The sequence below is a fragment of the Cucumis sativus genome, chromosome 3 (genome assembly GCF_000004075.3).
Source record: "Cucumis sativus cultivar 9930 chromosome 3, Cucumber_9930_V3, whole genome shotgun sequence".
NCBI lineage: Eukaryota > Viridiplantae > Streptophyta > Magnoliopsida > Cucurbitales > Cucurbitaceae > Cucumis > Cucumis sativus.
This window is the reverse complement of record NC_026657.2, coordinates 22,990,818-23,051,765: the sequence shown is the minus strand read 5'-3', so window position 1 is coordinate 23,051,765 and position 60,948 is coordinate 22,990,818. Positions and strand designations below refer to the sequence as shown.

General features: G+C 32.1%; 5 protein-coding genes and 3 long non-coding RNA genes across 13 annotated transcripts in view; 4 read left to right on the top strand and 4 right to left on the bottom strand.

The window, feature by feature from the left end:
- Positions 1-434: 434 nt before the first annotated feature.
- On the bottom strand, positions 435-1,623 carry LOC105434913 (hypothetical protein). 2 transcript variants are annotated; one of them, XR_969026.2, is made up of 3 exons: positions 1,029-1,623; positions 876-919; positions 435-695 (listed from the first exon to the last, which is right to left on the bottom strand). XR_969026.2 is itself a non-coding variant. In XM_011653244.2 (3 exons), exons 1-3 carry the CDS (start codon positions 1,542-1,544, stop codon positions 546-548), a joined length of 666 nt encoding a protein of 221 aa, XP_011651546.1. In that variant the 5' UTR covers positions 1,545-1,623; the 3' UTR covers positions 447-545. The 2 variants fall into 2 exon arrangements, 1 of the variants encoding a protein (XP_011651546.1); XM_011653244.2 differs by having other exon boundaries at positions 447-695; positions 1,073-1,623.
- An 11,855-nt stretch (positions 1,624-13,478) lies between these two features.
- LOC101217221 (V-type proton ATPase subunit E) lies at positions 13,479-17,430 on the top strand. Its single transcript, XM_004147955.3, has 7 exons — positions 13,479-13,704; positions 13,832-14,005; positions 14,232-14,332; positions 14,517-14,673; positions 15,150-15,343; positions 16,027-16,126; positions 16,969-17,430. Exons 2-7 carry the CDS (start codon positions 13,904-13,906, stop codon positions 17,002-17,004), a joined length of 690 nt encoding a protein of 229 aa, XP_004148003.1. The 5' UTR covers positions 13,479-13,704; positions 13,832-13,903; the 3' UTR covers positions 17,005-17,430.
- Positions 17,431-18,986: 1,556 nt separating this feature from the next.
- Positions 18,987-22,395, top strand: LOC101222186 (putative pentatricopeptide repeat-containing protein At2g01510). The gene has a single exon (XM_004147972.3). The coding sequence runs from the start codon at positions 19,573-19,575 to the stop codon at positions 22,021-22,023; it is 2,451 nt and encodes an 816-aa protein (XP_004148020.1). The 5' UTR covers positions 18,987-19,572; the 3' UTR covers positions 22,024-22,395.
- A 2,296-nt stretch (positions 22,396-24,691) lies between these two features.
- On the bottom strand, positions 24,692-26,210 carry LOC101216980 (NAC domain-containing protein 83). Of its 2 annotated transcripts, none has more exons than XM_011653243.2 (3): positions 25,719-26,210; positions 25,357-25,616; positions 24,692-25,211 (listed from the first exon to the last, which is right to left on the bottom strand). In XM_011653243.2, the coding sequence occupies exons 1-3, from the start codon at positions 25,903-25,905 to the stop codon at positions 24,924-24,926; spliced, it is 735 nt and encodes a 244-aa protein (XP_011651545.1). In that variant the 5' UTR covers positions 25,906-26,210; the 3' UTR covers positions 24,692-24,923. The 2 variants fall into 2 exon arrangements, with proteins under 2 accessions (XP_011651545.1, XP_004148002.1); XM_004147954.3 differs by having other exon boundaries at positions 24,692-25,208; positions 25,719-26,197.
- Positions 26,211-30,315: 4,105 nt separating this feature from the next.
- LOC116402551 lies at positions 30,316-34,700 on the bottom strand. Of its 2 annotated transcripts, none has more exons than XR_004214987.1 (6): positions 34,473-34,700; positions 34,030-34,100; positions 33,873-33,918; positions 32,990-33,056; positions 31,762-31,867; positions 30,316-30,680 (listed from the first exon to the last, which is right to left on the bottom strand). It is a non-coding gene; the product is annotated as an uncharacterized LOC116402551 (long non-coding RNA). The 2 variants fall into 2 exon arrangements; XR_004214988.1 differs by lacking the exon at positions 30,316-30,680 and adding an exon at positions 31,407-31,586.
- An 883-nt stretch (positions 34,701-35,583) lies between these two features.
- Positions 35,584-38,324, top strand: LOC116402621. The gene is made up of 3 exons (XR_004215065.1): positions 35,584-35,966; positions 36,409-36,664; positions 37,878-38,324. It is a non-coding gene; the product is annotated as an uncharacterized LOC116402621 (long non-coding RNA).
- Positions 38,325-45,222: 6,898 nt separating this feature from the next.
- On the top strand, positions 45,223-49,112 carry LOC116402897. The gene is made up of 2 exons (XR_004215571.1): positions 45,223-45,309; positions 48,723-49,112. It is a non-coding gene; the product is annotated as an uncharacterized LOC116402897 (long non-coding RNA).
- Positions 49,113-59,337: 10,225 nt separating this feature from the next.
- The window catches only part of LOC116402814, a 2,116-nt gene continuing 505 nt past the window's right edge, over positions 59,338-60,948 (bottom strand). Inside the window, exons 2-4 of one of the 3 annotated variants that reach the window (XR_004215460.1) lie at positions 60,841-60,948; positions 59,936-60,143; positions 59,338-59,388 (exon numbers count right to left, since the gene is read on the bottom strand). The exon at positions 60,841-60,948 is cut by the window's right edge and continues 255 nt beyond it. Coding sequence is in view for 2 of the 3 variants with exons in the window: in XM_031883182.1 (XP_031739042.1) it covers positions 59,976-60,143; positions 60,841-60,948 (276 nt within the window). In the remaining variant the exon portion in view is untranslated. Of the gene's footprint in view, positions 59,389-59,866; positions 60,144-60,840 lie in introns of those variants that run through there. The other 2 variants (XM_031883183.1, XM_031883182.1) reach the window with 2 other exon arrangements.

Here is a 60,948-nt window from a genome sequence, read left to right as displayed (position 1 = left end):
TGTAACTTTATTGTGGATGATATGCATGTTATGTAATTTTGATGTAAGCAATTACGAACAAGGTAGGAGCAATATTGTCCTTAATTATCAAATAAATTACGTTAATATATGACTTGTATCGCCTAGGTCATCTTCTTACTGTTGAATAATGTATTCAACCTTTCATATGCATGATTGATATATTAACTTTTGGGTCTTCACTATTAATTATCAGTTATTTTATTACTAATCATATTTAGTTATCATTATTGATTTACACACCTAAAGTCATAGTTTATTACATAAGTAAGTTTGTTCGTATAAAGTTGATAGTACTTTTATGCATTGATTTACACGGGTAATGTTACTAATATTTTCTTTTGATCCTTTCTAATTATTTGGAGGCACAAATTAATATAATTTTCTAAAGAATAAGAGAGGTTATAGGCATTTAAAAAGTGAAATTGTTTTACACAAATGTTTAGATTTGAAAGAATAAATAAATAACAAATAAAAGAATTGATGAGTAGGAAATTGAAATGAAATGAAGAGGGTTTTGCAAAAGGTTAATGGGAAGAAAAATTGGTGTGGTGTTGTTGAGGACGTGAAGAGGAAGTTAACAAATTCTTGACTCCACCACTTGTCATTCCACGTTGTAATGCGTTCCTTAAACCTTTTCCTCTTCTTTCTTTCTTCCCTATTTCATTATCCACTCCCTGCCCAAACAAATATATTATTGTTCTTAATTCTATCAACAATTTTCATTTTCAATTTATTCAAACACTAATAATACTCAATTATTACTGCCATGCATTTTATAAAAATATAACTCTAACTTCTCGACTTAATAAAGTTTTAAAATGAAACATACACATTACTTTCATAAAATTTTATACCTTCTCTTTTGGTGCCCACTTGCACTGATCTCCTTCACAGTCATCTATGTAAAATAAAAACCAATTTATGTTAAAAGAACAAACAAGAGTATTATTTTTCTTTTTTCTTTCATCAAATTTGCAATTTTCTTTTATCAAGTAACGATAACTAACTTTTTGTTATCTCCGATAATAATTTTCCGAAGTTTGATCTCTACCTTCACTTCCCATGCTTCTTGATCTCGATTCAGAGTCAACGCAATATTCCCTGAAACTTGGGGATCCTCCTCGACAAATCTCACGGCAATTTTGATCATTTTTATCAGAATCCTCATCGCTAGAATCATCATCATCATTATCAATTTGCGTTGAAGTTCTAGTCCTTGTCCTCATCCTCATCCTTATTTTTAGGCCATTAGTATTAATCCCTCTTGATTCTTCTTGCTTGACATTTGTCTTCATCTTCATCATCTTTTGATCTCCGGGTGCAGCTCGATCAGAAGAAGAATGACGAGGCTCAGGTGGAGGGGGACGTCCTTGGTGACTCATATGCTTGGATTCACCGGTGAAGCAATTGGAGGTTGAATAGGACTTGTGATTGGAATGATTTGGAGTATCATTGTGATTGGAATCGTTGGCCGTTGCTTCGACTACCTCCTTAGGGTCAAACCTAGAAATGCCACAACCCATCGAGAGAAGTCGAAGAAACCAAAACGACAAGGAAATGGAGGAATTTTGTTTCTCTCCTCCATTCCAAATCTAACATACAAATCACTAACACCCAAATCGGTTAAAAATGGATCTCTCTAAAATGAGTGATTCTAATTAAACTTCTTCCCAATCATTTCTATTGCTTACCATGCAAACCTTTAACCATTCCTCCTTACCTTACCCTTCTAAAGTTAGTTAGTTAATTAAAGCCATTGTAATAATAATAATAATAAATAATAATTAAATCATTTCCACCCTAGAAAAAAGGTGTCAACTATTTTTCAATTTCCAAATTAATTTTAAGTTTTAGATTTTGAACTCTCACGCTTATATCTAAAATAATGTCTTCAAACTTTAAAACAAGGTCTCCTCATCTGAGCCAATAGGTTTGGGAACAAGGAGATGTGATCCCTCAATCTAGTGGCCAGTGAATCAGTGATCAAAAAGCGGATTGAGATTACAAATGACAGATGCAGGTTGAATTTCAAACATGTTTCGATGTCTTGCCCGAGGAAAACTTCACTACTTTGAGAGTAGAGTTTTTCCTTTTATGGTTGTTGTGCATGGGCATGAGTAGATTGCTTTCTTTATCCATATTTCAATACATTTTCTTGCTAAGATAGAAGTAGGCCTAGTTAGCAACTTTCAAAGCAAATACGTAAAATAATCTTTTTCCTAACTTTCTACTAAACAAACAAGACATTAAATACATAACGTGTTAGAATTTCTTAAAAACTAATTGATAGACGATGTATTTTGAAATTGAAAATAAATTTAATGTTTAATTTTGTGTCTAGCTAATTAGTATGTGTTAATTTTTTAAAATGTTAAATAGTTAAGTCGATGTCATATTAAACACACATAAAAGATTCAAAGTTGTATTCAACACAATAGAAAGTTTAAAAGTTTATTGAATACGAAAATAAAAGCTCGAGAACTTGTTGGACATACATTTTAAAGTTTCAATACAAAATAGTAAATCTAAAATTATATAGGTATTAAATTTATCATTACATTTTAATTTGATTTATTAACTCAATTAAAAATTGATAATATGACATTCCTCCCAAGAGGTAGAAGGTTTGATTTCCTATTCTCAGCACAAATTTATTAAATTATTTTAGATATTTGAGATTTTGATGCTTAACGCAAATAAATAATCTAAAATTAAACTAGGATTTGAATAAAAACAAGTTTAAAAAGAAATCCATTCCAAATCGATTAAATTTTGCATAATTTTTAACTAATTGTATCTCTAAACGATCATTCCTACATTTGTATATCTTTCCTCTTATGTTTGGCGTAATTTATACTTAGATGTAGATAATATTCAAAAATTAAACTAAAGAAGATTTAAAATATACAAATAACAAATAATAAACAAAGGAAAAAAGAATATAATGATATTGGAAATCATATTTGTTCGCCCCAAGTACGAGTCTACATCCAATCTTCTGCAACGACAGGTTCAACCATAATGAAGATTGCAAAGCTCACACTTACCCTACAAAACTTTTCCAAAATAGCCGAACTCAATCTATATGATTCCCTATACCACCACTCGGTATACTGACATTCACAATAAAAGAGAAAATACCAAAGTCAAAGAAAAGCACAAATTGTATTTTTCTTCAATAATGGCTTAACCCAAAATATAAGACCTTGTCAAAGATTGATCACTACATTGCTCCACAAGCCCTTGAAGATGATTGTCAAAAGACCTATAGAAATAAGTAAATAAATAATTTATGACTAAATCCCAAACTTAAGGCCGTGTCAAAGATTTATCACTACATTGCTCTGCAACCCTTGTAGATGATCGTCCAATGGTGACACAGAAATAAGTAAATAAATAATTTATTCACTAAATACTAATAATTAATATATATTATGAGACTTGTGTCTAGAATAGAAGGGTAAATATTTTACTAAGTGTTAAGAGAAGGCGTCTTGAAAGGAGTTTGAGTTTTGAAAACTGGTGTTAGGCGTTTGAAGTTTTAGTTTGTGTTGAAGTAAGGCGACACGAGAATACATTCGGCGTTTAAGTACAATTAGGCGTTTGGAGTTCAACGCAAAACGCGAGGTAAAGCCAGACGAGAAAAATGTCTAATCTTGATTTGACATGGATTTTACGTGTAAGATTAAAAGCTAAGCATGGTGCTAGATCTATTATGTGCATACATTTGTTTGTGAATATGTCATGTTTAAGCTCTAATTGAGCAACCTATTAGGCGATTAGGCTAGGATGATGCAATAAAAGGAGCAAATCCTATCTATACATTGCTAATCTTCTCATGATATGCATGCAATACAAGTTTTCTTCTCTTCGCACAAGTGTAAATGAAGAGAGGTTTTCTGATAAGTCCAGGGTTGAACTCAGGAAATTAATGTTCCTTTGAACTTACCGTGTAGCTAAACTTATGATGTATAAGCTCTACAATATGGATATGAACAATTAGTGGTGCAAGGTGATCATGGCAATGGAGTGAAATGGAAAATGAACTCAATTATAGGCATGATATGAAAGAATATTTAATTAACTCGTTGCAATATATTGTGTATTAACATTTGGAGGTGATATAAGACATCTATTAACTTCAAAATTAAGGCGAGTGTTCTTTTGACGCTTTCGCCATACTTGCTTGCCTCTTGAGATCCAAATACTTAAAGTTATGCTATAATTTGCATCTAATCAGTTTATTTGCATTACAAACAATTTATCCTAATTTAAAGCGAGCAACCTTTCGGTGCTTTCATTGCACACATCATTTTGTCCTATTTTTGACATTTGGGCCAACCAACTTTGTCTGCTAGTGCTCAGATTGTTGATAACTTATAGAAATATAAGTTATTGTGGCCTTTTAGGTAGAACAATGGAACCAAAACGCATGAGAATGTGTCAAAAAGCATAGCTTCTATAGCAAATTCATAAATATAAGAGAATATAACTTGCATAAGTCTCCATGCCTGTTCTACCCTGTTTTTCATTGTTTTATCACATGATTCTAAAGAAAAGAAGAAAGCCAGTGAATCGTAGAGGAGTGCGTGCTACGCCATAAGAATCTTGTCGACAACCAAGTGTCCTTAGATGAGGAACCATATCACCACGTGATGAAGATTCACTAGAAGACAAGAATGGTAGTTGAAGTTGATGTGACTTGATAAACCCTGCAATCGGCGCTGACAAGATCAAAAGAATAGAAGTTTTTCGCCAAAAGTTGCCTATAAAAAGACTCCATCTCTACCAAGTGAAAGGGATGACCTGAATGGGTCAAAACCTAGAGAGTTCCATTGGAGCCCGCAGAAAAGACTAGCTTTTCTGGCTTCTATGAAAGTTCTTTGTCTTCTCTAGTCAATTGCAAGTGAGAACTTAAAGATGATTAGAGAGATTCCATTTTTTTTCCCCCTAACTTGTAACATCTTTTTCATCCCTTTACATTTCATTTTTGTATTTCTTGTAATGTATTATTTGTTGTGCTTTTGTTTAGTTTCAAAGTGCCAAAGACATGGTGTAAGTGTGAAATGTATATTCACTTCCATTCGGACTCAAGTTTATTTAAATGCACAATTAGACTCAAGGTTATTTAAATGCACAATTAATTTGATGCAATAAGTCATAATTGGTCATGATCACTATATGTGAAGTACTCACTATGTACCTACTTAAATACACCTAGAGAATCTGTAAAGAGGTGAGAATGGATGCGAGATGACTATGTCAACTAACTTATATGCAAGAAAGAGCGAAAAAATGTTTATGTATTATAACGCGATTAAGAAACGTGATAGACTTGATTCGTTATAACTTACTTAATCAGTTTATGATTAAGGCATGCTCCTTTTGGAGTCATTAAACACCACACATGGTCACCTTTCAGAATCCATATGACTAAGTGTGATTAGGTGAGATATATCTAGAAGAGTTTTACTTATGAGACGTATAGAACTTCATGATTAAGGACAACAACCTCTCGACTCCTAGTGCCCACACTTGTTCACCTTTTCGCCGGATACAAATGATGGAAGTTATCTCGCAATGGAAGAGAAAAATCTTCCTTGCGCATTAGCCATGTCTTTGCTACTTACCCTCTCGGGTAGTGGATGACTTACATTGGACAAGTGACTAATGGAAAGTAGAGAAATGATGGATTGGAAAGGTATAAACGTGTAATATATATATAAAGAATGTAAATCTTCAACCATTGTACAATATGAATAGTACAAATATTACACAAAAAATACAAAAAGGGAAAACATAAGACTTGGTAATGAATATAAGTTAGGGGGAACGGAAAATGGAAAACCCTCACTACTCAGACTCTAAGCTCTCACTTACAGTATGATTGGAGAAGAAGAAAAAATTCTTTACAGCCAGCGAAAAGGTTATTCCTTTACCCTTCTCTTTAGATTTTGCCCCCTTCAAGCCTCTTTCTATAATAACAATTTTATTTTATTATTATCATTTGGCTCATTCAAGCGTCTCTCAAAGTGGCTCATTCAAGACTGCTTTCCTTGGTGAAGAAGGAGTTCTTTTATATACAAATTTCAACGGGAAATTTCTATTCTTTTGAGCATATACGCCACACGTCAAAAGGTGTTTGTCGCGAGTCACGTCATCTCCAATTGTCATTTTTGTCCCCTAGTGAACCTTCCTCATGTGGTACCATGGTTCCTCGTTGAAAAATTGTACTCGCCAAACAAGGTTTCGATCGTGTAATGCTTTCGTGAGTTCTTTTGTGATTCACTAATTCCTTCCTTATTATTAATCTTTCGTTAAGACATTGAAAACGAAGTAAAAATAGGCATGGGCATTTATGTAAAGTATATTTCCAAGTATTTATGCAATTTCAATACAAATTATGCGTTTTGATATACTTCCTCCTAATTTCGGCCTCATAATTCTAATAAAATAGGCTATAATAATATGTATTTCTACACGTTATCAACTATTCTTTACATTGTACAATGGTCGAAGGCCTATATTATTTAATACATTGCACATTTATCCACTTTTCAATCTGTCGTTCCTTTATTATTCATTTGTCAAAATGTTATTAGATTAGGCTTATGATAACTTCTTGATAAGAAGTCTAGCTTATAAGGTTTATCGCGTTAGTTGAGCTTTACTCCATCACTTAGTCAATTTCTGTGACCAACTAATCGAGAGAGCAAGTAGCAAGAATATAGCTAACGCATGCAAGGAGAAGTTTGGAGACAAACTCCACCTTGACAATTAAATCTCTGTCACTTGTGTTTTGAAAGGAGAACAAGTGTGTTGACTTGGCGCCGAGAGGTTGTCACCCTTAAAAGAGAGGTAATATAATTCTTATAATTAATCACTTTCAAATAGCAATCGCTTAATGAAGTTTTATCACTTACATCCCGAGAGGCGAACAAGTGTGACATTTAAGACACTGAAAGGTGTTTATGTTAATTAGAAGCTAGTTGACTGATCTCTGTCGTATCGAGGCTTGTCGCATGGCTTAATCGCTTAGCAATGTGGAAACATTCCTTCACTTTTTCTTAATTGCAAGTTAGTCCATCCCCCATCTTCCACTTATTCTTAACTCCTTTTACAGAATCTCTAGTGTAGATATTAGGCTTAGTACTTAGATACATTTGCCTTATACTTTAGAGATGGGTATTTTATACTGCCTAGATGAAGAAGTAAGCTTTATAACTAAGATTTGATATCAATTTTCGGTGTTCGACCTTGGCTTATTCAGAAAACCTATTGTTTCGCTTACTCTTAAGCAAACAATAGAAAACTTGTACTCAAGGAAGAGTTAATAACTACATGAGGACCAAAGACGTAGTGAGCATCACTCATTCAATGATCATGATTCGCCACATAGAGAGGTTTGCGATATGAATTCAACTCCTATATCTCAATCGCGCAAACCAATGCGATAAGACTATAAATAAAACTAGAGCACCAAACTTCAAACATTGCATTCAAAATTATTCAAGAAATCGCCTAGCTTGTTTGATTGTCGACTTGTTGGTTGAATGTGTCTTCTCACATGATGTTTTAACACCAAACTCTACTTCTTTTTGCCTAATATCCTGCGATAAAACATATGAAACACGATAAAACAGGGATACAATTCTTTTGTAATATGCGATACACAAGTTAATGAAATTCTCTACTTTTTTTCCATGTTTTCTTATGTTCTTATGTGATAAGACTTCTTTTTTTTTTTTTTTACATAAAAGACCACAATAACTTGTATTTCTACAAGTTATTACATGGTTAAGTGAAATATTAAGCTTGCACATGTAAAGTTGTAACCAAGTGTTGACAAGTTAAAAGAAGCTCAAGGACGACTAATATGGTTAAAGATTATTATAACTAGAAATTGAAAATATTAAAGAAGGGGCTAGTTTTGTGAGAATTTGAGAAGAAACGTCAAAGTGTTAAGTTGTTACTAGATGAGAAGAAAAGTGAAGATAAGTGTTATGAGCCAAGGGAAAACCAAGTTTTCATGAGTGACTTTTCCAAAAGTGTTTGTATATACTTTTGAAAGCTTTCTTTTATGTTTCGTATTAATTTATAAAGAATTTTTATAAAGTGATTTCGAATGAAAGCATCTGTTATGTTTAAGTAAAGTTTTATATGTTTCTATTGAATGTGAAATTATGTTTTCAAACCATTAGTCTTATTCCTATGAATGAGATAACTATTACGTTCTTATGTATGCATATATACAAACTAGTGGTGTTGTAATTTTAGGAATTGCCAAAGCACTCAAACACCCCCATAGGAATCATCATCAGATGTCTTTGCTTTCTTCGAAGGCCTCTTCCAATGACGATGGTTTCTACTACTATCACTTTCATCTTTGTGATCCCCGGTCTCTTTTTAGAGGGTAGGAGTGATGGGAACACATAAACATGCACAACAAAATTATAATCAAATTTTACCCTAATTGCATCTAAAAAACTATTTAGAAATTAACATGCAACATAACCTTAAAAAGACAAAATTAGGATTAATAGAAAACATGCTTTTGAAGCTTCCCAATCCTCGTAATCTCCTCATGAACACGAGCTCGGAACCACCACTACTGTTGACATGTCATTCTTTGGACCTAGGACTGAGTTGTAGGACTCGATAAGTGAAGGAATTAAGAGAGAGATGTGAATTGGCTTAGGGTTAGGAGAACATAGGTAAACTTTCCACTTCTTGTTTTAATTGCAAAAATTAAAAAGTGCCAAAAAGTTTTTTTTTAAAAAATTTTTTTGTAAACAAAGCCTTTAAATAGGCAAACGACATGCAATTATTGCATGTGAAAATTAACCTAAGTCTAGAGGTGTTCAAAAAAATCGGTAACCCAACAAACTCAGATTACCCAACCCAAAATGTAAGGGTTAGATTGGGTTAAAATTTTAGTTGGATTGGGTCAGATTAGAAAATTAGAAGAAAAAAAAATATGAATCGAGGTACGAGTTGAACAGGTAAGGGGTCGAGTTGACCCAACCCAACCTGGTTATAATATATATATAACCCTAAATACATTTAGTATTGTACTCTTCAGTCGTTCTAGTCCGGACTCCCATTCCACCTTCACACTTCGCAGACTTCTCTTCCCAGCCTTCTAGACTTCTCTTTTACCTCTTCAGTCCCTTTTCACCAACAAAGATCCCTCATTGCCTCTCCACTCTTCGTCCATTGATAACACATAGAAATGTATGTTATTATAGCCTTTTCTAATAGAATAATGAGGAAAAAACGCATAAGAAGCTGATCAGAACACGTAACTTGTGTTGTAAACACATAAGTATTTTAGAAATATAACTTACATAAACATCATGCCTGTTTTACGCAGTTTTCATGTGTTAAATGCAAGATGAGCGAACAAGAAAAATGAGCAAATCACTGAGGATATCCCGAGCACAAATAACGCGTTGGGAACTCACCTGGCAACTAACACCTCCAAGCAAGGAACTACGTCACAACGTGGAGAAAACTTATTAAAAGACAAGAATTGTAGTTGGAGTGAGATGTGACTTTATAGAACCAAAGTCGACGCTTACATTTTCAGAAAAAGAGAAGTTTTCCACCTAAAGTTGCCTGTAAAAGCACCATATCTTCACTAAGGAGAGAAGAGCCTAAATGGGAAAAAGGTCAGAATGGACCCAAAGTAACGTTCGAATGGGAAAAAACCTAGAGAGTTGGTGGCAAGGATGAGCCTAACCACCGGATGTATAACACTTATTCATCTTTTCCAATCAGAGTTTAACGCGAAAGCTTAGATTCTGAGAGGAGAAAAGTCATCATCGGGTTCCTTTCATTGTTGTTCATATTGTATAATGGCCTACGACCTACATTCGTTATATATATATTACATGTTTATACATTTTCAATCCATCATCTCTTGACCTTTCACTTGTCAATGTGTTATTAGTAGTTAGGGTCGTGGTAAGTTCTTGATAAGGAGTTTAGCCTATAAGTCTTATCTTATTAATTGAGCTATATTCATCACTTGACTAGTGTCAATCGCCAACTACTCGAGAGGGCAAGTAGAAATATCTTGTCTAATCAAGCACAGTCATTTACATCCCGAAAGGTGAGCAAGTGTGACGTTTAAACACTTCGAGAGAAGGTTGCCTTAATCATGAGCTAATTCCGCAAGTTATAGCGCATCAAGGTTCTCGCATTGCCTAGTTGTCTGATAGTGCATAGATCTTCCTTCACATTTCTCTCGAATGCAAGTTAGTTCGCTTAATTATCAATTTCATCATAATTTATCCCCTGCATGAGTCTCTAGAACTAACATCTTGAAACAATTTCTTATGTCCGATCTTGGATCATCCACGTAAACCTACTACTTTGCTTGCACTTGGACAAACAGTAGGAAAACTTGGATTCAACAATGACTTAGGCTTTATGCAATAAAGAGGTACATGGTGAACACTTCACATGCTATGATCATGACCAATGATGTATCACTTAGAATTTACCTTGCAATACATAAAGACATGGCGTGCACATTATGTCCAGTGAACCTTCTTAGTGAAGTATTACAATTGTATACATAGATGTTGGATTATTAAGACTAAGTCCCAAGTAGCACTTATATGTTGTTCCAACAAGAGAACAAACATAAATTACGACCATCCATCTTCTTCGATTTCTCCAATCACACTTGTCACTCTCATTGAAACTCCTCCATTGACGATGCTCTTTCCATTACACCACTCTAGGACTTACCTCTCTCCACTAATCCTCTATCTCCTAAACTTGTAGCGTGCAGCCGTTTGAGCCGATTGTTGTAACGAAGGTGGATACTGAAATACAAGGAGTACGAAAACTGAAAGAGGTTAGTGATAGTGATGGCGATGTAGAGAGTGGCAATGGGCAACAATAGAAGTTGATTTATCAACTAAGAAAATTAAGAGGGAGGAATTGAGGAAGAAGATCTTGTTAGGGTTTAAAATTTGTGGATTTGCCGTTTGTTTGGTCTTAGTTTCAGTTGTGGCTTCTGATAAGGTATTTAATTCGTTCAACGAAATCATTTCTTCCTATTGAAATTTCGTATGCAATTTCCTTTAATTTCAATTGAATTGGATATCCTTTGATTTTTTTATTTTTTTTGTTGATGTGTTTGTATTCAACCAAATTTTACGATTGATTCAGTTTGAGAATTTCATTAAATTTGTAGGTAATATATGACCGTGAATGTTATTGAATTTGTTTAATCTTCAAGCAATATTTCGGTTTCTTCATTAATCTGCAAGTTTCTATTTTTTCTTGAAATTAAGTTTCTAAACTTCAACTTCTTAATTATTAAATATGCTATAATCTCAGTACCTAACCCAAAAACATCACACTGAACACATATTGGATGACTAAGATTATGAAATTCTGTTAAATTATGAAGGATGAAAAAAAAAAGACTAATCCGCCAACCCAACCCAAATTTTTTGGGTTGGGTTGGGTTGACCCTTGCATATTGAATCTTCATCTTTTGCCAACTCGGATACTTTGAGTTGGTCCATATTTTTCCTCCAACTTGGCTCAACTCGGCTTATGTACACCCCTTACCTAAGTCCAACACATTCCACTAACTATTAGTGAAATTTAGTGGGCTAGGTGTTTACATCTCATGTAGCCACTTATCCCACTAATGGGATTATCCAACAAAATGTTTAATTTTTTTACTAACTTTAGCAAAAGGGTCATATGGTCATTTGACCATTTGACTTCTTACCATTTTATTCATCTTGACTAATTTCAACTTTCTGAGTATGAATCCACATTCATTTTTTTAAAATTCAAATCACATTTAAATATAAAGTCGATCAAAGTATGACTTTTCAAATTCAAAAGTCAACATTTTAACATTTTACAACTTTGACCATTTCCAACATTTTTTAGCTTTTCTGAATATGAATCTTCATTCATTATTTTGAAATTTAAATCACGTTTAAACATAAAACTCTATCTCAAACTAATAACCAATGGCTATATCGCATATATTTATCGATTTCTCTCTCTTTATCTAATTTGAACAATTTGAATTATTCCATCACCCTGTTATAAGTTTATTTCATATGAGCTAGCAGGGAAACCTAATAGACCTATAACTCATGGACTCCAACGATCCCAGATTAACTAACTAAATCCTTTTAGATCGAGCTAATCAACATTCAGTAACTAATTGGTCCTTCCACTAAAGTCCCATAGTTGCACTCCCTTCACAATAGATATATTTGTGCCCATATGATATAACCATGATTAGTAAGTTAATCCTTCATAGGTTGTTCGTAACCTTGGCTAGGTCAAAATATTGTTTTACCCCCGAGGTTACATCTTGCTTCTTAAGTCTCACTAATCTACTATTGAAAAATTAGTTTTAGGTCCATAACCTATAAACGAAATCCCTTTCTGGCCAATGAGAGGGTGGGGCTCCATGTTCAAGATCTGGATTCATTTCTTAAAGAGAACATCCTATCTACTAACCTTAAAAGCGGGTAGGAGTGGATTTTGTCTTGCACTCTATGTCCCTAGTTTTTCATGGTCTTATCTCTAAAATGGGAGGCTTATTGGACCAGCACTATTGAGCTACCCTCATTTATGTGAATCTAAGGATTATTCAGTGTGAACAAAAGTTAATGGTCAACTCATGATTAAGATTAAGTTACCTAAGTCATAAATAATCAAAATAGCCAATTTAATACAATCAACGATATTATAACGTAAAAGTGATTATTTTATGGTTCCAGTCTTATGTAAACTCTTTACATAGGATATCCTCACTCTCATGACTCCATGTGAACGATTTAAAATCACATAATTTGTACTAACTACAAAGTGAACTACATTAATAGTTTCTCCATAATAAGATGTCCAACCTTATTCATATACTATAGATCGTTTAGGGTATATACTCAAACTTGATCAATGTTTATGTCTGTACATAAAGTTCAAGTTTACTCAAGATAGTCTTAGGATATTAGTTTATTGGATTCAACATTATCATATTCAATTTTCACTAATAAGTCCTCAAAAACTACTTTATTTAATAGAATATAATTTTAAACTACAAACTACGAGTTTTAGGACATAAATTTCAATAAACTTCTACTTTGACTAAAACTTTTAGTGGGATAAAACAATTTTGCATTTAAGTGTGAGAGAATAAAACATATGAGTTCAGTAAACATATGAATTGAATACAATAAACTAGAACATACACCTAAACATTGAAAACATACCTTCAAAGCTTATAGATCTTCGTAATCTCTTCACAAACTTGAACTCGAGACCAGTATTAGTGTTGATAGGTTATAGTGGATATTTCCATTAATTTTTCATAAAACTAAGATAATAGAAAAAGTATAAGAATATTATATAAATATGGATCTAGAGATGAGGATCGAGTCTCCCCGTGAAAGGAAAAAAGAAAATAGAAAGAAAGAAGAAAAAAAAGAAAAAAAAGAAAAAAACAATGGAAGGCTGGTTGATATGATATCTTGTTTGGGTTTGCGATCGTGTTCCAATCTCTCTCACGTTGCCAACGTTCAGCGGGGCCCCCTTCTTCCAAATCTCACAATCTCCCTTTCACTCTTTCTTTCTTTCTTCTCTCATCCTTTCTCAATACTTCTTCGTTTTTGGTCTCCTCTCTCGAGATCGGTACGAACTCTCTGCTCTCTCTCTCACGCTCTGCACTCTATCTACTGTTTTTTCTTCTCACACCGCCCAACGCTTTCGTTCTTTTTTTTTTTTTTTTTTTTTTTCTTTTTTTTTTTTATCTATCTAGGCATCTTAGAGCAAACGATCACAGCAACGCCTGAGTTTCTAGGGCTTCGATCTTCACACACACTTCGCCAAAATGAATGACGCAGATGTTTCCAAGCAGATCCAGCAGATGGTCAGGTTCATCCGCCAGGAAGCCGAGGAAAAGGCCAACGAGATCTCCGTCTCTGCTGAAGAAGTATTTCTTTCATTTTTCCTTCGATTTCTACTTCTTTCTGCTTTAGATGCCATGATTTTACTTCTTACTTCTCTAATCCTCCTAAGAACAACCTACTTATCGGCCTTGCTTTATGATCGCTTACCTATGCCTTACAGATTCTAGGTTTCGTATATGTTGTATTTCTGTTTGTGTGCATTTACTACTGAACGGAAGGAATTCATTTTCTTTTTTCTTTCTATTGTAGGAATTCAATATAGAAAAGTTGCAGCTGGTTGAGGCAGAGAAGAAGAAGATCAGGCAAGAGTACGAGAAGAAGGAGAAGCAAGTTGAAATTCGGAAGAAGATGTAATTATCTGCACCTTTTTTCCTCCCTATAACTTGTTAATTATAGTTTCATTATTCATGCTTCATAGTTGCTTGGTTTGTTAGGGCGCACAATTTTCAATTGCTGTAAAGATTTCTTTGGTTTTTCTGCCTCAAAGTTTGTAATAGATGAATAACATCTTCGTGGAATTGATGTTTTATCCAGCGAGTACTCAATGCAGCTCAATGCTTCTCGTATCAAAGTTCTGCAAGCTCAGGATGATGTTGTAAACGACATGAAAGAGGCAGCATCAAAGGAGCTTCTCAGTATAGGCCAAAATGAACATGTCTACAAAAATCTTTTGAAGGATCTCATTGTTCAGGTTAGTAAATTTCAAATATTATCTATATTTGAATGTCATAAAGTTTGATGTATCCTTAATGATTCTTTGATTTAGTAAAACTTCTTAAAGTCATAAAGTTTTCTGCGTATGGGCTAGTTCTTATAGTTGTCTGTTTATTACACTTAAAGAGTTCATTGCAAGTGCTACTAATTGTTTATGCTAGATAATTAGGAATTTTAAATGTCCTAAACAAATCTTTGTTTCACATAGCTCTGGATGGATAAAATTCTCCTATCTGTAAGGTATCAAATTGAAACACTCATCATCCTGATAAACAATGATTGAGTTTTCTTTTTTTCATCTCTTTGTTGATGGTTGCTGCTTAGAAGGCATTGTGGGGGTTGATCTTCCCTTTAAATTTTGGTTAGTATGGTTGCTGTAGGATAAGTATGATGCTGGATATACATATACTAGATGTGTTGTGCACTGCCTAAAGGTTTTTTGTTATTTTATAGAGCTTGCTTCGACTGAAAGAGCCAGCTGTTTTATTGCGATGCCGCAAAAGTGACGTCTATTTGGTAGAGTCTGTGCTGGGTTCAGCAGCTGTTGAATATGCAGAGAAAGAAAAAGTTCATGAGCCAGAGATCATTGTTGACCATGTCCATCTTCCACCTGGTCCAAGCCATCACCATCAGCACGGTCCTTCTTGGTAATCTTTCCTTTTCGATCTTTACCATTTTTTGCATATGAACTTCCTGCTTCTTAAACTTGGTCAGTTATAATATTATTTCAGCATTGGCAAAGTTATGCTTATGTGTTATGAGATTTGGAGGTAACTTTTGAATACTTTGCCTCAGCCTGACAGGCATATCTTATTTTTCTAGTTTGTAACTAATTACACCTTCCCTGGGGACAGGCACAATTTTTTTTAGGATTATTAATCCTGCAATTTCTTACAATTGCAGATTGTACCTTTTTATTTTGACAATAGTCTTAGATACACCATGGTTCGTTCATTTCCAAATCTGTGAATTGAACTATGCTAATAAACAATACTGTTACTTTTGATAGAGATACTAGGCATGGCATTTTTTATGTTAATCCATGTTTACTAATTCAGTTAAGAAGTATCAGTTGTAATTGATAGAATGGTTCAATTTGTAGAATTTGCAAACTACGAGGGCTGTCAAATATGAACTTCAAAATACAAGGTTATGCTGTATGAAATTTGACCGGAGTACAATTTAAAATTTTCTCTATGTAAATTGTATTGAGCCCTTGTATCACAAGGTTTTCTCCTTTTGGTTCTCTATGCTATGCAGTATGCACTGTTTTCTATGAGAAATGAACAATATGTCTATAGGCTTCTAATATTAAGCTTTGATCGTTCAGCTCTGGAGGAGTGGTCTTGGCATCTCGAGATGGGAAGATTGTTTGTGAGAACACCCTTGATGCTAGATTGGATGTTGTGTTCCGTAAAAAACTTCCAGAGGTACGTATACTTCTCAACCATACCTTACTGTGTTACTGGGGTGGGTGCTAATTACATCACTAATTACTAATCCGCTCTAATTGTCTTACATCATTTTTAGAGCGAAAAAGTTCTTCAAAAAGAATTTTAGAAAGGAAAAGATCCACATTTAGAAGATTTCTTGTTTTGCTAGAAGACAAGGCTTAGTTTACTAGGTTGTTACTCAGTTTTTTTCTTTTAATTTTATAAATGTCCACTGCTATCGGTTGTGTATTCTCTACATACAAAGATGGAAAAGTTTTGTTGCACCATTCCAGAATTTGGATGAATCTTTCACAAATAACAGCACATACTTAAAGATTAAGGAGAGGATGTGAGACAAGCTTTAACGTTTTTGCCGACTGCATCTGTAAGTTCCTCAGTGCGTTATTATTTTACTGACGGGTCCACTCAAATTCATCTGCCCAGGATGCATATTTCTAACTTTGGTTAGTTACGCTTAGATTGGCAATAAAGAGGTCAAACTTTTAACTTTTGATTAACATTTAGGAATATAAGCTCAACAACATGATTCCTTTACTTTATATCGGCCTTCATAGGTGCACTTTTATACTCCTCCCTCACCTTTTCTTATCCTTTAGGAATATACAAATTCTTTATTCGAGGATTTTACACTTTTGATAAAAGAACAAAAATACAAATACTTTATCGGGGGCTCTTTGCAATATTCCAATACGTCTTTCTTTTATCACCCCTTTTCCAACTGCAAAGGAACGCCGATGGTTTTTTATTTTGTTGCACCATTTTATCAACGTTGTTCATATTTAATGTAATAAACTAACAGCTGTATTTCTCATTGGCAGATCCGTAAAAGCCTTTTCAGTCAAGTTGCTGCATGATGGATTGGATTCGTCTCTATCATGGCGCTTCCTGTGAAATAATTTATGAGTCCAAATTTGGTCTTTGATGCGAATTTTATGCCCCGAATGTCACGTATCAATAAGTATTACATTCTTTGATTTTCTTTATCTGATAGTTACAATGTTCTTGGTTTGAGCTCTACGGGGAGGTAGGCGCCCCTATCGTCTCGATAGAACCTCCGGTATCAATAATATTCCAGCTTGATAAATTGGTTTCCTTGTTCAAGTTGGGATGGCCTTTTTAGTTAAGTATATTTTTGTGTGCACATCATACAGACTATTGTCTTTATATAATGTAATGTTTGACATTTCTCTTCTGAAGGCAGTTGTTTCAAGTAAAGTTATTTCACTTGCATTCAGTTTTGTATAAGTCTTTCAATAAAATACAATGTGTTCATTCTCCTAGGTATGGTTAAGAAATGATTGTTTATCTTATTATTGACTTTTCCTTTTATTCTCATGCTTTTTCTTGGACAATAGTTAAAATGTTTGGGTACAGTACTTTTAGGGCTCATAATTAATTAAGTGTGCTGAAGTTTTAGAAAATTCTAAAGTGATATGATAGTAGATATAAAGTTTATGAAATTGTATCAGGAAAATACCCAGCTGGTTGAGGGATTAGATTGTGTTAACTTGTTTAACATGAGAACTTGTATGAGAGTTGAGCTTAAAAATTATTGTAGACATCCGTAAAAGAATGCTTTACTTTTCTTTTTTTATTAGATATTTGTGATTAATTTGTTTTGATGAGATGCCTGTTTTTCAGATCTTTGTCCTTTGTTGATGGGGATAGGCATTTTGATATGCATCGTCCCTTTTGGTATCTTAAAATTGGAAGAATCTTTGGTAATGCGGGAATTTCAGTTCTTTTTACTTTCTTTTAAGCCTTGCATTTGAGGGTTTTGCTTTTCTTCATTTTCAATACAAACAATTGGGTTAGGGTTTCAAACCCTAGGCCTTACAATTTTCACTTTGATACCAATTGAGTTCTTGGCTTCAATCTTTAACTAAGTTCTACCTTAACTAGTTGACATTAAGATATATTCATATTTTCGTTATTTTAAAATTGTGGTTATGCTTTTTAAAGGAAAAGTTTGAGAATTCTATACCTATGTCTTGGCTTGCAACTCATATTCTTTTGTAGTTATACGCTTTCCAGTTTCTTTTATTTCTATCTAGATGAGGAGGTTTAGAATGGCCTGTGTACAAATACCATTAAATAAACATATACATGGAACACAATTTATCGGCCACTCCTTTCGTAAGGCTTTGATTCATAAACAACCAAGCAAATTTATGAATCCTCCTTGTCACCGGTTTCACACAATATTGGGTTATCCGCTTTCGATGTCACCGTATTCTCCACTCTATAAAAGTATTTCCTCTTTGTCATCGGTGGTTGCTTCGACAAGAATTTTAAATTACTCTCAAACTTCGTCGACGGTAGATTTTTATCAATCCAATTACCTTTGAAATACCCACCTTCCCGCAATGGATCTCTTGGCCTTTGGTGCTAGCGATTTCCTGGTTTTTTCATTGATATATTCATGAAAAACACATTGACATATAGACATGATGTCATTGATAGAAACCATCTCAAATAGCATGATATCACTGATAGCATGAGAGAAAGGAACCTAAAGGTCGAATTGACATTTTAAAAAGTTTACATAAAACATTGCTACTTTTGCAAATATTGTTTACTTCTGCTATAGATTATAGGAAAATTGTCAAAAATAACAAAGTTGACAAAATATTTATAAATATAGCAAAAATTTGTATTCTATCAATAATAGATATTGATAGACACTAATATATTTCTGTCAGTGACATTAAAAGACAGTGGTAGAAGTATATTAAAATTTTTGCTAGAATTTATAATATTTTAATTTATTTTGGTGTTTTTAAAAATGGTTGTATATTATATTTATTTTATAATTTTACCCTATTTGTTCCAATTTTCCTTTTTGAAATGTGAGACCCGGAGGGCGCGGCTTTGGACAATTTCCCAATACCAAGCCCCAGCCACTTAGCTAATCGCGCCCCCTCGTTTTCTTCTGTTGGATCAAAGTTTTCGCGCCTTCGTTTGTTCTCCAACTTCAACGAAGCTCAATCTCATTCCTTTTACTTCCAATCTCCTTTCGAATCAAGTTTTCACTTCAAAATTCTCTGAAAACGCCAATACTTCAGATGAAGACGCCATCACTAATCATTCATTACATTTCTCCAAAATTTAACGAATCGCTGTCTCAAAAATTGGGAAATGTACACTATAAGTCATCTTCGGATTCAAAATCACTTTCCTTACCCCCTTGCAGTTTACAATTTTCTCATCATGGTTGTACACTAAAGAGCTTGTAAGTGTATTAATCTTGGATTTGTGATTACCCATTAGTTTTCTTTTATGCCTATAGCTTTTTTAAATTCGGCCTGATTGTATGAGGCACACTGTTGTGTTCAATCCTAAGGAAAACTCATTAGCATTAGCTGGTGTTACACATACATATGTGGTGTTCAATTCTGTGGGTGAATAGTAATTGAATTTCTATGAAGCCATATAGAGCGACCTTATTTCAAAACCTTGTTCTAAGAAACTCTCCAGCTCCAAAGCCGTCCTTGAATAGTAATCATCTAATTGATGCACACATTGTCAAAACTGGCTTCAATCCCAATACATGCCGCTCTAACTTCCAGGTCAACAACTTTCTCGAGAGAGGAGATCTTGTCCACGCACATCAGGTATTTGATCAAATGCCTGCCAAGAATACAATCTCTCTCAACATGATGATTTCTGGTCACCTTAAGTTTGGTAAGTTATCTAAAGCTAGAGAGTTGTTTGATGGCATGGTGGAACGTACGGCAGTGTCATGGACAATTTTGATTGGTGGTTATTTGCAATCTAACCAATCTAAAGAAGCGTTTAGGCTTTATGCTGATATGAGAAGGGGAGGGATAGAACCAGATTATGTGACTTTAGTGACTTTATTATCAGGCTTTGGGGAATTGGAAACTAAGAATGTGATTGTTCAAATTCATACCCATGTCATTAAACTTGGATATGAGTACAATCTCATGGTTTGCAACTCGTTGGTTGATGCTTATTGCAAAACCCATTGCTTATATTTAGCTAGTCAGCTCTTCAAGCACATGTTAAACAAAGACACAGTAACCTTCAATTCCTTAATGACAGGTTACTCAAATGAGGGATTGAATGAAGAAGCAATAGAGCTCTTTCTAGAACTACACAATAGTGGAATAAAACCTTCAGACTTTACATTTGCAGCCCTTCTATCTGCTGCTGTTGGTCTAGATGACACAAAGTTTGGACAACAGGTTCATGGTTTTGTTCTCAAAACCAACTTCGTTTGGAATGTGTTTGTGGGAAATGCATTACTAGATTACTACTCAAAGCATGACCAAGTGGATGAGGTAGGGAAGCTTTTTTATGAGATGCCAGAGTTAGATGGAATATCATATAATGTAGTCATCACAAGTTATGCTTGGAATGGGCAATTCAAAGAATCTTTTGATCTTTTCAGGAAATTACAGTTTACTAGATTTGACCGGAGGCAATTCCCTTTTGCAACACTATTGAGCATAGCTACAAGTAGTCTTAATTTGAGAATGGGTCGGCAAATACATTGTCAGGCAATTACAGTTGGAGCAAATTTTGAATCTCGGGTAGAAAATGCTTTGGTTGACATGTATGCCAAATGTAACGGAGATAAGGAAGCTCAGAAGATATTTGATAATATTGCTTGCAAAAGTACAGTGCCATGGACTGCAATGATCTCGGCCTACGTTCAGAAGGGAAAGCATGAAGAAGGAATAAATGTATTCAGTGACATGCGAAGAACTGGTGTCCCTGCTGATCAAGCAACCTTTGCTAGTATCCTAAGAGCATGTGCAAATCTAGCTTCAATTTCTTTGGGAAGGCAACTGCATTCGTTGCTAATTCGTTCAGGGTTTATGTCCAATGTATATTCTGGGAGCGCGTTGCTAGATACATATGCAAAATGTGGTTGCATGACAGATGCCATAAAATCTTTTGGAGAGATGCCTGAGAGGAATTCTGTCTCGTGGAATGCTTTAATCTCAGCTTATGCACAGAATGGGAATGTTGACGGCACGCTCAATTCTTTTCAGCAGATGATTCAGTCAGGCTATAAGCCAGATTCTGTTAGTTTCCTCAGCGTTTTGTCAGCTTGCAGTCACTGTGGTTTCGTCGAAGAAGCTCTTTGGCACTTCAACTCCATGACTCAAATTTATGAAGTCACTCCTAAGAGGGAACACTATACATCAATGGTTGATGTATTGTGTCGAAATGGAAGATTTGATGAAGCTGAAAAGTTAATGACTGAAATGCCATTTGAGCCTTCTGAGATCATGTGGTCCTCGGTACTAAACTCGTGCAGAATTCACAAGAATCATGAATTGGCAAAGAAAGCAGCAGATCGGCTTTTTAATATGGAAGATCTTCGAGATGCTGCTCCTTATATCAACATGTCCAATATTTATGCGGTAGCTGGTCAGTGGGACAATGTTGCAAAGGTCAAGAAGGCAATGAGGGACCGGGGGGTTAGAAAGGTCCCAGCCTATAGTTGGGTTGAAATCAAACATCAGACTCATGTATTCTCAGCAAATGATAAGTCCCATCCCGAGATGAAGAAGATTTTGAGAAAGATCAATGCATTATCGAAGGAAATGGAGAAGAAAGGATATAAGCCCGACACAACTTGTGCCCTTCACGATGTGGATGAGGTTATTAAAATTGAATCTCTTAAATACCACAGTGAACGCTTTGCTATTGCATTTGCTCTAATGAACACACCGGATGGGTCGCCAATCGTGGTAATGAAAAACTTGAGAGCTTGTACAGACTGTCATGCTGCAATCAAGGTGATCTCACAGATTGTTGAAAGGGAAATTATTGTTAGAGATTCAAGTAGGTTTCATCATTTTAAAGACGGCGTTTGCTCCTGTGGGGATTATTGGTGACTGTAAAATCTTATGAGCAGTTTAGACTATCATCACACAAGCCATGCGCTGAGTATATTAATATAATACGAATATGATATGAAAATAGTGTCGTGTAAAACCTGATTCTTGGGTCACAATGAAAGGTCAATTTCCTTTCTCCATCCATGAGGCGGCCGTGGTTCACTATTATGTTTTAGGATTCCATTATTCTTATATCTGTAGTGTATTATGCTTTCAATAGTTTTATTGTGCCGTCAATATTTATGAAGACTGACAAAATATTCTTCGTACACAATTCCTTAAACCAATTTGTTTGATGCATAAAAAACTAGAAATTGGAAGTATTTCTGTTCTTCATAGAATACCAAGCGCTCGACTGAACCTGGCGAATATGTTTGCAATTTGAGGTATCTCATCTTCTTCTTTTTTAGTTCACATTTGCCTGTTAGTTGATAATCGTGTTCACGATTCAACTTGGTATGGTTGCGTGATGGTGCTGTATTTGATTATAGTATCAACCATTTCCTTTTCCCTACGTGGCTGTGTTTTTCCTATTACTTCTACGTCATGGCTCCTGAAGTACGTGGTTTTCTACTCTGGTACTCCAATATGCTTACAGTTTTAAGAGCCTATGGTAGAAAGAGTCCCGAGTGAGTTATAAAAGTGGAAGAAAGTTTGAAGCCTATAGGGGACACTTTCTCCTTTTCAATTTATGTCATTTATTCTATCTTTCCAGTTGTTATAGTTTAGCCTTTAAAGGCCTGATGAAGTAACTACGGTTATTGAGAAGATCGTGAAGGAATTTCTTTTGTGAATGTTCTGCAAATGGAGGGTAGTTTTCATTTAGTGAATTGGATGGTTGTTTGTGAAGGACCTGCAAATGAAGTGACTAAGATTATGGGATTAGCTTGATTTGCATTCACCTGGAATTCTGTAGATGAGCCAGAACGGCCGTTACATGCCCCTTGTGCACATATTGGTTCTGTCTCAGATTAATCGAATAAGAAAACTGGGTATCATGTTACAATATATGGTTATGTTCTTCTCTTAGCTCCTTTTAGTTTTTCCTTGGTTTGCTTCAGGGTCTCTATTTTAACGTTTCAAACTAGAATAAAGTTATGCTGAAGACGTGCGGGCTTGGCATATTACTTGTGTCAGCAGCTCCTGCTGGTGGTTCTGCATTCGAATACAGACATACTCTGAAGAATAAATAAATAAATAAAAAACAAATTGAAACTTGAAACGAAAACCCTCTATTCGATGAGCTCGGAAGATTTCCTGTCGATCACTTCCAAGGATTGCGTAATATCAGCTGCTACTTTGACGAACCACTTCTTAATTGAATATTGTGGATGACTTATCCATAGAACTGTGCGATGGAGTTAATATTTTTGCTATTTTAAATTATTTTTTCGTATTGTTGAAGATTATTGCCTTAAAAGTTGTGGCAAATGTCATTACTAGCTGCTTTAAATAGACAGACACAAACATGGCAAACACCAGTACCTCTCGTACTTGCTAATGAATTTCTGAAATTGACATGACAGGTCCACTCCAGGGGCTTACACACCAGAACTTACAGGTTAAATTTCTATATATCTTCATCTCTCTTCTTTAATATTGTGGCGTGCAGAATTTTACCTTCGTTTTAATAAGATCATCTTCTCTTCAAAGATTCTAAAACCTCTGCGGCAAGAAACTAACTTTTGCTTCTCCATTCAACTATATCTCTTTAGACTTCCACTACTGTTCTGCTGCTTAGGGAATCTCACGTCGTTTTTGCTTGTTTATATATATAAAAACATTGAATTCTTGAAAAATTGAACCTGAACACAAATCTAAAAGAGCAGGAAATTTCTCAACTGTAGAAGGATTCTTTTTTTTATTATTATTCTTGAAATATTGAAGCAGAACAATATATATATATATACACACACACACACACACACATATATATATATGCATGTATTCTTTTTTCTTGGAAAGAAGAGTTCCTGGATATTTGTGTTTATTAGGTCTTCTACTAGTAGACAAAAAGAATCTTATACCCGTAGGTCGTAGCTCACCGTGAGGATGCGTTGTGTTGCTCAAAGCTTTCAAATTTACATTTTCCCTCAATAAAAGAAATACAATTACTTTATTTTAAAATCTTGCTCAGCCATCCCCTCTCGACCAAACCCCATTCTTTAGGAGAAAACATATCCAACCCAAATCTAATAATTTATACCTCTACAGCTATTGAAGATGAGAGAATCTCTCTCTCTCCCACTCTTAAAAAAATCAATAAAAATCTAAAATCAAGAAAGTCGTGGAGATTCGAGGGTTTGCAAAGATATTAAAACTAGTGATGGGGTATCAAATTCATATGCCAAAGATGCCTTTACGAATAGCCTCACATGAAGGCTCCTCACTCTCCACTAATTATCTATTAAATTGGATACCAAAATACCACTACGCCCTCTCTAATGGATGCTTAAGTTTGTCATTATCTTTCATAATTATGGACGAGTTGTAGATTGTCTCATTTGCCCCATAGTTTTGGCCTTCTGGCTTTTTTTTATAGTCAGCTAAAATACCAAAAAGAAAGAAGAAATAGAAAAGGTGCTACTTTTTTCCCTTCTCCCCCACCCTCATGATTATCTCGAAAACCGAGTTTTGGTAGAATTATCGCCAGGGCACACAAAAAGGTGGGAAACTCAAATTGCATTGAAAAGGTGGAAATGTAAAAAAGACATCTATCTTTCTTTCTTTCTCTTTTGGCTTTCCCCCAAGTTAAATTTGCCTTTTTTTCCTTTTGGTTCTTCTCTTTTTGACTCATTGTCGTTACTTAATCAGAGCCAGAGCAACCCAAAACAAAACAAAACAGAACAAAACAAATCAAACGTTGAGCTGCTGAAGAGAAGAGGGGTATCTCTAAGTCACACCCCTCTCACGTGAGCTTGAGAAAAATATGAAGAAAAGCCTAAGCCTAAGCCTAAACTACTGCTGCTCTCTTCTTGATCTGTAGCATTTGAAGAAACTTCAGTGACTCCACTTGAACTTGACGAAGAAGGCTGTGGAAATTCCCAACCATCCTCCACCCTCAAATCCAATACGCTTGCCTCCTTGGCTACACTCAATCTCTGCTTCTCTTCCACCCCTTGCCTCTTAGGCCTTCTTCTCTTTTGAAACAAGCTGTACACAGCCCAATCCCCCATTTCAATCTGCTTTTATTTTGTAGTCAATTAGTCCAGAACCAAAAGAAAAACAAACTCACAGAATTAAAAAAGGAATCAGTTCATTGTAAATATATTTTAAAAAAAGGGTAGTATTGGTAATTTAGTACAAGTCGACGGTCAAACTTGTCTTTACCTGTGTTGAGTTGGGAGTTGTTGGAGATGCAGAGGGAGGCAATCGATATTCATGCATGACCCACCGAGTTGCACTTGTTCTCTCACAAAACTTAGATTCAGAAAAAACCAAAGTTTTCCTAAAACCAACCAACTGGTTCATCGGCTCTTGGCTTAATATCAACTTCTCTTTCCCAATAGACTTCCATATCCCACACCCAGCACTCCTCCTAAAGAAACTCTTCTGTTTGCTGAAAAAGAATCTCTTTTCTTTCAAATCCCCTAACCAAGAAACAAAAACAGCAAGAACAACAACAAAGAATCCCATCAAAATCCAGATAATAAGAAAGTGTATGATAAGTTTTGTAGAGAAATAGAAGAAACCTGGCAAAGCCCATGGATCTGTGAGGAAGATATCGACGTCAGGAATAATAGAAGCAGGAAGTGGCAAATGAAAGACCTTCCTCTTCAGGTAATGGGAGACCAACTCCTGATCTGTAGGGCAAAATCGATATCCAACAGGCAATCTGATGGATCCTCCATTGAGGACAAAGGTTGAAATGTTGTCCATAGGGGAAAAGAATGATATGGTAGGAAATGGGTGAGAAGAAGTCTCAAAGAGATAGAGAAATATGAATGGAGAAGAAAGAAGCCATGTGGGGATTGATTTAAATAAAAAAAGTGAAGATGAAGGGGAATAGAAATAGGAATTGGGAATCAGGAATTAGGAAGGAGGAGAAGGAAGATAGAAAAGAAAGGAAGAAGGGAGTGTTGTGGTGTGGTGTGGTGTGGTGCGGTGCGTAAGAGAAAGACAAGGATCTTTCCTTGCGTTTTATGGAATGTAAGAAATTGGAAATCCTTAGTCCCACTACAATTCGGAATCCCAAAACTCTTTTCTTTTTCTCTTTCTTTTTCTCTTTTTTAAATAATATAATTATATAATATTTGTATTTTTGACTTTTTCGAAACCGAATTCTTTTGACGGCGTCGTTTGCTCTCACGACCGCGTGTCCCTAACAAACTCCAAAAAAAGCCTTCCTTTGTTATTATTATTAACACGCCAACCTAAGCAACCTCTGTTTTACATTTACTTTCCAAAATTCACAAATATATATCTATACGTATTCGTACTTTTTTAATTCAAAAACAATTTTAAGCATTATTTTGAATTCTGGAACTCTCATTGCTTCTCAAACTACATACACTTCTGAACCTTCTTCTACATCTACTCCTTTTAAATCTTTTCTATTATTTACTACATAATCTTAATTTTTTTATTATACATTTTTTCATTTCCTATACATTTTTAACCAACAATTTTTCTAAATGCATTTTCAAAGTTTCTAAATGCATTTTTACTTTTTAACCACATATTTGTAATTTAAAAATCATCCATTTTTCCATCGTTTAATTTCAAATCAAATAGCTTTTTTCATACATATAACCATCCAAAAAACGTAACTCATATACTTTCATCAAGAAGTTAAAACTTTAAATCTACCCTAAGTATTTTGTTGAAATTTAAAAAGTGAGAATCTATATTGATTTTTAAATGCTTAAAGATGATTATAGAATTAGAGAGTTTATATAATATGTTTATCTAAATTTTAGAGTGAAAAAAATAAGTAATGTATTAGCACACAAGTATGATTATAACTTATGTTTACACTCAATGCATTCTACGGTAACAAAGATATGCTTCGATTTTTTGTAGACCTAACCTCTACCAAGACGTAAATTTTCTCAAGACATGCATGTCTCCTCATTCAAGCATGTGATATTCTTGTTATCAACTTGCAATATTCATGTCAATCAATTGTTTATAACACAGACAGTCCTTCGTGTCACTGGGTTTAGATCAATAACCTAGCACAAATATAGGTTTTTTTGGTCTTTAACGATCATTCTTCATTTCTTTGGATCCCTCGGGTGGGAGTTGAATCTAATGGAATCTTTGGATCATGAATTGATTGTTTGACCTTTTTCTACAGGTTTCCTAGAATCAACATTATTGTTGGTTGTCCTTGATGGTGAGGTGAGTTTTGGGTCTATTGTTTGTGATTCTAACGGTATGACCTTGATGCCTATGGAGAGATTACAATTTTTGGGTTTGATTTATTGAGTGAGCTAAAACAATTACGGTTTATGGAAGCATATTCAAAGAAGCTCTTGAAGCTGTATCATTTACCCATTTTGATCTAAAATAGTTTTACAAAGCAAAATTTATCAAGCACATCTCAAAGTAAGCTTGACTTAGTAATATTGTCATGATTTTCATCTCTTGAGATTGAAGGTTCAATCTCTTACTCTCATCGTTGTACAAAAAAAAAATATATATTGTCAAAGGAGGTTTTATATTTTGTTGATTCAATTTGTGACCACATGCATGTAGTGTTGTAGTCTAAGAATTCTTCCTCGTCAACCACACATGTAATACAATTGTACAACATTTAGCTTTCGAATAAAGTTTTTCGAGATTTAGTTAGAAAATCATCGTCCATATAGGGTAACTAAAAACACAAATAAGTAAATCTATAAGTCCAACTATTTTTTTTTTTACCTAAGGTCTTAATTTTCTCTTTCAAAAGTAACTATTTAATTTTGTAACTAATTCAACTAATAAAGTTGTCAATTCAAGCATAGTTAAAAGTGAATAAAGATCACAGATCGATCACCATTCAAAAAGTTTAATGGTAAGATCTCCCTATTTGAAAGAACTATACAAAAATCAACTAATAGAGAACAAAAATCAGCAAATAAAGTTAAGTCGGTTTAAAAGTATTGAATGTGAATTTAAATACATTATTTTGTATATGATAATATAAATAACTTTGATTTCTAATTTATTTAACCTTGAAGGAGAATCATTTTCCTTTGCAAAAAATTTTTCGAATTAAGATTCTAAATTTGAACAAAATATATGAGAACATTTATTCTCATCCCAACGTTTCCCCTTGGAATAAATTTGGTTCTAATTCCCTTTTCCTTTTCCTTTTAGTAATATTAATATTATATAAGAATACAAGTAAAAAAGAATTTGATCTTAAGCCATGGGAGAAATCACCTATAACACAAGTCCAATATAAGTTTATCCGTTTTCAAGTTGTGTTTAACATTGAGTATGGTAAAATGTACATCTAAACAAATAACAAAAGTTATCGATCTAATATGAGATTAATCATCGATCTAGAATATAAATATTATTTTGTCCAGATTCAACTAACAAGAAAATGAGTGGGAAGTTCTTATAAGTGATTTCAAACCACACGATTGATATGATAAGTGATACTATAATCCTATTAACAATTAAATATGATCTTATTACGATATTCAATTTTAATCAACAAGGGTGTATGATATGAATGGTAGGAAATTAGATGGAACCAATTTCACTATTTATCGATTCCCATCTTATATATTTATTTGGTGGAAATAAATTTTATTCTTATTCATATTCTTATATCAAATAGCTTGTATGAGTAAATGAAGAGACACCAAAGTCGAATAGATTTTATATGTATCGTAGGCTGACTATCATGTAAATGCATTATTTATTATTTTAAAAAAAGACGTAATTATCATTTATTGGTTTTTCAATTTATAAATAAGATTTTCTTGTAAAAAGTGGAGACACCAAAGGGAATATAGATAACGAGATAGTATAATATTAAAATAAATAAAATAAGAAAATAAAAACCTCTCCAAATTATCTAAATCTAAATGGGTGTCTAACAAAATTCACAAAATATCACTATTTAGATATAATTTGTCAACATGAGATGAATTATATAATCGTTAAAACTTGATATTTTCAGGGTATATGAGAATGTAGTGAGAATATGGAGGGACTGATGCATGACAATAGACACTAAACATTACTCACTTGAGATCTTTGAGTTGCTGTATTTGAATGTTGTACACCAATTTTTCAAATATTAAGGTTGGTAATGATTTTGTAAATAAGTCTGTTAGAGTTATTTTTGAACAAATTTGTTGTACTTTGATGTGTCGTCATTTTCTTCAATAGATCACGAGTGTAGAAAAACTTAGGTGAAATATATGCTTTGATTTCTCTCCCTTAATATATCCCTCTTTGATTTGAGCTATACATGACATGTTGTCTTCCTATAGTATTGTTGGAATAATTTTACTAGAAGACAAGCCACATGTTCCATGAATGTGCTGAGTCATTGATCTTAGCCATACACATTCTCGACTTGGCCTCGTACATTATTGCAAGAACTTCAACATGCACTAGTACAAAAGTGGTCTACGACGACAGTTATTTACTGTCGTAAACGAAATTCGCGACAATTATTTTCAGTCATAGAAGCGGGAGTCATGGAAAGTCCTTCAATGACAGTTTTTAAAAACTGTCGCAATAAGTTATTTTATGACATGAAATAAAGGTCGTTAATCAGAATTCAACGACGTCAAGTAACTGTCATATTTTATTTTATGACAACAAATAACTATCATCATTTGTGTATTAACGACGGTTAAATAAATGTCGCGAATTCATTTATTGTGACATTTTTTAATTGTCATGAATATGTTAATCGCGACAGTGTTTTTGTATAAAAATGTCATTGTTTTGCTATTGACGACATTTTTTTTGTCACATATAGGGTAATCGTGACAATTTATTTGATTAAACAACTGTGATCGTTTTCGGATTGACAACAATTAATCATTTATTTTATATTGCAAATTTCTCAATTTACTACAGTTTTTTCCGGTTCTCCTTGCTTCTCCACCATTACACGAACCATTTGAATGACAATAATGTAGCTGAGAATGACAATTTTGAATTTATAATATTGACACCCAGAAAAAAGTAGCAACACTTTAATATATATACGATATAATACAATTTATAATATTCGTACATTTTCAATCAAGTGTCAACAATTTACAAGTACGGAATCCCAACCCTTAATCAAAAAAATATTTTAAATAGCATTAGAATACATCTAACAAGATTTTCTGCAGAAGCATAAACGACCAACCGAGAATGTTTGTCTCTGAAAATGTTCTTTGAAAGAAAACTCATGAAGTTGTCGACTCCGGTTGAACCTACGAAGACAACATGAATATAAGCGTCCATAACACATACATTTGTGAACCAACATTACCACAACAAAGAAGAAAATGGAGGGCTACCATGTAGTAATGTGAATGTAAAATGTTGAAGAGAATTATTGGTGACGTAAACGAATAAATATAAGTGATATAAGCATTTTTAAGGATATAAGCATTTAAGAATACTTTCATCTCCATTTTTTATGAAGTTAATCTTGCCACAACAACTGCAGCAGCCTCTTGATCAAACCCTTGCACCAATTCCTGAAATCAATGCCTCAAATATTTAGCTTTTTCCCAACATCGAGATAGAGAAAGAGAACCAAACAGAGAATTCATCTGTTTGTATTGGCTTCTCATTATTCATGGAGACAAAAAGAGACAAATACAGATAGTTCAAGTGTGTGTGTATGTGTGCATAAAGCACTAGATAGGGTTGAGGTTTAGGGCACATCAAACCAATATATATACAACCACTCTTGAATATTTTTCATGAATAGAAATGATGGTGTTCATTTGTACGTGCAAAATGTCAATTGCAAAATGTCAACCATGAAATATATAATCCTGTTCTCACAAGTAATTCCACAAACTAATTTTTCCTAGTTACTTGGGTTGAGGTTTCTTCAAACATGTACACGATGGAAGAAGTGAGATGAGATCGAAGCTTAGCATGACAAGCAGAAAAACAAGAAGTGAGATGAGATCGAAGCTTCAAGTATAAGAATGCAAAGCACTCTCTCACCCTTGTTTCTTGCAATAAAACTCTCAAAATTAAATATAGTAACAAACATTAGCTATTCTTTGGTTAACTCTTCTTCGATGAAATTTAGTTTATTATCCCATTGTCAATACTAGCTCTAAGAATCTGTACATACTCTACTCTTAAGTTAAAACCTATTACATTGAAAAATGTGAGACCGGCCAAAGAAGAAGTTTCCTCCTCCCTAGGCTTACTGCACTGTTGTCCATGATAAGAAAGGTACTTCAAAAAAAAAATGTCCAAGGTATGCAAATTTCATCAATGAAAAGTTCACAATGTTTAAAGTAGAGCAAAATAACCATTTGTAGTCCTTAAAGTTGGGTCGTTCTTAGTCCTTACAACAAAAACGCTACGACAATACATGTATGACAATTTGTAGTCCTTAAAGTTGAACAGTTTGACATATCCTTGAGGGACCAAAGAAACGTAGTTAGAAAAACTTAATAAGAATGAGAATAAATACAAGTAAGGAGGGTGGTATTGTCCCAAATTTCCACAACTCTTCTCAAACTTACAAAATTCTATGGAAACTCATCAATAAACAATAGAGCTTTAGGTAAACTTTTGAAATTGGAAACTTACCATGGCTCTATTCGGTGCAAGTCCACATACTTTACTTTTTTTTTACCTTTGAGTTAAACAAACAATAGAGCTTTAGGTAGACTTTTGAAATTGGAAACTCATCAACCTAGCCATATAAAGATCAAATTTTCTTTAACAAAATGTACGTTGAAGTCCTTCCAACCCGATTAAAAAAAAAACAAAACAGATAAGTCTAACACTTTAACAAATTTCTAGTGCATATTATGCATCTCAATTGATCACAACAAAATAAGATTGAACATAAATACCCATAAGCAATACCTTTTCAATGTTGATCATTAAACAAACTTCATTTTAATAATAATAAAAAAAATACGATGAGATACCAAATAGCAAAAATGAATGAAATGGGATTCATTATTCACTTAGTTTAACTTGAAGAAGTAAAATACATGGGAAGAAAAATCAACAATCTCCTCAAATATGCCAATAGATTAGGGTAGCCTTGATACTACAAATTACCATTAATCAATAAACAAACGACACAACAAAACGCAGAAGCTCCAATTTCAAAACATGTTATTAACATAATTGATCAAAATGGTACACTACAAGAACAATGTGGGATAAACAAACCATTGTGTTTTTTTTTTTGGTGACTCTCATAAAATCCATAGATATTCACAACAAACCAATTTCAACAAACCCTAAAGAGAACTATGTACATAAAAGACATGTCTCTAGAAACAAAACCTGACGAGAAACTACTGTTCTACTTACTTTCCATGGTTTATAAACTTTAAGAAAGATTAAAAAAAATATAACAAGATATATATATACACACCTTATATAGGACATTATGTAATGGGACAATGAAAAATAAGTTCAATAAACTTTAATGTACCCCAATCTACCATAAACTTGAGTTCACTCAAAACCTTTAAGAAAATTGACAAATAGAAATATAATCAAGCAAACATAATCATTTTGTTAGGTACATGCAAGATAAACTATTCCACACCAACATATATAATCAGTATACAAATGAAATCTTTGAGTTTCACAAGCTAAACTCAATTTAAACTTTGAACTAACAAGTTCAAACAATTTTCATTGTAATTCAATAGTTAAAAACGTACCTTGGAGCCCTTCCAACCCTATCAAAAAAACATATAAGTCTAGCACTTTAACAAATTTCTAGTGCATATTATGCATCTCAATTGATCACAACAAAATAAGATTGAACATAAATACTCATAAGTAATACCTTTTCAATGTTGCATTTTCATAAAAATTCAACAAGCATTGTCACTCTCTCGAGGATTCTTCAAGCCCTAAGTATGAAAAAATGTTCAATGATTAAATCGTACTCCATTTACATGACAATTTGACAAAGTTGAGTTGATAACTCTCATAAAGCCCTTAATCCCCCCCTCCCCCAATTTCCAACACTATTGTTGGAAAGGAACAACAAGATCTTTCAAAGTAAGGAAATAACTACTATGGAGATTTTGGATGATATTAATTCAAGCAAACGTTGATATACTACTAATATACCATACTAATTAGACTAAAACACTTTCAACGAGACTAGAATTATACAAAATATACTTTAAACCACAATAGTTGAATATGTATTTTGGTAGAGAGGTAGATACTACTTACTTGAACAAATAACGACAACGTCCTTGAAGTAAGAGAACTTTATGCTAATCCTCAATTCAATCAATTATTCAAAATGTCATAAGGTAGTCATAGGAAGAAAATATAGTTTAAAAACGTTGATTAAAAGTAGAGGTAAAAAAAGTGTATAGGCTTAAGTTTCAAAAACTTAAAGTCAAAAACCAAATAGATAACATACATAAATTCTCTTGGAAAGTGTATAGGCTTAAGTTTCAACATACACATTCATACATTTCCAATGTGTATAACATACATCGCGGTTTATGTTTCAAGCAGATGGTGTATTTCGACATTTTCAAATTTACTCCTCTTGGAAAGGTCTAGCATAGTAAGTGAGTGGCAAATAAAATTCTACCATACAAAATAAATCTTAATTCACCATCATTTTTTTGCTTTTCCTTTCAATATAGAACATGTAGTAATTTTTGTTGCTACTGTCCTTATTGTAAGAAAGGGAGAGAACATACCTATAATTATCAATAATCACTTCCCTCTATCCTTCAATCAAAGCAACTCAATAGCAACCATAAACAAAATATCAATAGAAAAATCAAAAGTATTAATTTTGGAAAATACATAGACAAACAAAAAGACCCTACACACTAACAAAGTTTAAAATCTCACATTTCATTTTTCATTCTCTTTTTCTCAAAGCTTCAGCCCATAGCCATGACATCTCCCTTGACCTTGATTTCCTAATTCGAACGAACAAATATCAATAAAAAATCAACCAAATGCTTCATTGAGGCATTTCATCAAACACATTGTAAGCTACAAAAATGATTCATTGAGGCATTTCATCAAACACATTGTAAGCTACCAAAATGTTTCATCACATAGCCAACCATAAAGAAAAAATGTAGATTCAAATTAGAAAAATGATTGTAAACAACAATATTGAATAGGATGGTAGACAAAACAAACACATATCTCATATAAAAGCAAAACTATGATGGATGTTTTTCATAAAAAGAACCATCAATATATCACATTGTGGGTAAAATGAAAGCATTTGAAGTTAATATACTGTATAAATACAAACAATAGAAATAATGGTTGAGATTCACCAGTGAGTTCAGCGGTGCAAGGGGTGTTGGGTGGTTGCATCGGCTGAAGGAGAGAAAGAGAGGGATTTTGCGCGTTGTTGACCAAACGTCTAGTCTTTTCCGGCGTATGTGAGAGAGGGAGAGAGATGGTTAGCGGATGGGAGGAAAAATCGAAGAGGGGCGACGTGTGGATCTTCCAAAGAGAAGAAGAAGAAGAGAAGAAGAAGAGAAGAAGAAGAGGAGGAGGAGGTAGAGAAAAAGTTTTGGAGATGTTTTATTTTAATAAATAAATTATTTAATGTTTTTAGAATTAGGAAAAAATCTGATTTTAATAAATTTTTTATTTAAAATAAATTTTATTTTAATAAATTAAATAAAATATTTTTTGTATCTTTTATGACACCAAATAACTGTCGCGAAAAGTAAAATCCGAAAAATTCCGTCTTTTCCCGCCAAAAACGCGGTTTTTTAGCTTTTGTGACAGTTTTTTATTTTCTCCTTTCAATTTGGGATATATACAACTGTCATAGTAAACCATTTTTCTACTAGTGATGATTTGAGAAGGTGGCTATCATGGTCTGTTTCATTAATTGCATGTCTTGATATAGCAGTTCCTCTACATGTGAATAGATAACTTGTTTGAGATCTAATTTGGTGTGAATTAGATAATTATCCACAATATGCAAAACCAACTAATTATAAATCAAATTTTGATTTATTTAAATAAAACAAACTCATATCAATTGATCGAAGATAACAAAGTATATGCTTAATTTAATTTCAATGAATTTTTGTTGAAGATGAACTGTGTCTAGCTAATAAATTTACTAAAAATGCAATGTTTGAGTCTTGTATTATTAGCAAGATACATAAGTGCACAAATTGCACTAAGATATGGTACTTTTGGACCTAGCTAGAAGTTTTTTGTTATCATCTTGAGGTAAAAAATACATATTCTTCACATCTCGTGAACGAACTTGTTTTGGAATGTTCAATGAATATGTTTTATCCATATAAGACCTTTTCAATTTTTTTTATTGTATAAGTTGATTGATGAACAAATATCACATTTTCTTGAGATCTTTCACAAGTTAAGGCAAAATTTTATTTTTATGAGATCTTTCATGGGAAATTACCAAAAATAAGCCAAAAATGGAGGAATAAAAGATTTATGAGATTGATTTTTAAAAAGTTGATTTCTAGGACAAATTATGTGTGAATTGTCTAAATTACCCTTAATTCATTTTACCTTCCATTCCTTCTCCTCAACGCAGAAACAAAACGCACAAAAAAAAAAAAAAAACACACACACACACACATTCGCTTTCTTCTCCTTCTACTTCGGTGCATATCATCGCTTCTCGGATGTCGTTCGTCGCTCCTCCGGTGTGAACTAAAAGATCTGAACAAAGAGCCAAAGCTACACTTGTTACTTCTCTAAGGAAAAAACTAAACCCCCTAATCTTCTTCCTCCAAACTTTCCTCTGATTTTCGACTCAAATATTCAGCAATTTGGTGGGTAACTATTCTTTGTTTATTTCTATTTTTCTTCCTTTTTAATACGTGAATTAGGGTTGAATCAAAAGACCGCTTACTGAGTCGAATCTTTGATGATGGCACACAGAGATCACGGTGAATTAGTACATGATAGAAAAACATGTTTAAGATTTTGCCGAAATTTTAAATAGAGACCTAGGTAAGGATGGATTAGCTTAGGTGAAATTTTGTGATCATTTTATGATCGTTATAATGGTTACAATTTTACTTGTTTCCAATTCAGTCTCCTATTTTTTGAACTGAGTAAGAGGGAGTGGATGAATATTCAATGGTAGCATTAGAAATGTATTTGTTTCGAAAGCCCATATGATTTTTTTCCTTTTGGGTAGATTCTGTTTTGCAATCTGAACGGACTTTATATATAGGGTTGGTGCTTCATTGTGATTTCTTTTTTTTTCAGTTGCTGCTAAGATAATTTTGGTGGAAGAAAAGAGACGGATCAATGCCAAAGGGTTTGAAGAGTAAATATCAATCTACTTCTCATTAGGTTTTGAAGGAAAAAGAAAAGAATTGTGTTAATGACCTTGAAGGGATATTCACTAATCTTCAAAATGCAAGGAAGGAGAGTCGTACTACTGACATTGCACGTGTCTCTGTTTTACTTTCGACTTCAACTCCGGCGGACGCTTCTCCACTTCCATCCATTTCGATTTCAGGTTTGTTTTCACCGGACCTCTCCATTTCTTATCCACTCCTCTACGTTGGCAGTGCCGTATCCATCATTTCCTTTGCAATGTACTGTAATAATAGAAAAACCATACCTTGGAGTTTAGAACTTGAATTCGAACATATATTTGGTATCCCATATAAACTCTGCAAAGCTACCAGTACAATAGAATATCATAAGCTGCATTGTTGAAAGACCATTTCCTTTGCAATTTGTTGAAAGACATTATCATAAGCTGCATTGTTGTTCTCTACTTTGTTAATGTTTTTAGTGATGTAGTTCCAATAGAATACAATCTTTAGAATGCATGTTTAGCTAGTCTAGGTAGTCTACTAGGTGTTAAGGCTTTAGGGTTAGCAATTTTATTAGACTTAGCTACTTTGCCTTGAATTTTTCCATCATCTCGCACCTATCAGCACCTATCTCGCACCTTCCAAAATTTTGAGTAGAAGTCCCAAGATGAGAGTGTTAACCTTCCTAAACCGTTTAGAATGCATGTTTAGCTAGTCTACTAGGTGTTATGGCTTTAGGGTTAGCAATTTTATTAGACTTAGCAACTTTGCCTTGAAATTTTCCATCATGCCGCACCTATCATCTCTCACCTTCCAAAATTTTGAGTAGAAGTCCTAATATAAGAGTGTTAACTTCCTAAACCGTTTAGAATGCATGTTTAGCTAGCAATTTTATTAGACTTAGCAACTTTGCCTTGAAGTTTTCCATCATCTCGCACCTATCAGCACCTATCTCGCACCTTCCAAAATTTTGAGTAGAAGTCCCAATATAAGAGTGTAAACTTCCTAAACCGTTTAGAATGCATGTTTAGGGACTCTACTAGGTGTTAAGGCTTTAGGGTTAGCAATTTTATTAGACTTAGCAACTTTGCCTTGAAGTTTTCCAGCATCTCGCACCTATCAGCACCTATCTCTCACCTTCCAAAATTTTGAGTAGAAGTCCCAAGATGAGAGTGTTAACCTTCCTAAACCGTTTAGAATGCATGTTTAGCTACTCTACTAGGTGTTAAGGCTTTAGGGTTAGCAATTTTATTAGACTTAGCAACTTTGCCTTGAAGTTTTCCAGCATCTTGCACCTATCAGCATCTATCTCTCACCTTCCAAAATTTTGAGTAAAAGTCCCAAGATGCTAGTGCATCCATGTTTAGTAAGTCTCTTATGCAATTATATTTAATTAGTTTTTTTATGCAGGTTTCAGTATGGCTTCGACATCAACTAACGGTCCCATGTACAAGATTGACCCTGCTCATCATTTTCAGTCTATAGTAAGTAGTTTATCACATTTAGTAAGCAGGTTGACTATGTTGTCGGATCAAAACAAGACTGTCAAGATCCTTGGGTGAATGTTGATTACATTTACTCTCCATTCAATATCCATGGCAATCATTGGATTATATTATGCTTGGACTTGGTACGTTGTCAAGTTAAGGTATGGGATTCGCTTCCGTCGCTGACGAGTGCCGAAGATATGAGAAGCATATTAGAGCCAATTCAAGAGATGGTGCCAAATTTGCTCGATGCTACTGGATTCTTTGTTAGGAGAGGCGGATCATCAACACACAAGGAACCTTGGCCACTTGTCATTGTCGACTCCATTCCACTTCAACGCAACAATAGTGATTGTGGTGTATTTACAATTAAGTAGAATATGAAGCTTCTGGTTTAGATGTAGCTACATTATGTCAAGAAAACATGTCATATTTTAGAAAACAATTGGCATTTCAATTATGGACCAACAATCCCATGTATTGACTTTTAGTTCCAACTTTTGAAGGAATTGTATATGTTCCAAACTATGTACATAAATAGTTTTATATAATGGAATGAATACCATTTTTGTTTTTTGGTATGCAATTTTTATTTCATTATCTTGGAAAATTGTAAAGTGTGCAGAACTTTTATATAATGTACAACAATGCAGGTGAGAGCAACATTTTCATGCTCTTAGAATTAGGAAGGCCAATTTATCCTACAATGTATGAAAATGGAGAGAGATGAGAGAAAAATGAAATATTCTTTTTGGAAGTGAGAAAATGGAGAAAATGGTTTTCAAAGGCCGGTGGGAGACCATGGGAAGAGCTTCAGAAAGAAATTTCAAGAAAACGAATTAAAGAATGGAAAATGAAGAAAAAGGAAATTTCGTGAAAATGAGGGAAAATGGAACACCAGAGGGAGGGATGAGAGAAAAATGAAACATTTTTAGAAAGTGAAAAAACGGAGGGAGAGGGAGAAGGAGAAGAGAGGATTCATAAATTGATTTTAGGATATTTTTTAACTTGAGGGTAATATAGACTTTTTCCAACTAATTTGTCCTAAAAGTCATCTTTTTTAAAATTCATCTCAAAACTCTTTACATCCTTCCAAATTATCCTATTTTTGATAATTCCCCATCTTTCATTTTGAATTTTTTTTTAAGATATTCTATTGCCTTTAAAAGTTGATCTCGAAGAGTTTCATTTATATTTAAATCAGCAACATAATGCACTTATAATTAATAGAAAATTCTAATTGTAATTTCTTTATTGAAATGCATGAACATATTGAATTATTTTTATCCTTCTTTCAAAAAATATCCACTCAGGCGATTATACAACATTCGTCTTAATTGTTTCAATGCATCGAGTGATCTTTGTCATATATGAGTATAATATAATTTAGAAGATAAACCAAACAACTTTTACAGTATATGTTTTTCATTTGAGAGACTGGAGATCGATGATATAAATATATTTTGTCTCATTTTTTTTATCAGTCTTAATATAATAACCATTGTAACATATATCTTTAAAACTCAATAGACGTCTCTTTAATTGATTAGAGAACAATGTATTATCAATTGTGAACTTTGTTCCTCTAAGAAAAATTAAATAATATTTGTTTTTTCAAATCCTTCAATTAGGTTTGCAAACTTGATATCGTATTGACTTTTGCTTCTAGAATTGTCGATTTGGAAAAATGGTTTTTACTTATCAGTATTGTGTGCAGTTACGCACCGTTTGCTAGACATACGTGAGAGAAACAAAGTTTAGAATATATAAAAGAAAATGATTCATAAAAAGCATTAATTACTATATAAATCCATAAAGAAAATGTTTGCGCTATCTTATGAAAATATGCTAATTTTCTCCGGAGGAGAATCAAAAACTCTACCAACATCTAAATCTATAATAGTAGATGGGTCAAATATATTATTAATCTTATATCCAAAATTTTATTTCACATTTCCTCTTTTCTTTAACGAGCTTTTGAGATTTGGGTGATTATATGACGACCAATCACAAATAAAAATTATTTTTTCCTTTACTGCTTGCAATCACAATCTCGATTACAATTGTTAAATTTACAACATTTACTTCATAGAATGAGATTGTTCCAGTTCGTCAATATTCATAATTTTGCATCCACCATTATTAAAATTTACAGCATTCGCTTTAGAAAATGTTAGTTCTTTAGTTGCCCAATATTCATGATTTTTCAAACAACAATCTGTTATTCCATTCATCCACGAAAAGACATCAGATAAGTGCATAATAATTTTCAAATATTTCTCTCGATATTTCTACTACAATAAGGTATCCATAACATAGAAAAATCTTCTCTAACATATTGATTTAAAATTTTGGAGCCTCAAGTGCATCTATTTATAACGAGTTTTATAAAGAATAATTGATTTTTTATGCTCATGTTTTAATGGCATCTCGATGTATTTCAACATTAAACATTCATGATAAATAATTGTTACTATTTGTATGAAATACTAGAAATTATAATTTTGTAATATTTGTCATTGTACCATTATTACAAAATATTGTAATTTTATTAGAAATTTAATATATATCAATCATGCAAAATAATATTTATTAATTATAACGAGTACGAGAAAACCGACATAATTTTCGAACCTACCTTTAGTAAAAAAAAAAAAAGCTTAGGCTAATAATTTGTTATAAAAATGAGACACAGTCAAAAAATAGATAATAAGATAATATAATATTAAAATTAAGAAAATATGAAATCTCTCCAAAAATTTTCACTATCTCCAATTTAACAACTATGAGGTCTTACACGATTACTAAAAATTGGTATCTTCAAGAACACACATGACAATATAGTTAGAATATAGAGGGAGTGACACATGGCAATCAAACACTAAAGGACGGTTTGAAGGAAAGGAAAGGAAAAGTTTGGCCTACAAATTAAGGCAGTGAAATGAATACAATTATTTTCTCATTATTCCTTCTTATTCCTCCTCTTTCCCCACTTAACAAAACAAGAAACCAGAATAATTGCGACACCAGAAACATCGACGAAAGGTGTGTCGGCGTTGATCAATTTTTACTGACGCACAAAATGCCATGTCACAAAAAGGGCCATTCGTCGACGTACAAGAATGGCATGTTACGGAAAGGCTAAAATTAAATTTAATTTTAGACTTTTTCGCGACGTGCACCCTACCATACGTCAGAGAAAGTGAGCTTATGATTTAGGGTTTAGGGTTATGTATTAAATTTAATTTCCATTTTTCACGATGTGTGGCAGGACGACATCGCGAAAAGTCTAAAATTAAATTTAATACGTCCACCCTGCCACCTTACCGCACGTCGCGAAAATTCTAAAATTAAAAGCTATACGTTGAAACCTATTTCTTTTATAGCAATTTTTCGTGTTTGATCTAAACGATCCAACACTTAATCGGTTTGTTGAGCATCAAATGCTCAGTAACCATCGACCTTTTAAGAAGTTTAGCGATCTTGAACAAGCACGAACAAACCCACCCCCGAGGTTGGTCAATCAGGTGGAAGATTGGCACACTACATCACTCGACAATTTCAGGTGATTTACATAGTTTTAATTATGTTGAAATCAATTAACATTTATTTATTTAATTTGTTTGAAAGTATAACATTTTGATCATCGTCATTTTTGGAATGTCGGAGCAATCAAATATGGGCAAGGCTATTAGGGTGCGACGACCTTACAATCACAGGAGCGGTACAAAGTCATTTCTTCAAAGACAAATAGAGCTCACTAAACTACACGATTGTCTGATGGACCGTGTCGAGTTATTCAGCGAAACGCACGTCAGTAGTACTGGCGAGTTCATTTCACCAGCAGTAGAGGACAGTTTTGTAAGTTTAAGAAAACTTTATGTCTTGTTATACTTTCAATTCTGTTTTTAAGTTTGATCATCTCTCAAACTTAATTACAAGCTTCTATTGTGTAGAATCAAATGGTGGAAATTCAGTCTCAACTCGTTCCAGTGGGTTCTCAACCACTAACAGAGGACGAGATATGCAAGACAATTTTGGGTAGACGATCGAACTAATCAAAAGGTCTTGGTTAGGGCCCAAAACCCAAGCCTAGGACGAGTGTCGCTTCATCTTCTTCCTCCAATTTGTATGACCACTAGGCACACATGAACAACGCCTGAGGGAGGAGGAGCGAGATCGATAAATGACAGACCATGCACGACAAATGGAAGAGATGAAGAAGATGATCGAGCAGATGAGTCGGGCACAGAGAGGTTTGTGATCACTTGGGTACGCATTTTCCAATATTTTTTTTTAAAATTTTGTATATGTAATATTCTAACTCTATTTTTATGTTATTCGTAGGTTTTACATATGTAACTAGAGTGCACTAGAGCATTAGCCTTCAGTTTTTTTTTTTATTAGTGTACTTGTTTTGAATTATGTAATTGCTTTTTGTATTAAAAATATTTCATGTATATGTTGGCTTCTTGGCCCTTAATCTCAAATTAATTTATTTTAATTATTCAATTAATTTATGTTTTGATGATAACAAATCTGATTTTTTTTATTGACAATTTTATTAATTTGAATAGACCATATCGTAGAGCTTGGAAAAATGATTCTAACGCCTCTTGAATCACCCAAATCGAAGTTCAAATGAAGAAAATATTGCTAAAATAAGCTTAACGAAAAAATACCCGAGATGGTGACGTGGCGACCAAGCATTCAATTTGAACCAATTAGAGAAAGCCACTTGGAGCAATGAAGAAGTAACAAATGTGGCTTTTTGTTATGTTTTATTGGCTTTTATAAAGAAAATGAATTTAAAAGAAAAATGATTTTAATATTATTATTTTTTCTTGCGTCTAACGGCTAGTTTTTTTAAAAGAGGGTGAAGTTGCTTTATTGATTTCTTTTTAAACAAAATATTTTGAAAAGACATATTATTATATTATTATTTGTATTGTGTTTAACGGCTAATTAAGTTTAAATCTCAACCATTCATTTTTCTTTTACTTATATCTAATGACCCAAATGATTTTGAATTTATATTTCCTCTCTTTTTAAATACTTCACATTTACACAAGATCACAACATCTTTACAATCCTCAAGCAAAAAGCCAACATTGTTATTCTCTCTAAAGCTTCCAATTTTTATTCTTTTCATCTTATTCTTGAGAGCTTCTTATTGTATTGCGAGGATTAAATTTGTGAGCTTCAAATTGTATACTCACTCTTTTAGAGAGTTTTCTTTTGTGTGATTTAAAAATTTCAACATATTGTAACGGTTGGATCCTAACCCGTGGAAAGAATCGGGTTTGCTCTTGAACCCGAAAAAGGAGCAAGAATCGGTTCGGCTCAAATCCGTGGAAAGAGTCCAAAGAAGATTTTCAATTAAAATCCCAAGGGGTGCTTGGGAAAGTGGATGTAGGTTGAGTTTAACCGAACCACTACAAAATTACGGTGTCCTATTCTCTAACTCTTTTCTAATTATTTTTTAATTTAATTTTAGTTACATATTCTTATTGGTTGAGTTTGATTGCATACTTCCATTCATATCTTTTTATCAATCTTGTTATTTAACAAAGTTTACAAAGTTCTTTATTTAAATTTTAGAAAATATCTAATTAGTTGATTTTACTTTTTATTTGTCAAAAAGTTTATTTAAACCCTATTCACCCCCCTCTAGGGTTGTCATACCGATCCAACAGTATATTGTTTTGTAATTAATGAAAATATTTTCATTCTTATAATTTTACTGCAAATTTTACCACGTTGGAACTTAGCTAAATTAACTAAAATAATGACAAAATAAATAATAAAACAAAACAAAATATTTAAACCCTTCCCCGATGCACGTTTTCCACGTCACCGAAACCGTCTGCAATGTGCTGATAGCGTGCGCCGACAAAAATTTCTCCATCGTTGACATGATCTACATCGGGGAAAATACCCCCGATGTGCTTTCCCCGACGTACCGATCGACGTCGTCCTCGACGAGGCGGTAACCTTCTCCAACATTATTTAGGGTTTTTGATGACGCGTTGCTACGCCGAAGAAAACCTTATTTCTTGTAGTATAATTCTTCTCTTTCCATTTCTTATTTCTTCTCTTTATTCATTTCATTTCCTCTTTTCTCCCTACCAAAATCCTCTTCTCTTCTTCAACCCAAATTTTTCCAAATGAAAAAAAAAAATCCAAGAATTTTATATAAATGAAAAAAAAATTAATACAATTTTTTTTGTATTGAATTTACGGTAGAAATAAAAAACAAGAATTTGATACGAATGAAAAAAATTATTACAATTTTTTTATATTGAACTTATGATAGAAATAAAAATAAAACAAGAATTTTATACCAATAAAAAAGTTAATTCAATTTTTTTGTATTGAGTTTACGATAGAAATAAAAAACAAGATTTTTATTCAAATGAAAAAAAAATTAATAATTTTTTTACATTGGGTTTTCGGTAGAAACAAAAAAATCAAAATTTTATATAAATAAAAAAAATGAATACAATCTTTTTGTCGTAATCTTTCCCACGTAATTCTTCTTCAAACAAAGATTATAATAATAATCTCGTATTCCTTCCACTTAATCCTTTTCCAAACAAGGATTATAATAACCATTTTCTCTACTTAATTTCCTTTTCCATATTCTTAATTCCCTTTTCCATATTCCTAATTTCCTTTTACATATTCCTAATCTCCCTTATTCATTTTCTCGAAATGGCACTGAGGATAATAGACATCAATTATAAAATTTATTATAGATTTAAAATATATATTGACATCTTAGTTTTATAAAAATATTGATTGCAAATATTAATATTTATAAATAATTAATTTTAATGATTTCTTTTCATATTAGTCGCACTTTATTGCTATTTTGTATCTATATTATTTTTGTATTAGTGACATTTTATTGCTATTTTTTTTTATTTTTCATGAATAATGAAAAGATTGTTGGAAATATATGTGGAAAAAAAAGTCTATCTAAATTGTTAATCTCCTATCAAATTGGGCATCCATACTAGATGTTTGTCTTCTTACGAAAAGTTTGTTAAAAAAATTGAACTTAGTTCAAGTGATTTTAAATTTGAACTTGCATTATATATCAAACATGGTGATTTGTGAATAAATGAACATATTTCTGATTACTAATAAACTAATCCAATATTTTATATTATGTGTCATCAATTTGCATAATTAAATTTATTACAGAAAAATCCAAACATGTTGGCTTTTGTTTTGCCCACAGGGTCATAGAGTCATGAGGAAGTTCTTTTAGAGACGTTTCCAACGAAGGAAGAGATGAACAACTGTGTAGGAGAATTTTTGGTGAATTTGATCAAGAACGATCTTCAAAGGTAATTCTTCATCTTCTCTTCTCTTCTAACTGTGCTTAACATAATAATTTTGCAGCATGTGGTGTCTGTTAGAACTATATTTTAATTATGTATTTCATCTTTCCAAAAATTAAAGAAAGAGTGATATACAACCCTTTTGCTGTGGGTGTTCAATCTCATCACTGTCAACATATAATTATATGTTAGGGGATGTACCTGAGTTGGGTTTAGAGAGATTTTTTTAACCAACCTAAAAAGTTGGATCGGTTGGGTTGACTACCCAAAAAAACCCTAACAATCTCTTCCATCCAACTCCACCTAAAAGTTAAAATTTAGCTTGGGTTGAATTGGGTTTTCGGGTCATTATCGTTATCTTTTATTAATTTAAAATGCTTAAATTTATCTATAACACCGTAGTAGTTGTCATCACGTGTCTGAGATGCTACGGAGCAGCCGCCAACGTCCTAAAAAAAGTTAGTTTATAAACAAAATATTAGTCGTCACCCATCTTTTTGACAGTGATTGGACACTGAAATGAAATAAAGTAAACGATTTTTAATAATTCATAAAAAAAACATGGTCTACAAAACCTAGAATTGAGTTTGAAAATCATTTGTATATGAGGAAGTTGCTAGCATCTCACAACATTCGTTTAGAAAATGGTGGCCAAATTTAAAATCTTGAATTGAAAACATTCTTTAATTTCTTTTAAAATTAATGTCTTATTTTACCTTTCATAAACTTCAGTGATCTCATAGAATATGGTGGTGAGCCTTTCATCAATTACCTCAAGTAAGTAAGTGAGATATTAGTACCATTTCTCAAAATCCGTCGTAAGAATAGTCTTCTAATAAGAAGATATTTTTTAAAACATTAATTCAAATAAATTTTTTTTGGGATCAAATTTTGAACTTCCAAAGATGTGATTTGTCACATCAATAGAAAATCAATTTTTTAAATTACGATTGGTTTTAAATTATGTTTATTAGCGAATTAAAAGATTGATTATGAAATCTTATCAAATCCTATATTGAATTTTAAAAGTTTGAAAAACATATAGAAAAAGTATAACGTCAAAGACAAATTTTTTAAATGATTAAAAAAGAGTTCATTTTAAAACATGGAGAATTTTCAATTGAAAGGATTTTAAAACAATAAAAAATTTTAAATAGAAAGAGTTGTAAACTTTAAATAGAACACAAAATGAGGCTTAATATAAAAATTAGAAAGGTAAAACAACAGTAAAGAACAATCATAACAAATTATGCAAACGTAAAATAACATATTGTGGTTTTAATAAAAAAAATATATATATACTACAAAAAATGAGAACACTTGCGACACCAAAAACAACGTCAGTGAAAGGTATGCCGTCGTTGATCACCTTTTACCGATGTACACAATGTTATGTTGCGAAAAGGGGCTTTTCGCGACGTACAAAAACAAGACGTCGCAGAAAGTTTAAATTTAAATTTAATGTGTTCACTTTTCCCGCTATGTGATAGTGTGCACGTTGCGGAAATGCTAAATAATAATTATTGTTTAAACTTTTTCCGACGTCCCTTTGCGTTAGAAAAGGCCCTATTTCTTGTGGTGATATTGAAAATTGATCTTAAACTTCCAAAGAATCAACTTACTCACCTGAATTCTAGAAAATCGAACTTTCCAATTTTTCTATAAATTTCATGATCGGATGACTTTTTTTAAAGAAAATTAACTGAAATATTAAGAAAAATTAAACAACTATTAGCAAAAATATTAAATGGACCATGATGTAAACACATGTAGGAGGATAAAAATGTAAAATAATAAAATAAAAATATTAAACAAAATTACTAATAAAAGAAAAAAGAAGAAAAGAGTAAGAACGACTGATGAGTACAAAAAAGGATAAACAACATAAGAAACAATGTAAATAAACAAATCAACTTGGTATAAGAGAAGGGAAAATGTAGAAATAAAATAGTAAAGAAGTAATTATAAGAAAAGAAAATGGAGAAATAGGAATAACAAAAATAAAAATTACGGAGAAAAAATAATATTAAATAGCATATAAAAATGAAAAAAATACTAAAAAAACAACCTGATCAGAAAAAAGATTTACAAAATCTTAATCATAAAAGAATTAAAGATAAATATATAAAGAATAAATTAACAAACGTCATAAACAATAAAAATTTTAAAAAGTTATATATAAAATGAAGCTGAAATAAAGGTAAAAGAAAGAAAAATAGAAGAATAACTACAGAAATTGGAAAATATATAAAAAAAAATTGAAATCGAAAACAATAAATTTGTTTGAAGTAGAGATTATTGAAACTTAAGCCTTATCATATATTTTCACCTTATCATACATTTTCAACTATTTTAGAGTTTTTCTTCTACAGTGGAGTTTTTAGTTTTTGTATTGTAGCGAGATTTTTTTTTTTTTGAAGAAAATGAAGATTTAGAAGCTTGTTAGATGAGAAAATAAAATGAATGTTATAGATTTTTTTGTCTTTTTTCTTTAAGAAGAGATGAATGCCAACAGAAATATTGACTATGAAGATTAAAGGTTGTGAATGTTGTAAAAATCTATAGGTTTTTTTTGGGTGACTTTTTCTTTTTTGGGCTGTGTCTTCCATGGATGAAGAAGAAATTATTATTTATAGCAAAAGAAAAAAAAAAAAAACTTCATCAAATGGCTAAATATTCAAAAGGACTATTTTTTTTATTTGAAAATAATACTAACACCAAACCTTTAATAACTAAAATCACATTTAAAAAGTTATCATATTTAGTATTTCTCTAATCTTCCTTAGTTAGTCTAACTAATTGATTTAGTTACAAACAATCTTTTCTTTTACGAATCTTGGTTAATCACAAAATTAAAAATTAGTCCAATTAAAACAAAAATCAATCTAACAATTGAATTAATTTGAAATACATTAAGTGACTATAAAAATAGATAATAAATTCAAATGATAAATACAAGATATCCATAATATCCAGTACAAGCTTTCAGCCAAAGACAAACATCATAATCATCTTATAAATTTACCTTCAAACTTAAAATCTTGTATCTGTCATTTCTCTCTATACTTTCATTTTATTTCATCATCACCTTCTCATTGCTATACAAAATGATTTCTCAACAGAAATTAAGCTTATTCACCAATAACTTAATTTCCTCCCAAAAATTTGCTACTTAAGTGTTTTCCTCTTGTTTTGATCTCCAACCTCATGGAGCCTCCAACAATGGAAACCACCACCTTGAGGTTTAACTTGTCAAGACATCATTTTTAAAATCAAAATCAAAGGAGAGAAATGATTGAACAATTATTAAATTAGAGCTAACATAAGAAACTTAGGATTAAGACCCATTTGTAAAAGACTATGAGGAGGTTTGCAAGTTCTCTCCATTTCACATGGTCAAAATCGGTCTGGCTTTGCAGGGATGGTGGCGCAATTTAAACAATGAGGGGAAGTACAATAAGACTAAACCCTCGTATTAATACAATCACTATAGATCGAAAGTCATAGAGTTCAAGCCATAGACTCCAATTTACCTTAGCGTTGTGGATTTCAAGCATGGAAGCAATTAAAGGGTTTTAAATGTGTAGTGAAATGAGGCTGAAAGCTCACTTAGGAATCTAATTGTAATTTTAGAAGAGAATGTTTTTGTTACTTTTGCATGCATATATACAATTTTGCTTGGACGCAAATGCAAGGTATATGCTTTTCTTTCTCTTGAATAGGTAGGTGAAGTTGATCATGTTAAAATTTGTTGTTTAATTTTTTTGAATGAAGTATATTTATTCTCCTACTACAATTGTATTTTTAAATACAATGTATTTACATTTTGCTTTATCCTATCAATTGGCATTAGTTGTCTAATTCCTTTAAATTCAATTTTTTTTTAAATGAATTTATTATTATTATTATTATTTTGCTTTTACAATTATAGTGTAGGTTCGTTTTCACTATCCGTTTGCATTAAACTTGTTCAATCTATGCAAACTGGGTAGTGAATAATGTGGTGTATTTGTTGTAATGTACTTCATGTTCAAATATATAATATATATATATCAATAAGGGGTAATGTGTATGTGTGTTTATATGTATTATATGCTATGTATGCATCTTTATACTTTCTTCCATCCTTCAAGTGTGAGTTTATAGAAAATATTAGCCCTATTTGATTTTGTCAATTCGTGAAAAAAAAAGGTGACCTTATGCTTGTGTTTTGCAACTCAGTTATGATTTATTATTATTATTATTATGTATTTTATTTTATTTTCTATTTTTTTTAATGTAATGTAAAAACTTCTATCTAACAATGTTATCTTGTAATATATACTATATATTAGATTTAATCAGCGAAGTTGTGGACTCCGTCTACAATTTTGGGTAGTAGTAAACTATACGATATTGCTATCTTATTTTTGTCTACACTTTTTTTTATCCTATTTATTAAAAAAAGTTGGTTAATGTAATTTAAGTTAAGATTTTAATTTTATGTTAAAATTTTAAATTACCTAATAGTAAGGATAAGTTTATTTTAGGAATGAAAGTTTGTAATTTATAATTCAATAAATGATTTTGTCATTCATCTAATTTTAATATATATATATTTTTGCCATCTTTTTAAAAATGAAAAGTCCTGTATAGTATATATTACTGTATTCAATTGGGGATCCAACCTAAACCCTAAACCAAAATGAAAACAAACTCTCAGCCCATGGAGATGGAAAGGATAAGGTTATTTCTTATTTCTTCTTTCCCCCGCCCCCTCTTTTCTCCATTGGATGGAACAACAAGGCTTCATGTCTTAATCTCCTCCCCATTTCTAAATCAAGATGAAGCATTTCCAGTAACGAAAAACTAGGGCGGTAGAGCTTTAAATCTTTCCTGTGGGAATCCCTAACATTTTTCTTTAATGAAATAATGGGCATGTTGATAGAAGTACATAGATGTCGATGAAAATTTAATACTTCGACGTTCCTAACCAATTTGTGAATATAATATTTCTCTTATTCATTCACTTAAATATTTATTTTTTAACCAAAAGTATTTTAATTAAAGTCAAAGTAAGTTTAGTTTAACTAACATTAAGTATATACCATCCACTTTGAAGTTAGAAGCTCGATCCTTTCACCAACATTAGATTCAAAAAGAAAACAAACGTAAATTCAATAACAATAGTAAGTAGACTTTGTCTCTCGTGGTCACTTCATGGTCTTTGCTATGATCTCTTTCCATGATCTTTCTGATTTAACTTAAAATCATGTTTGTATTAGCATGGCGCTCAAACATAATCGAAACTAAGTGATCAATTTGTTAAAATAATAAAATTATTTTTAATTTTTCAAAACTGAACTTGAATTTATATTTTGAAAGTTACTGAAAAAAGAATAAATTAAACATAGATTTAGAAACTTATAGAACTTCCCTTAAACATATATTTCAGAAATTTTCAAAAATAGCAAATTTTACAAAATATTTACAGTCTATAGTAAATTCTATCATTGATAGTCGTTGATATGCTATAATGATAGAAGACTATCAGTGGTAGAATCCAAATTTTGTTATAGCTTATAAATATTTTAGTTTATTTTGCTGTTTTTAAGAATATCCCTATTAAATTAAGAGAGTAATATTATTTTTAAAGAGAAATTGTAAAAGATAAAACATTTACCTCAAGTGTAATGAATTTTGTGTTCGAGTTTAAGAGTGTGTTTGAATTGATTTTTGAAGTGTTTAATTTTTAAAATAATTAATTTTAAGATAAATTGAGGTGTTTGATATTTGTTTAAAATAAATTTTGGAAAAAAGAGATGATGAAACAAATGTTTATTTGGTGTTTAATGAGAAATTTCTTCTAAATGTGTATTTTTCTCCCTCTATTTATTCTATTTCTTTTTACTATCTATTTTTCACTCCGTCGTTTTTTTTAAATAATTTGAATAATTTTTTAATGTGTGTTTATATACATTTAAATATAAAGATTTGCAAATGTTTATCTTTCAGTCAAATCTACTTCGTCTGCACATCTATGAAAAAAATCATGAGGACGTCAATGAAGAACATGATCGTTCGGTTTGTGAAATAAAAATGATTTTAAATTTTTTTTTATCTTATTTATATATTGTTGTTGGAAATCCGTTATTATTTTTTATATAGTTATGTATTTATATTTCAAGATATTTGTGCTTTTAAAATTGAATTGTCCAAAATAATAATAATAACAAAATTAATATTTAATTTCAAGTATTTAAAAAATTAATAATTTCAAGTTAACGTGCGATTAATTTTAAAATATATTCTTTAAAAAAAGTATAAAATGTATGTATTTCGTTATGGAATTAATTTATAATATTTAAGAATATTTTATAGTAATTTAACCTACGTATAAAACATTATTAGTATATGACAAACCAAATACATTTTTGCACATAAACGTTTATAATTAGGTCAAACCAAACATGTAAGTGTTTAGATTTCAAACTCCTTTTACAAAAAATGTTTTTTTTTTAATATTTTCTTTCAAAAAATTTTTTGAAAGGCAATCCAAACCCTAAATAGTTTATGAATTTTTGTATTTTTTTTTTTAAATCTCATTATTAAAATACCATATTGGTATTTGGGTTTGAATTTCATTCTATTTTTCTATCTGTATACTTCGGTAAATTTATGGATAATTTTCTCAAAAAAAGAAAAAAAAATATGTACAGTTTATTGAGCTGATCGACTAAGAAAATTGAAAATAAAACGAATAAAATGGAATAGAATTAATTGTCCACAGTATTTTAACCTTAAGAGGGCAACAATGTAAAAGACAATAATACTAAAATAATTTGATAAGAACGTTGAGTGTCTATATTTTTTAATTGGTGTTTATAAATACTTTATCAACCTTTTGTTCGCACGAGATTTTCGAAGAAATTTGATTCGTGGAGTTGAACTTGAGTTGATGTTGTATTTTGTTGATTGATACGATGCGGTTCTCGATGTTTTGAATTTGATCATCTGATTCTCTCTCGATTGAATGCTTACGCTTGATTTGAGGAATTAGAACATGTGATGTTCTTAAAGTTGAAGTCTTGAAAGAAAGGTTTGTATCTTCAAAGAAGCTTCAATCTTCGAGGGAAGTTGGAGTCTTGGAAGAAAACTTGTATCTTCAAAGGAGCTTTAATCTTCAAGGATGATAGCTCTTGGGAGAATTCTTTCTAGACCTTCAGTCAAAAACTTCAAACTCTTACCAATGAGGAGAACTCCTCTGTTTATAGAGTTCTCTAGTGGGTTTTATGGACTTAAGCTTGGTTGGTCTATGGACCAAAGCCATGAGCTCAACCACATGGATTTGAGTCATATACCATTTGGGCTCAATTAAGTTTATTTTTTTGTCTCAATTGAAGTTAGTCCGAATAAATAATATTTAATTAAACCAAAATAATTAATTTGATCCAACGGTTATAATGAAAACATGTGGCATTATCAGAATTGACCAATTTATGTTTTCAATTTGAATTTGGGATACATATAAATTTTTAATAAGTTTCAAATTCAATTATTTGCACTTTTCATCATTAATTTAATAAATGATGTGACAATTTGTGATTGGTCTCAAAATTTTCTATTCAACATCTTCATTTAAACATTTAAAAAATCAATCCAAACCTATTTAAACTACATCCAAGCCAATTAGGAGTTATAAAGTTATGAGCTCCTAAGTAATTAACAAAAAAAATGCCCACACCCATTATGTCACGTCTCGCTCCAAATGCCACTTCCTGTGACCAGATGAAGAGCGTGCCTCCTAGACATTCAATGCATACCTCTTGCGAGATAACACGTTAAATGCCTAGTAAGCAAAATGGTAGAACACCAATATAATGTCTATGCTTTATTGATATCTCCAACAAATATTAAATATTACAATATAAAAGAACAAACAAGTAAAAGGAACCCTAACCCTAAGCCCTTCCTTTCTTAATTCAAGGAATGCTGCAGTCCATTATTTTCCTCAAAATCTTCATGTCTTTCTTCCTTCCCCAACTTTCTATTTATGACCAACTAATTGTCAACAAATCTAATTATCCTTATACCTCTGCCCTATACTAATCTAGGTATCTAATATTACCCGGGCCTTTAAAAACACCTTGTTTTTAAGGTATGCTCACAAATATGATCACAAAATTGACTATTTATTTTATTTTTTAAAATTATCATCCATTTCCAACGATCTACTCATCACGTTTGAGAAATTTTATTAAGAATTTTTTTTCCTTCATCTTAAAAAAACTATTGGCTTCAATAAGCTAAGACTCGTTTACTTCAGCCCATAGCCCAAATAAACTTCCTTCAGCCCACAAACTAGCCCATTGTTACTGAATCTTCCTTTCCCCACCTTTAGACACGTTTTTCGTGTCTTCCATTCTTGAAAATCACCACCCACTTCATCTACACAATAATGGACCTCCACTATTTTATTTAGGGATAGTTGCAAATTTAGCAATTAAATTCAAAATAGTTAAGTATATAGCAACATTTTAAAAAAATTGCAAATATAGCAAAATTTGTCAAATTCTATCAATGATAGAGTCTATCATTGATAGATCATGTTGTAAAAATTGGTCTATCACCGATAAATCATACGAGTCTATCAACGATAGTTTTGCTATATTTGCAATTTTTTTAAAATGTTGCTATATCCTTAATTATTATTTCTCAAATAGTCATCCATTATAATTACCCTTTTATTTATAATAAGTTGAAGCCCATTTAGCAAAAGTTGAATCCCACTTGAAATAGTAAAGTCCAAGATTTTATGGTTTATTTCTCTTGCCCTAATCTTCTTTCCTATCACTTTCTGCCATGTCATTAGCATCCTTATGTGTGTAACTTCTTCTTCTTCACGTGATTCTCCCATATTTCCAATCACCTCCTCAAACCATCGTATAAACCACCACTTGCCAACGTTTTCTTTCGCCTTTGCATCCAGACGACTTTTGCCCTATTCTTTTCCCATCATAACCAAACAACTTCTGGCGGCTTCATTCTCCATAGTAGCCAATCATTTTCTGTTTCCTCAAGCAGCAATTTCTTTTTCACTCGAGTCTTTGTTTCGAATCCCTTCGATAATTCCTGCCTACCCTCCAGGATCGTTTCCTAATTGATGGCTAAGAAGTATCTGTCGACATCTTCTTACCTCGCTGAACGGAAACGAGATAACAACTTCTACTTCAATTCCAACCCATTCTTGAATGCATCACGCTCCTCCAGTGATTGATAACCATCTACAGCGCTTCCATAAGAACTACTTACGCTAACCATTGGCAACTCGAACTTATTTCAATCACTCTCTTTCTTTTCAATTTCTATTTTGAACTTGTTTCGATCACTCACCTTCTCTGCAATTTCTATTTTCTACGTTTGTACTTCATTTTCGGTTCTTTTTGTCGATGTCTTTTCTTTGTCGACTATGGTCTTCATCATCGATATTTGTTGTTGCTTTTCGGTTTGATCCTCTAACATGGAACAACTCTTTTCTTCCATCTCTTTGCGAAGCTCTTTCACTTGAACCTTAAAGGCCATCACCTCTTTTATAGTGGAAATAACTCAAGAAAATTAAAACCGTGGAATACTTAAAATCTTTCTTTTATTAACTTAATGCTTACATAAGTATAAATTAACTTAATGCTTACATAAGTATAAATTACTCTGGTCTTCTCACATCTTTCTTCTTTTCACTAAGGTGCAACCTTTCGTACTGTGGGGAATAAGACTTGGCGAAACTCTCTTGGCATTGATACTCGACCTTCACTTTAATTACTGCCTGTTTTCCTTCTTTGCCCCTTCAATTCTTCCCCGAGCTAGAGGCTTAGAGGTGTGAAGCTTCTCTTTATCTTCCCTATCTCATTCACCTCATCATCCTGTGTTAGAAGACAATCTTCAAGGCTTCCTTTCCCCACCTCAGCTTCTCAAAATGCTTATGCCTCTTTTCCCTGCATAGCTAAGGATTGAGTGTTAAGGAGCGGTAACCTTACCAACCAACTTCTTGAACGCATGATGAGATGTCATGGCTAACATTGTGAGACCCACTTCTAATTTGAGTATAAGAAGTAAAATTTGCTCAAATGTTCAATTTTGGTGATTTAGACAAAGGCGTTTTGGTCAGTCTACGCGAATAAGAGGATAGTTCGCAAGGAAGTTTTGAGAAAAGAAGGATTTGCGATAAGACCTGTGAAGCCTAGGTGTTTACACGAGAAAGAATCTTCGCGAGAAAGTTGGGTAGTTCACAAGAAGAGTTACACATTAAGACCTTTGAAAGTTATATGAAGCGATTAAAGTTATTCGCGGAATGGAATTAGGCGAGAAGAAAGGTTTGGCAAGAAAATGTCAAATCCGATTTGACAGAGGTTAACGTGTAAGATTAAGGATTTAAGCATGACTAATATAAATATTAATTTTACATGTGTGAGGTTTTCCTTCTCGGCTTTTAGCTTCCTCTTCACGTCCTAAGGTTGGAGGATCCATCTGTTCAGCATTCAAGACTTTCTCTTTTTTTCCTCATCAGATAAATCTACACCTTTTCTTTTAGGAAAACTGCCATTTTCTTTGACTTTCGACCCTATTTATAAAGACCCTTTCATATTCAATGGTCACTTCTTTACTTTATACTGGTTGTCTGAGCACGCACTATGTTATGCTATCAATCTGAACATGATATGTAGTCTATTCGTCAGCGACAATTTGACTTTTCCTTGAGATGCACACCTTATCTCACTGGAAAGTCAAACTTTTAAATATCCGACTGTCCCCGTTCTCTTCTTAAAGAAGTTATCATCGTTTCTTTTCCCACAGTGAGTTGTCATGTCACTCGGCAAGACGTTTACTTCCTCAATTCAATCTCTTGGACACAAATACTTCTTGCGGTATCCTGCCAATGGCTCGCTCAGCTCATCGTCTTTCTTGTCAACTATTCTTATCACGTTACTCACTTTCATGCGATAGGACGTTTGACTTACTTTTTTCTCTTCGCGTCTTTCCTCACGGGATGTCTCAACACTTAGCTAAAACAACTTTTTAACAAGGCTCTCCTCAACATGATATCTTCTCCAAATCAGGGCCTTACACATTAGTTTTTTGGAAAATTAACATTATTATAGATCTAAGTTTACATGTAAATTAACAATCATGGTTTTTTTTAAGTGATAGTATCGTAAAACAAAAATTTAAAAACAACAGATTTAATGAAGACACATTGTTGTATTATTTCATATGTCACAAATTTTTGTTTATTACTAAATTGAAAAATGAGATTGTAATTTAAATCATGGATCAAAATAGGTTATTACAAATATAAAACTAGTTAGAGACTTACTAAATATTTATTATTAGTTTATTTATGTTTATGATAATTTTTTGTGTAATTATTATTTTGTAGTAATATATAATTTATAAATAATATTTTAATATTCTGTTATAAAATAAATGGAATTTATAATTTCACATATTGTATGTTTAAATATTTTTCTCTTTATCTAATATAATTTTGCAATTTAAACTTTAAAACTCAAAATTTATATACAATTAAAATAAAAGTAATGATACTATTCGAATTTGTATAGTTTGAATTACAAAATTGATAAACGACAATTTTTAAAAATAGAATACAAGTTGTCTACTAAACACATATTTATTGAACTCAATAAATTGAAATCCAACGTTTTAAAAGTTTATTTTCGTAAATATTACCATATGATTAAATAAGGTGGAAAAAACTTAAGTTAATACAGCTTTTTTTAGTTGATAAATAATTTTGATTTGTGAATATATAAAAATCTATCATTATATCTAAAATATGATAGTATATATAATTAGGATTCATGTGGAAAGGTTAAGGTTAGCCTAAATATATGGCAAAGTCTCCAAAATGAAAGAATTTTCAACTTTGGAAAAATCTTAATGCAATCCTTTCTTTGGATATAATGATAAGTAAAATCCTTTTTGTAATAATAATCTTAAATGGTTTATGACTACAAGTCACTTACTCAACACTCAACACTCAACATTGAATCAGAATCAAAATGTTGATTTGTTTTCATATGATTCACAAACTTCTTTTAATGCAGAAAAGTAGATTTTACCATAATTGATAATATTAGATTACTATGTTAGACATTCCTTAATCTTAAAGTTCTTTATCTCTCTTTGTCTCCTCCAAAAAGATATAGTTAACAACTTAATATTGATTTTGAAGAATATTTATGGCTTTAACATCACTAATAGAATTTCTATATGGAGGATGATAATTGATTAATTTTTAGTTTGTTGTTTCTTATTTTTTTTCTTTCGTGGGAACAAAAAAAAACAAAACTATCTTCGATAATTATTGATGTTTATTGTGTCTTGAGAAAAAAAAAGAAGACAAGTTTATTTATTACTATTTCTTGTTTCTTTTTTTGGTACGTGTGTTTTTCTTTGTTTCTTGTTTCCTGTTTTTTTTTTCTTTTGTTTCTTTGTCCAAATTGAATCGACATTGTCATCTCTAACTTCACTTATTTGTCTTAAATGATACTGAGTCAAATCCAACTTAATTATATAATTATGTAAATATTATGGTTGTAAAATATTATAACTAAACTAAATGAAGGGCTTAGTTATAAAATTTTACTTGATTTTCTCTAAAAAAACAACTACATTCGAGATTATATATTAAAAATATTCTAATTAAATAATATATAAATACACATATTGCAAAAATTAATACTAAAAATTTGAAATATAAAAAAATTAATATACACATTCAAAATTAAAATAGAAAAATTGACAAATTATTTACATTATTCTATAGAAAAATTACTAGAAAATAAAATTAACTACACTTGATTTTTCTATAAAGTGTAAATATCTTTTAGTAATTTTTTTATGGAATGTAAATAACTTTTTTTTTGTTTTTTAAAAAATATAACAAATCAAAAATATATTTACACTATATAGAACAATTTCGAAAACGAAAAAGCTCACATGCCCACAATATAAAATGCAAAAGATGTTTTAGTCAACACTCGATTAATTGGCCACTTGCACGTGTAATTCTTATTCTAGACGATCATGATATGCTATTGTATAGAAAATGATATACGATAGCATTCCAAATCTAAACGATCTTGGTTGTTTAGATTCGGTACACACGATCGAGTATCAATATCCCAATAATTTTTTTAAGATCGTGTACCAAATAAATACCCAACGATTTTTCACGGCAAGAAAAATGGTCTACGACGACAGTTATTTACTGTCGCGAACAAAATCCATGACAGTTATTTTCAGTTATAGAAGCGTGAGTCATGGAAAGTCCTTCCATGACAGTTTTCAAAAACTGTCGCAATAACTTATTTCATGACATAAAATAAATGTCGTTAGTTAGCATTCTACGGCATCAAATAACTGTCATATTTTATTTTATGACAATAAATAACTATCATCATTTATGTATTAACGACAGTTAAATAAATGTCACGAATTCGTTTATTGTGACATGTTTTAAATGTCACGGATATGTCAATCGCGACAATTTTATTTTAAAGAAATGTCATTGTTTTGCTATTGACAACATTTTTTTTCTGTCAAAGATAGGGCAATCGTGACAATTAATTTTGTAAAGCAAACTGTCATTGTTTTGGTATTCACAACAATTAATAACTGTCACAAATTCATATATTACGACATGTTTTTCCTGTTGCAAATTACTCGATTACTACAATTTTCTCCTGTTCTCTTTGTCATCCGCCATTACACGAACCATTTGAATGACAATAATGTAGCCGACAATGACAATTTTGAATTTATAATATTGACACTCATATAGAAAAAAATAGCCGACACTTTAATATATATACGCTATAATACAATTTATAATATTCGTACATTTCCAATCAAGTTCTAACAATTTACAAGTACGGAAGTCCAACCCTTAATCAAAAAATATTTTAAATAGCATCAGAATACATATAACAAGATTTTCTGCTAAAGCATAAACGACCAACCGAGAATGTTCGTCTCTGAAAATGTTCTTTGAAAGTAAACTCATGAAGTTGTCGATTCCAGTTAAACCTACAAAGACAACATGAATATAAACATCCATCATAGGACAAGAGAGTACAACTCTTATAGAAAATTTCAACATTTAGCATTACCTATCATTGCAATTCAATAGTTTGTTTTAGTATATATAACCACTAAAATTGATTAATAACAAATCATCAAAGAGTGAAAAATGGAAAGCCAATATCACAAATATATCCTTATTCCTAGTCCTTACAACAAAAAAGCTAAGATAATTCCTAGTCCTTAAAGTTCAAGAGTTTGTATTAGGCAATCATCACAAATAAAGATGAACTATGAATAATTATGCACTAATTGTCTCAGATTATTAAAACAGAGAGTAAGATTATAGCAAGTACTCAGGTTCATGACGAAAAAAAAAAGGCTTGAAATGCAGTTAGCCAAATTGCACTTCAATCAGAGTTTTGCGCAACTACGATAATCAAGGAATAGCTTTTCCTAACAAGCAATGAATGAGAATATATACTAGTTTGTGGAATGCAGATGATTGGGCAACTAAAGGGGTTCGTGTCAAAATATACATATATCAACGTACCATTCATTGCTGGCTTGCGACAATTTAGGGCTAGAGCTTGTTACTGGAATGAAGTGCCCATCATTATACTATGTGGCACGTGGCAAAGTATACCCTTGTAAGATTCTCCATTTGTTAAAACAAATTGAAAGGTATAGAAGAAAGAGTTGCATAGTACCTCATTATCTGTTCCATGATCAAGCTGTCCATATTTTGGAATACCGCAGTACTGAAAAAACAAAAATGTAATAAGTTTTTTTTATTACTCAACAATCATATGTCATAATCAGATAAAATTTACAGGTCCCCAAATATGAAAAACAATATACCATCTTGAAACAAAATAGTAAAAGATGATAGAATGAATTGCTCTTGTGAACTTTCAAGTATTGATCATAAAGTAAATAGAGAAGAAAATTTAAATGCCTAAATTATATATTATCTCATAAGGCCAACCATCGATGATAGAAACATTAAGAGAAACCATCAACAGAGGAGAAAACATGAGCTTCTTGCATGTCAAGTCTAACATCAACAAGTAAGAAAGTCAACTGACTAATTACTCAATTCTTAAGTTACATGTGAGATTCCTAAAGTAAATGCTTCATTAGCTTCCTGAAGTACACTATAAAACAAGTATCCTAAATTTTGTATCTGAATAACTAAGTATTATGAGAAATTCGTGTAGAGTCTTGTAACTTAACTCAATCCATTTACCTGACTTGAGTGGTGGAAATGAAACAAACCATTTTTTAAAAGTGAGAGACTAAAAGAAATAAGCAAAACATTACAACCAATAAAGCCATCAAATTAACAAAATAAATTAAAGCCACTAAACTAAATCAAACAAATTAAAGACTTCACTTACATACAACCAACAAAATTATTACTTCATTTACATGGAGAAGTAAAACGCCGTTACAAACCTGAAACTTGTCTTCATCAGAGAGTTCATCAAGATCTGCTAGAAAGGAATCAACCAAAGTAGCCCACAAACCCCAAGAAAAGAAATTGGAAATTAACAAACAAGATAA

Bases quoted from the DNA above. Each gene is read 5' to 3' on its own strand.
- LOC101222186 (XM_004147972.3), top strand. From the start codon at position 19,573: ATGAAGCCATATAGAGCGACCTTATTTCAAAACCTTGTTCTAAGAAAC.
- LOC105434913 (XM_011653244.2), bottom strand. From the start codon at position 1,544: ATGGGTTGTGGCATTTCTAGGTTTGACCCTAAGGAGGTAGTCGAAGCA. The intron at 920-1,072 runs GTAGAGATCAAA...TATTTTACATAG, and splicing joins AAGAAGCATGGGAAGTGAAG to ATGACTGTGAAGGAGATCAG. The intron at 696-875 runs GTATAAAATTTT...TTGTTTGGGCAG, and splicing joins AGTGGGCACCAAAAGAGAAG to GGAGTGGATAATGAAATAGG.
- LOC101216980 (XM_011653243.2), bottom strand. From the start codon at position 25,905: ATGGACAACATTTCAACCTTTGTCCTCAATGGAGGATCCATCAGATTG. The intron at 25,617-25,718 runs GTTTCTTCTATT...TTTCTTGGTTAG, and splicing joins AGATCCATGGGCTTTGCCAG to GGGATTTGAAAGAAAAGAGA. The intron at 25,212-25,356 runs GTAAAGACAAGT...ACAAAATAAAAG, and splicing joins CAACTCCCAACTCAACACAG to CAGATTGAAATGGGGGATTG.
- LOC101217221 (XM_004147955.3), top strand. From the start codon at position 13,904: ATGAATGACGCAGATGTTTCCAAGCAGATCCAGCAGATGGTCAGGTTC. The intron at 14,674-15,149 runs GTTAGTAAATTT...GTTATTTTATAG, and splicing joins TGAAGGATCTCATTGTTCAG to AGCTTGCTTCGACTGAAAGA. The intron at 15,344-16,026 runs GTAATCTTTCCT...TTGATCGTTCAG, and splicing joins CATCAGCACGGTCCTTCTTG to CTCTGGAGGAGTGGTCTTGG.